We start from the raw sequence: 72,089 nt of genomic DNA on the forward strand, positions 1-72,089 counted from the left end.
GATAGGGGCACACTATCAGCCATACACTCTTCATGTAGGATTCCTGGGTACAAGGACTATAATATGGTTTGGTAACCGAATCAAATGCTGGCCAGCAGTAGGCGCTTTAGTCCTCGCTCTTCGCTCCTAGCTCAGTGTGATTAAAAAAAATAGGTCGAAAAATTTTTCGCAGATTCCTGAAGTTTTTAAGACATAGGTGAGGGTTACTAGATGACGAATAGATAAAAAAATACTCGCATTTTTACCTTGCGTTTTTTTAAACAATAATTTATTGTCACAATTTGATTTTTTGTCCATATGTTTTTTCCCTTATATTTTACATAAACAATATTAATATCATTTTTTTTATATCAAGAATATCTTTATTTTCCCGATTTTTAAATTCAAATTGATAAATAATTTACTGAAATATTTGCAAAAAAGCAGTTTTTTTGCACTAATTTATAAATTATTAATTTTTTTATTTACAAAATAAAATGCATTTGAACATCTAGGAATTACCGTCTTTTAAATTTGTGCGAAATTTCCCCCCGATCGGTCAAATAATATCAAAGTTATTTAATTTGTTGATCCCTGAGGCTAAATATTTAAACTATTGAACTTACTCTATTAATGATGCTAGACACATTTAGCGAATGTCATAGGATTCTTTAAGACTTAAACTATCTCAGAAGTTAAATGCATATTGCGGTTTCATCTAAATTATTTACAAAATAAACGTTTGAAAAAGGGTATGTTTTTTACTTCTAAACAATTGTAATAACTTCTATATTTTTAAAGCTACAGATTTGTACGTACAACCATTGAATAGCTGGTAAAAAAAACTCTCACATTAAAAAAAACTTTCTATGACCAATTGATTGAATTGAGTTTCCGAGATTTCCGGGTGGCTGAAAATTATGTCATCATTATTAATATTGCGACAGACCATTCCAGCAAAATTAAAACAAAAGTAAGTTTATACGGTGAATTTTAAATGGACTCAATTTTTTCGAGGTTTCCCATATTTTCCGGCCAGTGAAAATTATGTAGTTATTCATATTTCGACGAGCTATCCCAGATTAAAAAAAGAGGCTTCTAACTCCAATGGAAGCCGAGATAATATAAATTTTTCCTACGTGTTTCAATTTAAATTTCCGATCTCGACAAAAACGGAGCTGAAACAGTTATCCCCTCCACTTTCTATGTCGATCTTTCGAAAGTACCTTCGTTTCGAAAGGCTGTAAGTTTTGAAAAATTGGATGAATTTTATAGCTATAAGTTTCAATATAAAGTTCCGATTTTCATTCAAAATTTGTGCAAATTTTACTTCTTAATGTTTATAAACAATGGAGATATGATTTTTTAAAAAACAGTCCTTAACTTCGTTCCTATTGGTCATAGAAGGTTTTTTTTAATGTGATTTTTTTTTACCAGCTATCCAATGGTTGTACGTACAAGTCTAGCTTGAAAAATGTAGAAGTTATTACAATTGTTTGTAAAAAACATACTCCTTTTTCAAACGTTTATTTTGTAAATAATTTCTATGAACACGCAATATGCATTTAACTTCTGAGATAGTTTAAGGCTTAAAGAATTGTATGAAATTTGCTAAATGTGTCTAGCATCATTAATAGAGCAAGTTCAGTAGTTTAAATATTTAGCCTCAGGGATAAACAAATTAAATAACTTTTAAACTATTTGACCGATCGGGGGGAAATTTCGCACAAATTTAAAAGACGGTAATTTCTCGATGTTCAAATGTATTAATAACATTTTATTTTGTTAATAATAAAATTATTAAAATTTATAAACTAGCGCAAAAAAAAACTGTTTTCTTGCAAATATCTCCGTAAATAACTTATTAATTTTAATTTAAAAAACAAGAAAATAAAGATATTCTTGATATAAAAAAATGATATAAATATTGTTTATGTAAATATATAAGGGAAAAAATTTATAGACCAGAAATCAAATTGTGACCATAAATTATTGTTTAAAAAAGAGGCGAGGTAAAAATACGAGTACTTTTTCATCTATTCGTCATCTAGTAACCCCCACCAATGACTTAAAAGCTTCAGATATCTGCGAAAAGATATGATTTTTGCATATCTAGACTGGGCTATCTGAGCTACGCCCAGTTCGGAAGCTTGGTGCTCTAGGGTTGGAGCCCTACGTAATCGGGTTTTTTGTTTTTTTTTTTTGTGGTTTCTGTCTGTTTTTTTGATATGTTTTAATTAGGGGGTCTACATAGTGGTTGTGACTCTCTAGATTAATAAAGCTACAAACCATCCTCTGCTTTTGGTTTTTGTTTTCTCTTAAGGGTGTATATTTATTTTCAATCCAGTATATATACGTTTACACTTTATAGTCTTTAACTCAATAAGTTGATCAGGAGAGAACTGTTTGACCAAAGTTGGCCATTCAGAATTATGTCTGTATTTTTTAATTTGTTAATTTTTATAGATTCTAATAAAGATATCTTGCTTACTTTGTTGATATCTTGCCCATATATATTTAATCAAGCATAAGGTACTGGGGATTTTCTCTGGTAATTAAAATACTAATTTTATGGCTAGTTGCTTAATAATATTCAATTTTACCTATAAGTTGTATTTGACATGGAAATTTCTATTATTTTGTGTAACATGCTATGCTAGGCTGCCAATTTAAGTTATGTATGATGGGATCATGAATTGTGTATAGTCGTGTTAGTATGGGTAGCAGAAATACGGAGAACTCATGTTTGTTTTTAAATGGGATAATTTTAAATCTAGAAAATTTGTGGATTAATAGTGTTCTAAAGAGGTTAGTCTTTGTATGTGGGTATATTTTATTTTATAAAAACCCTTAAAAGGGCAACATTACAAGCACGAACGTTTTCGGAACAACTGTTCCATCATCAGGTTTATCATTCATTTTAACCTGATGATGGAACAGTTGTTCCGAAAACGTTCGTGCTTGTAATGTTGCCCTTTTAAGGGTTTTTATAAAATAAAATATACCCACATACAAAGACTAACCTCTTTTGTTATACGTGGTATACAGCCAGCTACAGGAATTATTTTCCTTGTGGATTTTAATAGTGTTCTGTTTCTATTGTAAATTCCATATGACTATGAAGTGAACTAATAAACGATAAGAATTGACAAAGTTGCTTGTTAGTTCGTGTAAAACATACCAGTACATCATCTACATATCTTTACTAATATAAAAACTGTTTGAATACGGGATGCTTAGAAATATTTTTTTCTATATGATTCATAAAAATATCACTTTAGTGAAAGAATACTCACAATATTTGAGCTGAAAACGAATCGGCTTCTGTGCAATCAATTCCTGTATACATGGATGGCTCCATATTCAACTGAAGTGAAACTAGATTGCCAATTAGCCTAGATTTGGAATAAAGTTCGGACCCACTTTAGACCATAATTTGGAATGACTTTGGATTGGCTTTGGATTAAACCAAATTCCGACTTTAAACTAATGGTGCAGCAACATTAGAATAACGGTGGACCAACATTGGAATAACATTGGAGTAACATTGGACTCTTATTAAATAAGAAAATATGGAATTGTAAAAATAGGCGAAATAATAGGAAGAAAAACAATTACAAAAAAGGATCATCAAGCAAATAGCTTACCCTATATCAGGGGTTTGGAGACACAAAACTTATCGAACGTCAACTACATGCTTGCTCAGTAGAAAATAAAATTAAATATTTCTTTTTATAACAAGAAATAATTAAAGAGTGGGCTAGCATTCTAAACAATGTGGTTCTAAATCAGACGAAGCTATTAGTGTGGTCAAAAATGAAATTTATCCAACATAAACTTGGATCTTTCGGCCATACCATCTAATGGAAAATAAAAGATTCAAATGTGCCATTCGTCCTTGATACATCATATTCTATATTTCTGATATACATCAGCGACGTGGGTAAACACTCCCCAAAGGGCAATTCAGGTTCAGTACGGTATTACAATATAATGGCCGCCGGACCTAACGGTTACTAAAAATAGATGAGTCTTAAACCATTTCATGGGAAAATATTTATATAAATAAAAATGTATGTGATCTATGCGAAATGTTAAAGACCAACCTGCTGATAATCCTCTATCGATAATATCGATTATATTAGGACGGTGATAGATATTTACTGATGATTTGTATATTGTATATGTATATTTTTGTGTGTAAAAATCGACCTATTCTCTGTTCACAAATTGTTGAGAGCACGAAATATGCCTCAAACTCATAAAACGGTCGTAAATCATAAGCGTTCCTAAGGTGTTTATTCATTAAATAATAATATAATGTTTTAATACTGTTATATATAATATTGATAATATTTTAATACTAATATATTTAGCAAAAAAACAATTAAAACTTTCACGACTAATGTTGGTTATTATATTATATTAATAAAAATAAGAATTTCACCTTTAACAATTTTGTAAATAAGAATACCTTATCTCTTTGGATATTTCAATACTAATCTTCACGTTTAATCACTTTACTAGAAAACCTGGAATTCATATCCGAATGTACTATTCGTTGCAAGATAATTAAGATGGAATTCCCCAGATTTTTAATAATATAATTATATTCGAAACTTAACTTGAAAGGGTGAAGTTATTACGAACGAAAACAATTTTTTTGTTTAGTACGTTTTTGATCGCATGTTATTTACGGCTCGTCGGTGTTACCGCGTCTACGGCAGTAATTAGCGTCTCGAATATTTCTTTTGCGAATTATATGCAGTGCGTGAGTGATTTTTTATTCCATATACCTACGAACATATACGTACCTTTCGCTAGTGCTCGTTTTGTTGGATTGTTTGTGGTGGCTTTATCATCAAGTATTACACCGGTACTGTTGCGTACAGTCAGTAAGTCTGTCTATTCACCAAGAGAGAAGACTATTGTCCTGAATATTCACGATGCTCTGGTTTCTCAGAATCCCACAAACACTGTTCGCAACATAGTCGAAAGTTGTGCCAACATGACTGGCGTAGGAGAGTCAACTTTATATAGGTTCCTCTCAGAAAGAAAAAAACACGGTATAGCTAACCCAAACGAAAACTTAAAGAGAGGGAAAAAGCCTATTGAAATTGATCAATTTGCCAAAAATGGTATTCGAAGGAAAATTCATGGATTTTTTTTCAAAAAAGAAATACCAAACCTAAACAAAATTTTACAAGAAGTTAGAGACGACCCGGATTTGCCTCATATCGGACGAACTGAATTGTGGCAAGTTTTAAAAGAATTAAATTTCCGGTGGGAGAAATCAGACCGAAAATCACTTTTGATTGACCGGAAGGAGAAGATGATGTTGGAGAAGAAATTATCTAAGATTCATACGAAAATTCCGGGCTGAAGAAAGGCCCATCTTCTACCAGGATGAAACGTGGGTAAACTCAGGTCATACTCTAAAAAAAATTTGGTCAGATAACAATATATTAAGCTCCAGGCAAGCCTTTATGGAAGGTTGGTCTACTGGTATCTCCCCACCTTCTGGTAAAGGCAGTAGATTAATAATTTCTCACATTGGCAGTGAAAAAGGATTTGTTAAGCATGGTTTGTTGGAATTTCATTCCAAAAGCACAAAAGACTATCACGAGGAGATGACAGCTGATGTTTTCGAAGAGTATTTTGAGCAAATGATTAAACACATACCACCAAATTCAATTATAGTATTAGATAATACACCTTATCATTCACGACTAGTAGAAAGACTTCTAATGAATGCGTGGAAGAAACAGGACATTCTTGACTGGCTGCGGAATAAGTATCTGCCTTACGAAGATGGAATGGTAAAAGCAGAACTTTTAAAAATTGCCCGGCAACACAAATCTGAGTTCAAGAAATACGTAGTTGACAAAATGGCGGAAAGGCGAAACATCACAGTCTTTAGACTTCCACCCTACCACTGCGAAATAAATCCAATTGAACTCATTTGGGCACAGTTGAAAAGTTATGTGGCTAGAAAAAATACGTCATATAAAATACAAGCTGTACGTGAATTGTTATACGAGTCTTTATAACATATTATTACAAAACAAAACTGGAAAGATGCAGTAAGACATGTAATAGAAGAAGTACAAAAAATGTGGGATCTTGATAACATAATTGATGCGACCGTAGAGATTATTAACCTAATTATTAACCCTCAAGACGACTCGGATTCCGAAGTTGATCCTATGTATTTTGAATTTGAATAGTTTTCTAATCGTAATTATATAAGTTAAGTAATAGTAGTTGTAATCGTAAGGTATTAAAGGGGAAAGGCGCAAAATGTCGCCTGTCAAAATCTTCAATGTGTTTTAAATGTATCGATTTTTTTTTCAAATCCTGAGAAAACTAAAAAGCATTTTTGAAAAATTTAAAGGCAGAATGAAATATTTTTTAGAATAAATAAAAAGTTTCTTTTGCATGCAATATTTTCAATTAAAAATTATACTATATTTTCTCTTTTATTTTTACCCCTGTTACATAACATATTAAAATAAACATTGTAGAAGTTTTCGAAATTTCGGATTCGAAAATAATGGATACATTTAAAACACATTGGAAATTTTGCCAGGCGACATTTGGCGCATTTTTCCTTAATTAAATAAATGTATCTTTTACAAATGGCAAGAAACTTTTTATTTTTGAATAAAATAAATAAGTTTTATTAAAAAATACAATTTACATAAGTATAATTTAAAAAATATATTTATTTAGTTCAAATAAATGTTTCAATCATATACTCTACGACACTGGTCGTTCATTTCTAACCATTCAAAATACCCCCGTAATAGGATTATAAGGTATTGTATTCCTTTAGATATAAGGTGGGTTAGTCGAAAACGTCTTAAACCGTCAGTTTTAGGTTGGTTTTTACTATTATATCGTATTACCTATCCTCTCTGTATTTCAGTTTTCTAATTAGGGTTAAACTTGTAGTGAGCTATCAACAAATTGTGAACCGTGTATAGTTCAGTAGTTTTCATCTACTTTATAATTACGTAGAAATTACATTTATCCGTTACTTTAGGACCTCACTGTATAATGTATTAATATTAAGTGTTCGTTGACGAACTTAATACACGGTTAATAAAAAAACTTGTAAATCCACTAAAAAAAAAATTTTTATTTTCGTAACTGAAAAAATATTTTATTTTGCCAGTCCTAATTTTGAAAAAAGGTGAAGGTAAATTTTTCTAATTACTAAATAACGAGGTAGTTTACTTTAAAAATAATCAGTATTTCGATCAATTGGTAAAAACATTTAAGTACACAAATTAATAATTCGAAATTCAACACTTTCTCCGATAATTTTATTTGGATGTTGGATACAGATTACTACAACAATGTAAATGTTTCTCTGGGGGTCTGTGTTACAAAAGGTATCAATATCGGATTACCAGTAGGTCGGTTTTTAAAATTCCGCATAGATCTTGTCCCTCACTATACAATATCTGTATTATATTTTTGAATAACTATTTCTAGATTATTAAAGATAGTTATACCGTTTTACACCCATACAACATCAACAGGATAGCTTTGAAGTCAAAATATTCACTTAAAATTCTAAAGGCAAGATAGATGTAGTAATGCATCTAATTGTGGTCTTAATATCATTTAGAAGACGAAACAGGCAAAGCCTAACTCCTGTAGTAAGGAAGAAAAAGTTTATTGCATACATAATGAAATATTAAAATTTAGAATGGTCGTTTTTTACTTTATATATTACTAGCAGAAGAACGTTACCTTCAAAAGTGTGTAGCTGTCCAAAAAAGAAGGTAGTGAGTTTTTTCATTATTCAAAATAACCCAAAATATTGTACCTATCTACTTGTATTGGCTCATCTCATCATTTGACCTTAAAAGACAAACCGAGAGTTATAAAAAATTATCTGAAATATATTCCTAATAGATAAAACTTAGACCAGGGTACATAATAATTTCATAATGACTGATAAAATATTTACCTATCTCATTTTAGGTAATGACAAAATCGATTAAATACTGTTTTGGATTCTTCTGCAATAAACTTGAATAGACGTAAAAAACAAATCCGTTAGATTAGTATTTTGTGGATTATTTCGAAAAGATAACAAAAACTATTTTTATGGAAATATTAAGTAACCCGTTAAGAAGACTATACTTTTTCACTTTTTACGGTTTTACGGTTTGAATAAGATAACATTTACAAAAGTTATCTGTGTCCATTTACAATTTTTTTTAACCAAGAAACCTAATGATTTGCTAATTAACTATGAGTTTATATTAATCATAATTAGACAAGGCGAAAAGCTAAGGTTCGTTGGGAAAAATATTCACATAAGATTTTTTTACATAATCACTTTTATGAGATACTCTAAAATAAGGTTTAAGAGATCGCCGAGGCAAAAAGTTGTTCAAATTTTTTAATAAATTGAAGGGCCAGGGGGAAAAACGGTTTTAGTCCAAAAAATCGAAATTCAGTGTTTGGCGCTCGTATTATAGTTCAGTGCCGTCTGTTTCAACCACGAAAAACGCTTAATAAAAATGCTCCCAGTTTGATGTAATAGAGGAAGACAGATAGGGTATAAGTGGGAAGAATGATTTCAGTCACAGCACGTAGATGAAAGAACAATCATGGTCCTAAGCGCGGCTTCAGACACACCGGGCACCGTATACAAAGGTAAATAGTGTACTTCCCATTAAGTGCTCGTTTAAACGGTAACCGGGAACCGTGATGTAACCGGGAACCGTGATGTCACCGGGCATACCCACTATAAGAAAGGGTAAACCCGGACAAACGTTGACATATACACGGCGATCGAGCACGTAGTGGAATATCAAATTAAACGTTGGAGTTCATATCTATGCATTCTTTGCAAATAAAAAACCGTGTAATGTATACTACTTCCTAAAAAGTAGAAGGTTATTAGACTTTTTAGAAAGTAGAAGGAATTTTTGTTGTGATAAACTAACAAATTTGTGATGTGGAAATTAATACAGACCATTTACTAAGTTTGGTGCATGGAAGACCTGTAACGTGAGACAAGACAAGTGAAACATACAAAGACAGAAATGAAACCAGAAGTGCTTGGCAAGAAATTTATAGGGAACTGAAGAATAACTTTGAGGAGTTGAAATCTGATGACAAGACTAAGTTTGGTAAGTTTGTGTGGATATTTCTTTTATATTGCTTAATTAAATGCGAAAGTAAAACATACAGGTGTGTGTATGCATATATTACTTATATACTAACAGGAAATTTTGGTTATCTGCCATTTTACAGATCCAATAGGTGTCAGTTTCTGCTCTAGGGATATCCTCAAGCCCCGTGATGTATTGAAGTATTCTATGATTCATATCCGTCTCTATCGCGAACAAAGTTATTTAACACAACACAAGCCTTCACAATATCGACAGCATAATTAGAATTCAAGTTGATAGGTCGATGAAAAATTCGACACTTATTACTGAATATTCCAAAAGTACACTCTACATATCTTCGGGCTCCAGGAGGCGATAATTAAAAACTTTTTTCTTGGTCGTTAAGTTATGTCCACCGCAAGGTCTGAGAAGATGTCTATCAAGTGCAAATGCTTCGTCTGCAATAAATACATAGGGTACTTTAGGCTTCATTGATCCTGGTAGACATGTTTCTTCAGGAATTTCTAGTTTCTTGTTTTTTATGGATTTTCATAAGGAACATGTCTTAAATATATCTGAACCAGTCTTGTTTCTGTGGTTCGGGAATACACTCAGAACGCATAATAAACCATATGTTATTGCATACCTTTTTAACAATGCTGCTTATTGTGGAAATACCAAGTCGATAACTGTAGTGTAGATCCTTGAAAGTATATCCACTAGCGAGATATCTGCAAAAACAGTATATTGTACTAATATTGTAGTAGTAATAACCAGTTTTTTTTTTGTTGTTGCAGGTAAACAGGCGATAAAAAAATGGGGAAATATTCGTGATACGTTTTAAAAATCTTGTAAAAAAATTAAGATAACTACAAGATTGGGAGCTGAGGCAGTAACTTATACACAAAGTATATTTATAACGGGCAGTTACAATTCTTAAAAAAGGTATTTTATTAACGCCAAACAAAAGATAGTTTAACTAACACTGGACTATCAGAAGTATCAGAAGCAGCAACATCTGACACTAGTTTCACCGACAGCAACATTTGTAAAGAAAATACCGCTGCCAATGTAACTACTCCACATGCTTATAAATTTTCCAAAACGCCAACAGGAAGAAAAGCAGAAAAGCAAAAGCAGACCCTGTTGAATTACAAATGATTGAAGCTCTTAAGGAGAAACCTGATCGTCAAATGTCCTTTTTTGCTGGTATAATTCCTTCGTTACAAAGTTTCAAAGAATTTGAGATATTGTAATTTCAGATTACAAACAATTAAACAACGACAGCTGATGCTTCCTAGACAACTGTCCACTGCTACAAATCCAAACATTCCAAAGTCAGTATTAAAAAAGTCAGATATTACAACAAACCGATCATATCATACATTGCAACATGTACGCCCTGATGTGCTACAAATAAAACCACTCAGTTCCCACCAACAATACCATCTACTTCTTACCAGTCGCAGCGGTCTCCTCTTTCAACAATAGCATCACCCCAGTCACAGTTTAGTGATTCCCAAATTTCATTAGATTAAATTGATTTCATTTAATGTTAAATATCATTTACATTGTCAACACCATATTATAATAAACAATAATAAATTCAAATGTGTTTTACTTACCTAATTTTAACTGATAACATTTGCATTGGGTTAATGCATTCTCCCATAAATGTGTTTTGCTTCTAAAGAGAATCCTTTAACTGATGATGTAGTTCATCAAACGTGGATATTGGCCGAAAAAACCCAAATAAACCCAAAAAATACAAATAGCAAGACAAGCTTTTGTGAAATTCAGACCGCTCCTATGTAATCAAAACCTAAATTTCTAAATACGCTACAGAATGGTCAAGTGCTACATATGGTCCATCTTGCTTTATGGCATGGAAACGTGGACTTCTACGTGGAAAAACATCTATTAACAAACTTGAAGCATTTGAAATGTGGTCATTGAGAAGAATGATGCACATACCTTGGGTGGATAGAGTTCGAAACGATGACGTCCTTAAGAGAGCCGGCGTGGAAAGAGAACTCTTTGAATTAATTAAAAAACGCAAGATTGGTTAGGTACCTTGGGCACATATTGAGAGGAGCAAAATATGAAATACCACAGTTAATCCTACAAGGGAAGATCGAAGGTAGGAGAGGAGCCGGCCGCAAACAATTATCCTGGTTAAGGAATATTAAAGAATGGACAGGAATACACAATACAGGCGAGCTGTGTCATGCCGCCAAGAACAGAATTCTAGTAATGAGATAGTCACCTACGCACTTTGGTGTATGGCATGTTAAAAAGAAGAAGAAGGATATTGGCATCCTAAAGTAATTAAAAAATTATTTGTTCTCATCTTCTCGCAGTTCCAAGAAAAGAGTATAAAATACACCAAACTCTTTTCTTTTCCTATTAATGGGATGAATCCACACATTTCTAGTTCTCTTTCTTCTCTTTATACGATAGAGAATCATCATGGCAACGATGTGTTTTCGATTTATGGTGAACATCGACTAACATTTCGGCACGGACCACAAAACCGTTTAAGTGTGAAATCTCGTCAAACCGTGTAAACGGTGCAGTGTAACTGGCGACCGGGTGTGTGTGAAGGCGCTCTAAGAATATGTTGGTGGACGCAGCACAGTCAGATAGCAATTATTATTAGTAGAGTCTCTAATCTTGTTGAGACATGTTCGGTATTTTGAAGAGTTGTTTTAGTTTAAAAAAGTATTATTAAGTCAAGTTTATTGTTGTGTTATAATGGATAACGAGTTTGATAGTGATCAGAGTTCTAATGGAGGTGGCAAAGTTGTCGTTTCAAAAATAACAAAGAAGAGAAAAAGTTATGGCCATGTAAAAGATGTCATGAAAAAAATTAGGCTAAATAGTCATACTACAGAGGTGAAGACTGCAAGTACCACAGATTATTCCACAAGGAAACTGAGTTCCTGTAGCTGGCTGTATAACATGTATCACAAAAAAATTCGTTTTTGAGTTAAATAGTGTTTGAGATAAATAATTTAAAACTGAGACAAACGCAAAATTACGATTTTCAAGGCTTAAAAAGGCTCAAAGTAAATGACATTCAAAGTAAATTCAAGTTCAAACCTTGTTCTATCATCTTCCGATAAGTATTTGGGCCTATTTAATTATAAAACATTGTTTTTGAATCGTTAATGAGGCGCTTACGACAGGACGGGCTTGGGCGTGTAAAAGATAGAGAAACAAGATCTAGGGCACAAATTTTTGATGGTTTAAATTTTCATTGTACATATGAACGCCAGCCCTGCGATACATGCTTCATTATCAATTAAAAAGCAATGGTTTAAGAGTTATTTATGCATCAAGGCTGTTATTAAGATGATTACGTACAGAGAGCAACATAATTTAGTCAGAGGGACTCTGACCCGAAGGATGGATGTTGCTCGATGGGCATAATCATACGGTAACACCAGTAGTACATACAAAATTTTTATTTTTCACTTTTCATAGTATAAAAACTAAAATTAAGACGTTTTTACTTTTTATTTTACTGCACCTAAAAAATATATATATACATATTTTGTAAGATTTTGTTTCTCTCTTTTATACACGCCACAGCTCGAGTGCCCGTCATATCTAAATGCTTCATTATTGAATAGAAAAAAAATAGTTTAAAATGAAATAGGCTCAAAACACTTATCGGAGAATGATAGAACAAGGTCTAAACTTAAATCCTAATCCAAATCCAAAGAAGACAGAGACAGAGATATTCTTCTTTACCCAAAAAAAAATTGCACTTTTAATACCCCCAAGGATTCCAAACTACAGTCTAAATTTTTCTGTCGAGGTGAAATACCTTGGTATTACCCTTGACAAGAAGTTAACATGGAACCCACACTTAGATGGTAGAGCTAAAAGAGCATAATATTGCCTATGAGCAATGTCGACGAACGGTCGGACGCACCTAGAGCCTTTCGCCTAGAATGATCTCCTGGGTCTACACTGCTGTCATTAGGCCAATGCTAACTTACGGAGCTATTGCTTTAATACCAAAAGTCCTACAGGCAACAGCGATTAACAAAATAAATCATATTCAGCAGTTGACTATCATAAATATAACAGGTTCCATGAAAACAACACCAACTGCTGCAATGGAGTTGGTCATTACCTTTTTAAAACAAATATATTTTAATACGATGTCTCAGGGCTCTTTTACTTACTATTTAAAAAAACGTGACTTCAAAGTATTTTTTACAGTTGCCATTGAGTAAAGAGTCGACAATAGGAAAATAAATTTACAAAAGAAACTATGAATCTATGAAATTATAAAGCAAATGTAATATATTTTTAAAATAAATCAAGTATTATAATTTTAGGATATCAAATAAAAAATATACCATACACGATTATCAGAATAATGAATGATACATTCAAAATTATAAATAAAAAATTAAATAAACTTTTTATTCTTTTATTTACTTTTATACTAACGATTTAAAAATTTTATATTTACTTTAATTTTCAATTAATAAAAACAAGCAATCAAATCAATTCTATCTTTAAAACGGTTGACTCCACCTTATTCTCCTTCAATTGTAACCTGTCCACCTCGGTCGTACTTCCCAGTTTCTCCAAATACGCCTGCTCTCTCCTCTGCCTATTGGTTTCGATAAAACAATTCTACAACTGCGATAGTCTTTGCCCAACTCGTCACTGAAACTACTAACTCCAGGAATAACCCTTCTCTTCAGACACAAGGATATCTCAACTGATTTACTTGGTCAAATATAAACTATACATCTGTTTTTTACTTACAGTATGTCATCTACTTCTTCAAGTTTTTTTTTGCCTGCTACTACAGTTGGGACTTTTTGTTTTTAAAAACAAAAAACACAACTTTTAACAAAATTTACGTTTTGAAAACTTTTCTAATTAGCATCATCGTATCAGAAAAACTGTAGTGTCGTCTCCGAGTTTTCAAGTCATAATCTCAATTTCTTTTTCTGGCAGAACCCACATTGACCCCTCAAACCTCTCTCTATATTTTCTAAACCAATCAGAACGCACAAATATCCCTCTTATTCCAGCCGTTTTCTACCTATCAATTGTGAATGTTGCAAATGCAAAAACCCACTGCTAGCAAAACCCCATCAATCAACATTTTTTAATAAAAGGTCTTAAAAATTTGATCAATTTCTAAAAAAAATATAAGTAAATATCTGCCTAAATAAATTCACTAATTATATGGCTTTATAAATTTTCTAATCGTTCGTGGTATGCCTTTATAATACAAAGGCATCTTAACATTCAAATTTTTGGTTTACATAATTTTTACCTACATAAATGGTCGAACCACCGCTATTTGTCCTTTTCTCCGTGGATGTCTCCTTTGTCTATACACAATTATGATTTACTAATTCGAAAAAACACTAAATATCCCTCATACCGGATTTATATTTTACAAACTTAATATTACTGTTCACAGGGTGTTGCGATTTTGCGAATTTAAAATCCTTATAACATATACGTTAAGAGATGACATAGGAGAGATGTATAAGAGATAACAGATGGTCAAAGCAAATACTGTAATGGAGACCAAGAGATGATGCCTACCAAAGCAGAGGTCGCCCATCAAAACGTTGGACTGGGCAACAGATGGAAGATTATGAGGGAGATCTATGCCCAACAGTGGACAAGAGAAGATTAAATGATGATATGTGTGTTTTAAAACGTGTAGGTGATAGATCACATTTTGTTTGAGCTCTTTTGTTGCGGTGATTATTTTTGTTATTTTATTACCTAACTTTATTTGCACCTTTGTTTCGTAATACAGTATTTGTATTATATTCAAATATTTCTCGTTCAGGTGTATTTCTCATTGATTCCCATGGTTGTTTCCTGTCGTTTGCTTTCTCCAACTAGATAAGGGTCATATGTGTTTCATATTTTTCTCTTTGTTCTTTTGTACCACTAGTCTCATGATGAACATATTATTATCTATTAGATAATAAATTAGTTGTTTTAGTGAAAAATAAATGGTTATGTCAAGAAAACTAATAGTGTGATTTCCAATATTTTAATTTTTTCCTGTGTTAATCACATTGTCAAAAGCTAACTTCTTCGTTAAAAACTAAGGTGATTTTAATTTTTACATACTAAACAATATTTAAATATTATGTTGTAAACAGTTGTAGAACGCCGTAAACAAATGCAACATACGAAATACCTAAAATAATAAAAAAATTATTATTACTTAATTATTATTATACTATAAATGATTGTTTTTAATGCCAAAATAAAACCGAATTTTTTAATATTGCTTCAAAACGGTTTAAATTTTTTTAATGAAAATTTATATAATGTGTTTAATGCCATGACCAATGAAACCGAATTAATTTTAAAAACAGTTCAATGTTTTGCAACTGATAATAACTATCGATTAAAAATCGAAAGCGTCCATCATACAAACGTCATCGGCCACCACTGTCATGAAATTTTTATTTTGTTCAAAATTAAAATTTCTTTAAGTGTTACGACTAATTTCTTCCACTTTAAGAATTAATTTTAATAACATATCAAATTCTTCAAAAGATTTTAATAAAAAACGACATAACTAAAACTGTTGTATTTATGAAATAAAAAGATTACATAAAATATGACTATTTTTTAATGTTTTTTATGTTTGGCGATAAAATGTATGCACCAAGTCAGTAAACACTCTATAGAACTCGTCTGTTACTTTCCTTGTTCGCTCTGCTCGTAATATCCCTTTGCGGACCAAATTAAATATTAAATAAAAAACTGAAAAGTTATTACAAGTTAGGGATACAGTGATACAAAAGAGAACGTCAAGTGTCAATTAATTTGTTTTTATATAAGGGGTGTTTTAGTTTGGAGGTGGTTCCATGGTGGAACCACTGGTACTAGTTAGTACTATCTCAATTTTTATACTATGATAATAAATATTCATAAAGGAGGTAAGTTCACTTTATTTTTTATGATATTCTAAAAAACAATTGTTTTTTTTCAGATAAACATAGTCCCACCTTTCATACAGTGCACTGCTACCTCGTTCGATGGGGTTGGTTTCTTGTACTACATCGTGCACATCTTACTTTGGTTCCATATATTGGCATATGCTCCGACTTGTTGGTGCGTATTTCAATGGGAACCCAGATTTTAAATTTATTTACCTCAGAATCGGACGATTTTCTTCCTTTCTGAGTAAGCGAGAGAGTACCCATAAGTCCTGCAGAAACTACTAACCAAAATTCTTTTGAGGAAAGTGTTGATGCACCACCAGATCGTTCTTTAAAAATAATGAAGGCATTAACAACCGTTAAGTCCACAAAATGCTAGAATATTCTATGCCACCCTATTTAACAAGAACCCCAGATATTTTATAGCTCGACGTTGAAGTTCATATTTAATTTTTCGATATCGCCGATTTAAAAAAAGGGACTAACTACATCTAGAATAATCGCGGCAGAACTTGTTTTTAAACTTGACAGCTTTTCGAATATTAAAATAACTTTTTCTTTGGCAAGCAAAATAGTTATTTAGTTGCTATAAGCGAAAAATTCTAATGGTTTGGCAATCAAGTTTTGCAATGTTAGAAATGGTTTTTTCTAACTTTTTTAACTTCTTTTGGTAGAATAACTCTCTTACTTATGCTATCCACAGAATAATTGTAAGCTCATGGTTTTTGACTAACGTTATTGTAAAAAAAGTTGTTTGGGATAATCAAATTGAATAACTTTTAAATTCATTGATGAGTCGCTCTGAAATGCTAACCACATTTTTTTAAATCTTTAAGATCCAACTTTCCATGCAATATAAAGGTAGTAAAAATAATTAAATTTAACTCAGAAATAAATATCTTTAAAATTATAAAAGCTTTCAATATTAAAGTAATTTACTTTCGTACCTACTTCTTAAGTGGGACTTTGGAACATTTGCATTAGCTAGAACATTAATGGACTAGATTATAATTAATAATTTATGTAAACTTTTTAACAATATTTTTGAATCTGAGAAATATCAGAGATTGGATTAAGCTTAGTGTTAAATACATATTTTACGTTATAAAAGATAGAAGACGTATAATGTTCGTTAGAAGACAGCATAATAAAAAGAAGAAGAAATAAAATTTATTTGGATTTGTTATAATTTTTTTACTTACCACAAGTATTAGTGCACGATTTTGAAAAACAATTCCATAACATCTAAACGAAAGCGGCCGTTTTGTCTGCAGGAGGAACATTAACAGTAAAGTGCGGTTACTTCTGTCCCATTGAAACCATTTAAATCGTGTGGCGTTCATGTATACGGCTTCTGACTATAATTTAATAAATAATAAAATTTAATCAGCAATTTTTACAATCAGATGCAACATACAGCTGGTTTCAAATGCAGTGGCGAGTAGTTCCACACAATATTTTGTGGCGTGGACAATAGAAACAGCTAGGTATGTAGTTGTGTTGCAATATTAAATAATATAAAAAGAATATTTTATAGTTAAAATCGCAAAATAATATACTTAAAAAACCAAAAATGAAATTTGCTTTTACAAAGATTGTTTCATCTTTAAAATCGTAATTATATAGTCAATGGGGACATATAAAAAACTAATAAGAAATATTTTTGAAGATTTCTAACCGAGTTCTAACTGGATTCGAAACGAGTTTGCAAAATTACATTTTTTTTTCAGTTTCATAAAAAAAAAGGTGCCAATACGCTTGTTAGTAACTATTTTATAGAATGGAGATGATTAATAGTCCAGTCGTAGAAATTTGACCTCTAAAAATCTCTAATAGACTTATATACTTATAGACTTATACTCTCTATATAGACTTCTAAAACCTCTAAAAATAACAAGCTGAATTTTGCTGGGAATGTCAATTTTGGGACCCCAAAAAAGATGCAAAAACGTTTACCACTGCTACCGCCGGCGTTCCCCTAAAACCTGCCTTGCAGTGTGGGGTGGGGGGAATAAAAATCTTTTTACCAAGAATCTGTACGCCGTAAATAAAAAATGTAGCTGGGAAAGAAAACTAAATACTTATTAAAAAACACACATCATAAGACATATAAAGTGGAGATTGACCTCGAAAGCAACTGCTGAGATATTAATAGATTGTTTCCTTTTTTTAATAGTTAGTTTTTATAATATGTAATACAAATACGTACAGGAATTATACACAGACATCTTAAATAATTTTCGAAAAAAATAATTGCTGAATAAGAATGTGGTTACAGACCAAAGAGGTTAACTATAGACCAAAAAAATATGTTAAGAGGTATACATGAAAGATGTGCTTAATATAATATATCAATTTACAACTTGTATATTGATTTCAAATAGGCGTTTGATAAAGTGGATACACAAAAAACAACAACTATCCATGTTAGGAATACTGAAAAAGTTAGTTAAACTTATATAAATGACTTCCAAGGGGGTTCCAAGTCCATGGTGAGAATATATGGAGATGTGTGAGAGAGGCGTTTGATATTGAAAATGGAGTTGGCAAGGTAATCTCTTATCCACAATACACTTTAGTCTAACTTTGGAACTTGGAACCTATTAGTGAGACAATATATGTATGCAGCTAAAGTTATGCCTAACCTAAACAATATCATGGCAAAATTAAAAGAAAAACATATTATTGATGATTGTTCCACAAAAACTTTTGGAAGATTTTTGACCAAAAATGGTTTTAAATATAAAACTGTCAATAAGAGACAAACTATAATGGACAGTAGTCGCCTAATAAAATGGAGGAATGAATATATCGAAAAAATTTCACTATACCGCAGTGAGTGTGGAGAAATTTATTATCTGGACGAGACTTGGAATTCTCACGAAACGATAGATAAAGCCTGGTTAAACGGTACAAGAAAATGCCAAATATATGTACCCCATTCTAGAGGCAAGCAAATTTGCATATTAGGTACATTGCGAAGGAAACATGGATGGGTGAACGATGCGTTATTGTTGAGTTCCAAAAGTATTAAAAAAAGTTCTCTATACTACCACCAAGACATCGAAGGGACGCTTTTTGAATCGTGGTTTGAGAATACATTACTCCCAAATCTAAAAGAAAATAGCGCGATTGTTATAGACAATGCATCATATCACTCCAGATGCATTAAAAAAACTCCAACCAAACAGAGTAGAAAGGATGAAATTCAAGAATTTTTAACAGTCAAAGACCTATATTTTGAGGATCATTACACCAAAGATCAACTAATCCAGGTTCTTTATACAAAAGTCGTAACTAAAGAATATATTGCAGATAAATTAGCCACTAACAATGGACATATGGTTTTAAGATTACCTCCAGATTACTGTGTGTTGAATCCCATAGAATTACTATAGGCTCAGTTAAAAAACCATGTCCGGAGAAACAACACATCTCCAAAAGATTCCCAAAGTGTTGTCGAACTAATACAAACAGAGTTCAAAAATAGCAGTGCTCAAAACTGGCAAAATACAATAGAACATGTAAAGAAAACGGAAAAAGATTACATGAAAAATGTCCGAGCCTTGAAGAAAATTATTATTAATTAGGCTGAGACTGATGAAGAGGACGATAATGACGATGAGTTGGAATAACTATTAACTCTAACTGGAAGATCCCAAATGAATGTGCATTTCCGAAGTGGCTAGTACACCATTTAATTTACAATAGTAAAAAAAAACCAATGGGTAACTTTTTGTGGCATTGCATCAGACATGTAAGTAAATAACAACTATTTTTGAAGTTATACTTCTTTAGGCGCGATTGAAAAAGATTGATGTGAGTGAATTTTTATAAAATTCACAGTATGAAGTACGCGCATATTCACAGCATGAAGTTAGTTGCTACATCTAAATCTTTTAAGTTAGTATTAATGCAAATAAAGTGTGAAAAAAAATATTGGTGTTTTTGGTAATTCGATTATATTAGGACGGTGATAGATATTTACTGATGATTTGTATATTGTATATTGTAGCGTTTTTAAATAAAACGAGCGGTTCGAATTTATATAAATACATTTATGTATAAGTTTAAAGCACGAAAATACTTTATCAACTAAAAACTACTCATAGAAAGTATGCTTATATATAAAACTAATTATGTACTAGAACATTCTGGAGTATCCCACCTCTAATTCGCCCATTTGACGGGTCGATCCCTCCCGCGCTCCATAGATCGCCGGAAATTTCTAGTGACTTTCGAGATGCAACCGTTATACGGGCCGCGCCGAATGCACGTTCGTAATAATATGTATATTTTTGTTTGTAAAAATCGACCTGGTTCAGTAGTTTTCATCTACTTTATAATTACGTAGAAATTACATTTAACCGTTACCTTAGGACCTCACTGTATAATATAATAATATTAAGTGTTCGTCGAAGAACTTAGCACGGTTAATAAAAAAACTTGTATATCCACCAAAAGAAATTTTTTATTTTCTTAACTGAAAAAATATTTTATTTTGAAAGTTTTAATTTTGAAAATAGGTGAAGGTAACTTTCTCTAACTACTATATAATGAGCAAGTTTACTTTAAAAATAATCAGTATTTCGATCAATTGGTAAAAACATTTAAGTACACAAATTAATAATTCGAAATTTATCATAACACTTTCTCCGATAATTTTATTTGAATGTTAGATACAAATATCTCTCTGGGGGTCTGTGTTAATAGGTATCAATATCGGATTATTAGTAGGTCGATTTTTAAAATATCGCATAGATCTTGTCCCTCACTATACCATACTGTCATTCCTAGAATGACCTATCAGTAATTCTAAAAAGCGAATTCTTAGCAAACTTAAGATTTATTTTGCAATTGAATTTTTTACAATTATACAGGGTAGAAAAATAAAAAAGAAACAATTAAAATTTTAATATTATTGAAACAACTTTTATGGGTAAATCAATTAATAATGTAGTGTAACAACTCGGTGGGTAACACACTTTTGAATGTGCCTGAGCTCGCTTCTGATTAGGTGGTCAATATACTCCTGGAATATCTCGTTCCATGCCCTAATTAACTCCGCCCAAAGTACTCCCAAAGTTTGAGGGGGTGCTATAACGTCTGAAGGCAAGGAATCAGATAAGGTTTCAAAATGTCTTCTACAAATCACTAATCCATCATGTTCCGTCATTCCACATCACAAACTCAATAGCGCGGTATACGGGCCGTTTACGTACGGTGTACGTTCAACACAAAACTTCCGCCTTTCACCACGTCGTCTTCTGACCTTACCAGTCCAGCGGGCCATGTCATTCTACTGGACTCCATGGCCCCAAGCCCATTGTTCTCTGCACCATTTACGACGATTATGTCTATGTTTAGGGACAAAAGGTAGCACCAACTGTGACCGAAATAAAAAAGGACAAATTGAGAGTTAGCATCCATGCAACACGATAAATGGTTCGCATCCCAGTTGATCTTTCATATTCTCTGCAAAACCATTCATTTACAGTCAAGCTGCTAGTAGTGAAGCGGTCTCTTAGAGCCATTAACTTTAGGTTACGATATTGACATCATAACTCAGTATTTAAACTTTTTTGAAGCCTATTCGCAATTTGCGAAAATAAAATCCAGCTTTTTTAAAGTCCCTTATCAAATTAGCTTAGTTGATGGAAATTTGTGCGTCTACGTACTTTATGGCATTGTAAAACTTGAAAACTAAAAAAAAACAAGAACGATACACCGCCAAGTTTTGATCGGTACTAAATTGGAAAACTAAATTTTTTTGTGGTTGGTAATATAGAAAAAAAAAGTAATTACAAACGGAAACCTAAACTACAACCACTATAAATGAATCAGAAATGAAACGACTACTTTAGTTAGACAAATAAAAAAGGAACACTGACAGAGTCTCTCAAAACAAATGAAACACGACTTCTATGGAGACACAAAAATAAATATGGAGAATGATCAGAAGACAAAGAAAAGAGATGAACGAACTAATAAAAACTAATCATATTTAGAAGGAAACATGGGTAAACTACTTTCGATTCCTATTTGCTAAAGGTGACGATAATGAACCACCAACACCAGAGGTAACGACAAACGAAGAAATAAATATTGAGGACGAAGAGGTAAAGGAAACATTAAGGAAATGAAAAAATAGAAAATCGCCAGAAGAGGACAGAATACCAAACAAACTCCTAAAGTACGGAGGACCAGATCTGACCAAACAGCTATTAAGACTAATCCAAAAAATAATAGATCAAAACAGAATTCCTCAGGAATAGAGATCAAGCATCCTAATACCTCTCTTCAAAAAGGAAGACAAATCGGACCCGGAAAATTACAGAGGAATTAATTTATTAAACGCAACAATAAAATTAACAACCAAAGTGATAACAAATAAACTGAATAAAATTATAACACTAGAAGAAGAACAACAAGGTGTTAGTTTGGAAAGGTCATGCACTCACGCTATATTTATAATGAGGCAAGTGCAAGTGAAATCATTAGAATACAACAAACCGGCATATCTATATTACGTGGACCTTAAGAAGGCATTTGACCGGGTCAAATTAAAACTCGTTATCCACTACGCAAGAGAGATACCTCTAGGAATAATCAAAACGATCGAAAATATCTACCACAACAACACAATAAAAGTAAAAGTAGAAGAAGAACTTACCGACCCTATTGAAGCTGGCAATGGGATAAGACAGGGAGATTCCCTGAGTCCTCTATTGTTCAACTTGATTATGGATAAAATAATAAAAAAAGTAAAAACTAAAAAAGGATATCAAATGGAAGAAAAACAACTTAAAAGAATCTGCTATGCAAACGACGCAATACTATTCTCTCAAAGTAAAGATGATTAATAACGTATGCTGCACCAATTTAATATAACCGCCAGAAAATTTAACATGTTAATTTCTCCAAAAAAGACAAAATGCATGGTTACAACAGCAAATTTACTAAGATGTAAATTGGAGCTGGGAAATAAAAATATCGGGAAAGAAACGAAAGGTAGAATTTACAAAACAGTCATCAGACCAATAATGACATACGGGGCAGAAACAAGACCTGACACAGAGAGGACAAAAAGGATGTTAGAAATAGCAGAGATAAAAACACTTAGAAAAATTGATGGTAAGACACTATGGGACAGAGCTGGAAGTACATATATACGACGTAGATGCAAGGTGGAGAACATCAAGAATTGGGTAAGAAATAGAAGAGTAGAACAGAACGATCATATAAGCCGAATGACAACAAATAGAGTAGTAATGACGGAAAGAGACGGTTTCCCAATAGGAAGACTATCAGTAGGAAGACCACGAAAACGAAGGAACGACAACTTACTGGAGGCACATTGAAAAACATACAGAGTCATGTCTATATAAAAAGAAGAAGAAGAAATCCTAATTTAGTAAAGGCTCAAATTTTTTAATTACTGTTTTTGTCAAGGTAAGCCTATACACAAAATGTTATTAAAATAAAATAAGTTACAATGAGTATTCAGATTTCTGTTTCCCAACCGAATCACAGTAACGGTTATAGTAGGAAACTACTCTGGGTGTGACTAAATTAATTTTTGATTTACCATTGTCTTAGATTTTTCAGTTATGATGTTCTTCTACTAGGACTACGTTTACCTTGGATCTTTCTGTGAATATTCAGATGTTTAAGTTCATATAATTCAGGGTGTCGTATAATGTGTTCAAAGTATTCCTTGCGTTTTTTATTCTATTGACCAGTTGTGTTGTTTGGTTTAGGCGTCTAAGGACCTCCTCATTTTTAACTTTGTCGACCGAGCTTAATCGCAGTTGTTGCCTGTATATTCACATCTGAAAGGTTTGCAAGCCTTTATCTATTTCCTTCGTTACTATTATTGCTACAACATTTTTGTGTTTAGAACTGTCTTCGCCTGAAAAGTATAAAATGTGATCATCTATGGTTACTTTACCAAGCCCTGGTCATTTATTTCACTTATTTTAAGTTTACTTATATTTAGGCACTTCATTAGTTTTATGGTGTTGTGAACCTTTCGTGATTCATAAATGCTTCCTTACATTCCATGTACCTAGTTTTCTTTCACCAGAAAATGTATCTATCCCTCTAGCTGATCGAGAGATTCTTGGCATCCCTCCATTTCCATTTAAGAAGCGTCCGGAGTAGGGGCCGTTGTATTTATCAGCCATTTCCATTATTGTTTCTTGGCAAAGTTAGGCTCTAAGTGGTTTCCTGTTGTCTTTCTAGAGTGTGTAGTAAAAGGAAATATAGTGACCCGTCTGCCTTCGAAATCTTAATAGCCATTCGTGGTTGAAAGAAAAATGAGTTAGACAAAAAAGGCTGATAGGAAAGACTAAAGACTTTTTCTCAAGACAAGTTAAAAAAGAGTAAAATTTGAAGGTCATTATGATCCGCCAGATGCTTTTCATAAGAGTATGAGTATTGATACACCTTGTGTTTTCGCTCATATCTCGTGGTGTTTACTACAGACTGTATAGCTCGTCCAGCATACCATAGCATGGAGGATAGAGTTCCTGTCATTTTTCAATTTAAAAATGTTGGACAATATTAGACATCCTAATGTCCCGACTAAACTAAAAAAAATAACACATTGACGAAAATAATAAATATTTCCGTTATCAAATAAAGATAGGAAAATCGTAATTAGAATTAAAAAAGTATGTTCACAAAATATTAAATAGTAACAAAATATACCGATTTAAAAAAAATATTTGTGTAAATTTTGTCTCTTTAATATCTTACCTCGCTTTCCATATATTGTCCACTTTCTGATACAGCATAAAAAGTCTGTACACCAATAACAGTTAATATAATTTTAGGCAAAACATCTGTTGATTTTAACATCTTAAACAAAGAAATAAAATTTTAAATACGGTAAAAATTGATAATTATTTACAAATTTCGATTAGAATTTGGCCCACACTAGCCCCAGTTATAAAAAGGGAGACAGAAAAGAATGCGGAAATTATAGAGGCATTAGCGTAACTAGCGTTATATGGTCGTATATAAAAAAGAAGAATAGAAGAGGAGTATTAAGAGATTGAAGAACAAAGCGGCTTCAGAGCAGGAAGATCGTGCGTGGACAACACATTTACCCTTCAACAAGTAATTGAAAAACGAACAGCTCGAAACCTCCCTACGTATCTGGTATTTATAGATCTGGAGAAGGCTTATGATACAGTTCCTTTAAAACTCTTATTTAGTGTCTTGACGAAAACGGACCTTAGTAAAACATATCTAAATGCAATATTGAACATCTATAACTGTCCTCAAAGCACTGTAACAACAGGAAATACTTTCTCAAGGGTATTTACAGTAACAAAAGGCTTGAGACAAGGATGTTGTTTTTCCCCCACCCTATTCAAAATACATATCCAAGAAGCACTGCACCAGTGGAGACAAAAATGTGCGGGAATGGGGTTGAAGCTTAACAACCATTATCTGACAACGCTGTTCTTTGCAGATGATCAAGTACTAATTGCAAGCTGTGAAGAAGATGCAGATTATATGCTTAGAAAGCTCAAAGATGAATACGGAAAATGGGGGATGAGTATGAATATGTCTAAAACAGAATATATGCGAATAGGCAGTGAAGACGAAGACCCGGATTTGGAAATTAGACAAATGAAAAGGTGCTACGAATACAAATATTTGGGAAGTATTATCTGCAGTAAAGGAACAACGGAACGAGATGTAGACTATAGAGTGCAACAAGGCAGGAAGAGAGTTCAAATTCTGAATTCGATACTTTGGTCCAACAAAGCTACTATGAGAACTAAAATGACTATCTACAAAGTAATTGTAGAGCCCATTCTTACATATGGAGCAGAATGTTGGCAAATGACAGTAAAAGGAAAGAAAAAAGTTGACACGGTTGAAATGGACTATCTGAGAAGAGCTTGCCGTATATCAAGAGTAGAACGTATACCTAATTCTGAAATTAGAAGAAAAACAGATAGAGTACATACAACTTCTAAAAGAATAGAAACTAGACAGTTAATATGGTATGGATACGTACAGAGGATGGACGACAACATATGGCCAAAAAGAGCTATGAAATACAATCCAAGTAATAGAAGGAAACGAGGAAGACCAGCCAAGTCTTGGATACAAGGTGTTATGGAAACCATGAAAGACAGAGCCATTGATGAAGACACCTGGAGAGATAGAAAAAGATGGCGATCGAAATGCGGGAAGCGGCAGAAGCTGTAGGATCCCCGCTTATATATATATATATATATATATATATATATATATATATATATATATATATATATATATATATATATATATATATATATATATTAATAAGATCCCCAAATTTGTAGATAAAATTAAAATTAGAAAGACCATTAAAAAATTCGAGAACACCCTGTATATAGAAATAGTTTAGTTGTACATGAGTGGTTTCCGAATAAGTGAATAAGTGATTTGGACAGTTTTCTCCAATAAAAAAGACAATACGGTTTGGACATAAGCAGTTAGATTTAGTACACAACTATTTGAAATTTGCAGTTATAATAGATTAGAAAGTAATAAGTAAGGATTATTGGTTATTGAGTTTTCTCCTTTATAAAAGTTAAAAAAGAATTCAAGGTCCTTTGAAAGAAAGTATTTTAACGTCAAGTAATTTTTGGAAAAACAAAAAAAAAATTTATGAACTAAGAATCCGATGATGCGTTGGATGACAGGGAACTGTCAAGAGAACTGTCAAAATAACTGTAAAACGGGAATGCGAATTTTGGAGATGCTCCTAAAAAATATTAATTTTTAGTGGTTTTCTGATATTGTAGAAAAGATATTGTAATTGAGAATTTATAAGAAGTAGTGTTTAGTGTTTTGTGTGGAAAATTAAACAGCCATTGTGGTAAGCAGAGACGAATGCCAGTAGAAATAGAGGCATTACTGTGTAAGTACACACAGATATATTTTCGTTGTGTCTGAGAGGAAGCAGTTTGTTTATCTTGGAGTTTGGAGATTGTGGTAAAATCCAAGCAAAGGAACCAATAATTCTTATATTAATTAAATTAATAATTAAAATTTTTATATTAAGAGATAGTTGATTTAGAAATATGTGTAGTTAAACCTTATTGATTATTAAGGGATGTGTGATTTGATGGATGATTGATTATATTTTTTTTTATTATTCTATTTATAGTGTATGGTGTAAGATTTATCCTCAACGGAATTTTCAATTAATTTGATATATTTTAAAATAAAGGACAATTGTTATAATATCAGAATTGATTGTCTAGTATTTCTTTTTTCTTTTTTGTTTATCTTTCTTAAATGGAACTAGCAGAAGATACTTTGAAGCCACGTTTTAATAAAAAAATTATATATAATAATTATTTTCAGCCCTGAGATATTTTTTGATTTTGATTTGTTTGATAAAGATAAACTTATTACTTTTCAGACTATATAAGTAGATTTACAATTATAAGCAAATCACAACAATTGGCGCCCAGAACGTGAGGGCTGATAAAAAAGTATTACTAGTTACATTTGGAAAGAGATACAATTTGAAAAATAAAAACAACAGGTAGTTATAGTTTTTTTTGGTCAAGTGAATAATAATTTGGTACATTTTTTTATGACATTTAAAATTTTATCTAAATTTATATTTTCTAACAATTTATTTTTAATTTTTTTTTGATTGACGTTTGATAACATTTGAAAATTTTTGACAAATATTTATATTTGGGTGAACGGAGGATTTGCCGTATTTGCAAGAAATCGAGGAAATTTAAAGTTGGCATTTGGCGGGGACAATATTTCAAGAGATAAACAAATGGCTGCAACGAGAAGCAAAAGTAAAGAAAACAAAAAACAAGAAGAACATTTAGAACAAGAAGACATTTTCGAAACAACAATTATGGAGAGAGAGAGTCAGGAATTATCAGGATTAGAGAAAATATTACAACTGATGCAAATACAATCACAAAAAATGGATAGAAATCAACAAGAAACCTCAAAGAAAATAGAGGAATCACAACAACAAATGAAACAAACAATGGAAGAAACAAAACAAACAATAAATAAAAATCAACAGGAAACAAAACAAGCCATAGAGGAGAACAACAAAAAAATGGAGGAACGCATAGAAAAATATGAAAAGGAAATAAAAGGATGTTTGACAATGATGAAGAACGAAATGGGACAGCAAGAAATGAGATATAAGGATCAAATGAAAGAACAAGAAACAAAAATTCAAAATACAATGAAGGAGATAAAGAACGATCATAAAAAGGAGCTAGAGAAATTGGAAATCAAATTTAAAAATGCGTTACAAGAAGACAAGCGAGAAACAGAAGAAAAAGTTAAGCAGAACGAAAGACAAATTGCGGAAATCAAGACGCAACAAAATTTTGGAGAAAGAAGGGAAATGCTTATCCATAGTACAGATGATGTGAAAATAAGGTTTGGCGGGGACGTAAAAAAATTACACCCAGTAATTTTTATAAATAATTTAAAGAAGAAAGTGCGGTACATCGGTAACTTCGAAACAGCCAAAGAAACGATAAGGAACCATCTTAAAGATGAGGCGAGTTTATGGTTTGACAGTAAAGAAGAGGAATTTACCAATTGGGAAAACTTTGAGAAAAGATTTTTGAACTATTTCTGGGGAAAAATACAGCAATTGGAGATCAACAAAGAACTGGAGAACGGGAAATATAACGAAAAGTTGGGAGTATCAGAAAAAGTATATGCTTTACAAATCTACAACAACGCCAAACATTTAGAGTACAATTATTCATCGGAACAATTGGTAGAATTGATTGCCAGACAGTTTGAGGAAACATTAGAAGACCACATTACTTTGCAAAATTACAAAGACATTGATAGTCTCTGTCAATTTTTACAAATAAGAGAATCACATTTACGAGACAGAAAAACTAGAAGACCACAAGAAATGCAGGAAAACAGAGATAGGAGACAAAATTATCGTCAAGACCGACCTAAAAGAGAATTTATTCCGAGAAGAGAATACGAAAATAGAGAAAACAGGAGAGAGAGATACGAATCCAGGAACCAGCAAGGAAACCGAGACAGATACAGAGAAAACCACAATAGAAATACATACACAGACTATAAAGAAAATAACAATTACAGGAGGACAAATGAACAAGGATATAGGGACAACAGATACGAATCCGAAAGGCCAGGAGGAGTGAGAAGAGAGGTAAATAACACACAAATAGAAGAATACGGGGAAGAGAGACAATGCGAGGACAGAAGAAGTACAGAAAGACAACAGGAGGATTTTCGCGAAGGCGCTCACTAAAAACAAAGAAAAACACCGGAATTTTTTGTCACCCAAAGGAATTTATAAAACTCGCAGTACATAAGGACAAAGAAAATGGATCAAATTTAAAATATATAAACGGATTTATAAATGAGACACCCATAACAATTTTGATAGATTCGGGTTCTGAAATTTCGCTGGTAAATAGAAAGTTGATAGAAGAAGTAAATATGACAAATTTAATTTATAAAATACCTAGGGTAAATTTAGTGGGCGCGAATAAACGAACGTTAGCAACGATAAATGAAGGGATACGAATTAGGATACGATTGGGAAAGAAATTTTTTTCACTACAATGTGTGATAATGCCAAATATGTCGCATGATATGATAGTAGGAGTAGACGAATTATCGGAAAAGCATATAGTGTTGGATTTTAATAAGAAAACCATGAACATCGAGAATGAACTGATAGAATTGGAAGAAAAATTAGATAAGGACAAGGACAATGAAACAAGGAATATAGATGAAGCGGATGAAAAAAGAATAGTAGAAATGAATTTGGCAACGAAACAAGGACAAAGAAACATGAGAAGATACAAGCAGAGAAGTATAAAAGAAGTTAATGCCTGGAATTCCTCAAAAGAGACGAGTCCAGAAGAAGAAGAAAAGGAAAAGATAGAAGAATTTAAAGAATGGCATTCCTCATATGAGACGAGCCCAGAAAAGGAAAGGATAGAAGAAATTAAAGAATGGATTTCCGAAAAAGAGAGAAGTTTAGAAGAAGAAAAAGAAAAGAGAAAGGAAGAAAAGGAAAGAAAGTTAAAAGAAGACAGTCATACATGGGATGTATGGAATCCAGGGAGCATAAACGAAAAGCGAGATGATAAGTTAGAAACAACTGTATTTGAAGAAGAAGTGTATGTAAACGAGGACACCGAATACGCGGTAAATATATGTAAACAAGATAAGGAGAACGAAGGAGAACTAATTTGCGGAGAAGGACAAGAAAAGGAGATGCGTTTGATGTTAAAAAACTACGAAAATTTAATAAACGAAGAAAATAGAGTGGCCAGAAATTACGAGCATACATTTGAGGTGAAAAATTTGGAAAGTTTTCGTTCAAAAACATACCCCATCCCGTATAAATATCGGCAAGACGTGAAAAGAGAAATCGAGAAAATGTTGGAAGATCAGATTATAGAGAGATGTGATTCACCCTATGTCAATCCAATAGTGATAGTGAAGAAAAGCAGTGGAGATTTAAGGCTATGTTTAGATGCGAGAAACATCAACCAGCATACAGTATCCCAATATGAATCACCATTAAATATTGAGGCTATTTTTGGAAGAATAACTGGGTCACATATTTTTTCCAAAATTGATTTAAAACATAGTTTTTGGTTGATTCCATTAGCAGAAAAATGCCGAAATTATACAGCTTTTTCAATTGATGGGATAGTATATCGTTTCAAGGTAGTTCCTTTTGGATTGCAAAGTGCATGCGCAGCACTGGTGAGAGCTCTGCACACCATTCTCAACCGTCATGAAGATTTTATTGTCCACTATATAGACGATTTATTGATTTTTTCTCCGGATACGCAAAGTCATTTGAAACACATTAAATTGGTGCTGGAAGAATTGGATCAGGCTGGTTTGAAACTAAACATAGAAAAATGCCAATTTTTTCAAAAGGAAGTAGTGTATTTGGGGTTTAAACTGGACACGAGCGGAATTACTTTAGCGGAAGACCGAGTAAATTTAATAAATGATTATCCGAGACCGAAAAATTTGAAAACTTTGAGAGGTTTTCTCGGAATGGTGAATTACTTTAAAAAACTAATCCCAGATATAAGCGAGAAACAAATGCCGCTAATAAAATTACTAAAAAAAGGAGTTAGATGGAATTGGAAGGAAGAACAAGAAAAAGCTTTCTTAAGATTAAAAGAAGAGTTCTCAAAAGAAATCAAGGTGTATCATCCTATTTACCACCAACCATTTATTCTGAGAACCGATGCTTCAATTCAAAAATTTGCTGGTGTTTTATCACAAATACAGAATGAACAGGAAGTTCCGATATGTTTTATTTCTCGAGTAACGAAAACGCATGAAAGAAAATATAGCGTTACTGAACTCGAATTCGCGAGTGTACTATTTTGTGTTAAGAAGCTACGATTCTACCTATTGGGAGCGAAATTTACAATCGAGACGGATCATGCCGCTTTAGTCCACATCATGAAGAATCGATTAGTAAATAACAGAATACATCGAGGAATTTTGTTACTACAAGAGTACGATTTTGAATTCAAGTACATCAGAGGAAAGGACAATATCATAGCCGATGCTTTAACCCGGGATGAAGAAACAGGAAAAAAGGATACGATTGAATTGCATGTAGGTTTAAACCGATTGGCACAAGAAGACGGTATTTTCTCGCTTAATGAAATAAGAAGGAATCAAGAAGGTTTGGAGGAAAAGGATAAAAGAAGAGCAGAAAGAAAAGACGATATTTTCTTTAAAAGAATTGAAGGAAAAGAATTATATTTGGTGACACCAACACTGGCCGAGAAACTGATGGAAAACCTACATGTAAATAACGGACATATTGGAGCCCGGAAAGTATGGTTAGTTTTTCGTGAAAATTATATTTGTCGACAAGATTATTGTATAGCTAAGAAGATGACCCAAAAGTGCAGTAAATGTCAAAGATATAAAAGTAAGAATTACAAAAATGAAAATGTCGCCAAAAACATCGTATCCCGAAACAAATTGGACATCGTAGCAATCGATATGTTGAGTGATTTAATCATAACAAATCAACGAAATAAACACATCCTGGTAATGGTAGATGTATTTTCAAAATATGTGAAATTGTATAGTTGTCGCACGACAAAAGGAGTCGAAATATTGAGAAAAATTGACGATTTCATAGATTCCGTAGGAACGCCAAGGAGGATTGTATTGGACAACGCGACGTATTTTGGAAACGATCGTTTAAAAGGACAGCTGAGGGAAAGAGGAATAGAGACAAATTTTGTCAGCATTCGTCACCCTCAGAGCAATCCGTCGGAAAGATTTATCCAAGAGGTAACAAAATTTCTTCGTATTGCTACAGATGGACAACATAATCGATGGGACAGAAAAATAACAGAAATAGAAAAATATTTAAATACGATCCCGAGCACGGTGACAAAAGAAACCCCGGAATATGTTATGAAAGGAATAATGCCAGAGAGGCCGTGGGAAGATACAAACATCCGAGAATATCAACAAGTTTTGGAATTGGTGCGGAGAAGACTGCAAAGAAGTAATGAGAAATACGTCCAAAGACAGGACCGCAACAGAAAAAGAAGGCCTGTCACTTTTCAGGTTGGCGAAAAGGTGCTGGTGAGAGCTCTGAGAGTATCCAACATCACCAACAATGTTTGTGCTAAGCTAATGCCGGTGTTTGAGGGTCCATATATCGTAAATAATGAAAACGGTGTAAATAGTTATGTCCTGAGACATATGGATTCTGAAAGAATCAGAGGAATATTCAATATTCACGATGTATACAAATATCATGAATAGAAAACGAAAAGGTTTTTTTTTAAGTAGAAATAAAATTTTTGATTTAAGGAATTTGGGTAATCTCATTAGTTTGAAATTAAGTGTTGACGCGAGAAAATTTGTTGCATATGCGGAAAATTTTCATCTTTTCACCAGGCGGGGAGTTAATAAGATCCCCAAATTTGTAGATAAAATTAAAATTAGAAAGACCATTAAAAAATTCGAGAACACCCTGTATATAGAAATAGTTTAGTTGTACATGAGTGGTTTCCGAATAAGTGAATAAGTGATTTGGACAGTTTTCTCCAATAAAAAAGACAATACGGTTTGGACATAAGCAGTTAGATTTAGTACACAACTATTTGAAATTTGCAGTTATAATAGATTAGAAAGTAATAAGTAAGGATTATTGGTTATTGAGTTTTCTCCTTTATAAAAGTTAAAAAAGAATTCAAGGTCCTTTGAAAGAAAGTATTTTAACGTCAAGTAATTTTTGGAAAAACAAAAAAAAAATTTATGAACTAAGAATCCGATGATGCGTTGGATGACAGGGAACTGTCAAGAGAACTGTCAAAATAACTGTAAAACGGGAATGCGAATTTTGGAGATGCTCCTAAAAAATATTAATTTTTAGTGGTTTTCTGATATTGTAGAAAAGATATTGTAATTGAGAATTTATAAGAAGTAGTGTTTAGTGTTTTGTGTGGAAAATTAAACAGCCATTGTGGTAAGCAGAGACGAATGCCAGTAGAAATAGAGGCATTACTGTGTAAGTACACACAGATATATTTTCGTTGTGTCTGAGAGGAAGCAGTTTGTTTATCTTGGAGTTTGGAGATTGTGGTAAAATCCAAGCAAAGGAACCAATAATTCTTATATTAATTAAATTAATAATTAAAATTTTTATATTAAGAGATAGTTGATTTAGAAATATGTGTAGTTAAACCTTATTGATTATTAAGGGATGTGTGATTTGATGGATGATTGATTATATTTTTTTTTATTATTCTATTTATAGTGTATGGTGTAAGATTTATCCTCAACGGAATTTTCAATTAATTTGATATATTTTAAAATAAAGGACAATTGTTATAATATCAGAATTGATTGTCTAGTATTTCTTTTTTCTTTTTTGTTTATCTTTCTTAAATGGAACTAGCAGAAGATACTTTGAAGCCACGTTTTAATAAAAAAATTATATATAATAATTATTTTCAGCCCTGAGATATTTTTTGATTTTGATTTGTTTGATAAAGATAAACTTATTACTTTTCAGACTATATAAGTAGATTTACAATTATAAGCAAATCACAACAATATATATATATATATATATATATATATATATATATATATATATAAATATATATAAATATATATATATATATATATATATATATATATATAAATATATATATATTTACAAATTTAACTGTGTTTGTGTGCCAATATATGGGCTTTCCAGTTGACAGTGTCGAAAAATTGAGATTATCGCAAGCTGGTAGTCATTTTTTGCCTTTAGCTATTATCAATCTAGATTTCGAATGAGTAAAATGTAAATCTTCTCAAATTATTATTTTATACCCTTGGTTATTTTGAAATTCGTCATATTTTTTTTTTATAGCATGTATTGGTGGGATATATACAGCTGTGATTGTAAAGTCTCATAAATCTTTGTTTTAATAAATGTGGCCTGTATTTTTTATTGATATAAGTTCTTGAAGTACGGTAAAGTTTTAACTTCCTCTTTAAGGTAATTAAGTATCGGTGTGGTTGCTATAATCTTTGGTTGATATAATCCTTGGACTTTTGGACTATATTGCGGTGGACTTAATGAATTATCCATTCCTCTCTTCTTACGACTCTTCTGTCTGATGGCTATGCAAATGATCTAGTCATCTTAGCCCACGGTAAATTGAATTACACAGTCAGAGATGTAATGCGATAGGCTATGATTGTAGTTATAAAATAGAATTTAACATAACCCCTCAGAAGTCCAAAATCTTGGAATTTACCGAAATTTAAAAAAATTTAGAGGGATTGGGTCTTCTAAGCCTAAATGGTACACATTTAAGTCTGGTGAGTGAAGTAAATAGATTAGAGTTAATTAACAGATAGAACGAATAACCAAGAGAGCGGTAACTACGTTAATGGTAGCCAGAAGCACTCATGGACAATGTGGATTTATAACATTGTTACCCACAATTACATATGCGTCGGCGATATAGTGGCCATCGGTGCAGCAAAAATTGCCATCTTTAAAATAAGCAAGGTGCAAAGACTTGCTTGCTTCGGAATCACAGAGCTATCAGGGATACACCAACCGCAGGTATGATGGTAATAGTGGATCTCCCTTCTTTACATATAATTATAAGAGGGGGCGGGGATGGGATATTATAGACTGCGAGAAAACCTAAATAATATACCGGTTAAATCAAGATATAAAAACATAATAAATAAAACTAGGACTTCCCAATGGATCAAGATTTCTGACCATAAGGCACCCAAATAAAATCTTAAATAGCTTTCCAAGTTGACATTTGACCACGATAGGGATGAGGAAAAGGGATGAGACAGACTGTAGGGTTATACCTATTACACAAACAGATCTAAATCTGAAGAAGGGTTAAGTGTAGGAACATTCGGTAGTGGTGGAAATTTAAACATCTCTATTCCACTAAGAGAATGTACCTCTGTATTTCAGGTAGAGCTTTTTGCAGTCTTGCGATCTAAGAAATTAACACGGAGACTTTCAAACTAAAATGCATCAATGTATGCACAGATAGCCATGCAGCCATGGAGGCTCAACTATGCCCTAAAGTAAACTTAGGAAAGTGTGGGAATCCCAACATAAACTCGACTGACTGGCGGAACACAACAGTGTTGCACTGATATGAGTTCCAGGTTATCGGGGAAAATGTGGCAATAAAAGCGCCAATGTACTTGCCAAAAGAGCATCAGCTACAAAAATCATCAGTCCGCGATCGAAAAAAAGGCTGGATCCATAGACAACACAACTCGCACTGCGAAAATATATCCGGTCAGATACATGGCACGATTTATATTGCACGAACATGTGCTAGTATCGCTGAAGTACAGTGGAAACCAAGCAGGAATCATCATACAGTGCGTTAGATTTTAAATTAGATGTACACACTATAAATGACAACACTGCGCCCTATCGACTTTCCACGAAACTCCATTGCCCCGTCGCCAATAATTTGTCATTATACAGTGGTTGTTTAAAGCAATAAGAGCGTAGATTTTTAATTTATTTTTGTAAACAACATTTCTGTTTATACGTCCACAGAAAAGGTTTAAATAATAAAAAAGTTTTAGGGTACTAATTCTGGACAACAGTGTGTAGATTTATTTTTTGTGTTTTTTTGAGTGGAGACCAATTCCTTGCGTACAGTCAGTTTATAATATTGTTAAATTTTAAGAGTTGTTATTGCCTCAAAAATTGCAGAAAATGTCACGCTCAAGAAGTGTTACCAGAAAAAGTTGAGGAAAGAAAAGCGATATCCTTTATGGAGTTTTGAAACTATAATAACGAAGTCTAATTATGAACCCAATTTTATTAAAATAATTTTATTTACTGATAAATCTTCTGTTTCGTTAGTAGGGAGACAAAATCCTTCCATTAGGAGGTATTGGGCGCGGGAAACCAGCACAGAAGTATTGTTTACTTAACTCAACGTCCTCAAAAAGTTAACGTCTGGACTGGCATTTTAGGAGACCACATAATAGGTTCATTTTTTATTGAGGGCAACTTGAACACTAGAGTATACTTCGATTTGTTACAGAATCATGTTCTTCCCGCCAGTCTCAATTTTCCTGATGTAAATCTGGAGAATATTTGGTTCCATCAAGACGGCTATTCACAACGCTCGAATAATTAGGAAGTACTTAAACAATACTTTCCCGAATCGAGTTATCAGTGGAAAAAGCGATATTATGTGCCCTGCACGATTTCCAGAACTCACACCCATGGATTTCTTCTTTGGGGACATTTAAAAGCATCACCGGTTCTTTGAGCTTTTTTTTATTTTTATATATGGCAGGCTGCTAACCTAACCCTACAACCCTCCTCCTTTATCCGGGCTTGGGACCGGCAACATCACCCACCAAGCTACTCGATCCACCTAGTGGGCAATGCGGACGACGCCATAATAACAGCCGAAAATGAAGATGACCTACCAAGATTAATTAAAGAATTCGAAGATACGGCGCTCATATACAACATGGAGATCTCAACAGAGAAAACTAAAGCAATAGTGATATCAGCGGAACCGAGATGTAAACTAGTCGTAAATAACAAAATAATAGAACAAGTGATGGAAACTGAATACTTGGGAATAAAACTGTCAAGCTACGGAAAAGTGGAAGAAGAAGTACAGAAACAAGTGAACATGGCAAACAGAGCAGCAGGATGTCTCAACAACACAATCTGGAGAAACAAATACAGAGGAGATAACAAATGGAGATACAGATACGGTGAAAACACAAAGACTACTGGAAACAACAGAAATGAAAGTCTTAAGAAAAATAACAAAAGTGGAATGGAATCAACACATCGAAAGAATGACAGAAAATAGAATAGTACGAATAGCAAGAGATAAATCACCAAATGGAAGATCATTGGGACGACTGAGGAAAAGATGGTTAGACAACGTCAATTGAGGCTAAAAACCGAAGTAAAACAGGCATTAAACCTATTTATAAAGTAGGAAGAAGAAGAATTTAAAAAGCATTATTTATGATCATCCTGAGGCTAGAGCCCAAAATTTGGATGAATTAAGAAACCGAATAAGAGAAGTCTCCAATTCTATTACAGCAGAAACTCTTACATCTGTCCGCAGAAGTTTTTATGACAGATTGGGATACTGTTTAGCCGTAAAAGGTTAAATATTTGAATCATTTCTGTAGGGCACAAAGAATTAAATTCTTTGTTTTATCTTTTTAAAAAATGCGCTTTTATTTTTATTTCAACCATAAAATTTTTTAAAAACCGATACAAATGCACGGCCTTATAATGGTCAGTGTATTTTATCAAGTTTATGTTATAAGAAATGAACTGGGTGTACGTAAGCAAAACAAAAATCGATGGACGGAGTTGCATATCCCTTACGTTGTTATGTGTTACTGTATGGTTATCTCGTTTTTTGTCTAGGAATCTAGGTGTCGGAGTGGAGGGGATCGTAGAATTACAATTACCTAGTACGAGGCAATGTTGCCGATTTTAGTGGTTTATGTATTTGCAATATCTAATCTAAAACTGTAGAATCATAATAAACTTTCGTATGACGTATGACGTATGAATAATGACGTGAACTTACCAGAATATTTATTAATAATGTTCCCAAAACTGCACCTGCAGTAAATACCATTATCAAAAATCGCCATTGTACAAAGTTTCCGTAATAATTTATGGCCCTTAAATAAATTAAATTTTTAAAAGGTACATACTTATTTCTATAAAGAAACACAGCATAATAAATAATATGTATTTTTTAAAAGATAAAAAAAAGGTGACACTTAAGAATCCCTACAAGAAACGGTGAAATGCTAACATTAATCGTTGAGTTGCTTTAGTAGCAGTTTGTTTTGGAATAGTAGGCATGTTTTAGGGACTTCTCAGATAGGAGTTGCCCTGGAATACAAAAACATGTAAAACATGTAATTATATTGCAGAGAAATTTTTGTATATACATATTTGTTTTTTTTTATGAAACATGGATTTTTCAAAATAGAACAATTATGTCGTTCATAGAAAAATGAAGACAAAAGAAGTATCAGAACCACAAAAACAGATGGTAAAAGGTAAGTCACATTAGTCAATTGGTTAATTATATACTGTTATTAACATTGGGTTTATAAAATCTTTGAGTTTTTTTTACTCATTTTAATACATTTTAAAAATTCAATCGACTAGTATAGTGTATTATTAAATAGTTGACATTTTAAAACTTCCTCACTTATTCCTATTCTGAAGGTTTGGCAACGCTGTGGGGTTCTAACGTTGTAAATCTCAAATGACATGCACTCATTTTTATATGAAAAGTTCTATAAATAGGGGAAAGTGTCGTACCTTGGGACACTTTTTTAATGACCTGTAAATATTTTACTATTTAACGTATTGAGTTGGGATTTAACATAGCAAATTAGCAATATGTTTCTTAAGCACCAATGTATTTAAAAGGTTAAAAAAATATGTTTAAGATATAAATTTAATAATTTTTAATTTGGTGTAGAATGGACCGAGGTACAATTTGGTCTTGTACCTTGGACCTCCTAGTATTGTACCTTGAAACATTAATTCAGTTACCAAAATGATGTAAAAAGATAGTTATACCTATCACAACTTAAAATGCATAAAAATGAAAATAGTAAATAGGTTTAACATTTTCGACAAGTATAAATAAACTGCTTCTTTCAGATGTAAATTTTATTCAAACGAAACTCTTAAAATTATTTTTATAAAGAAAAAAAAGCAAAATTAAACATATTTGTGTTCATTCAACGTCATATTGTCCAAAACTTATTTCAAATCTCAACATTTGAGCTTGACGAGCTGTTTCACTAACGTAAATTGGAGGGGGTAATTCTGCAATTACATCTTCTTCGAGAAAATTAAAGCTTGTAGTTGCATCATTGAAGAACTTATCGGTGGTTTTATATCGACGTAAATATTTTAGTTCGTTTTCGTCGTCACAACGTATTATTTCAGCTAAATAATATCGGAACCTTTTTTTCGCCTGAACTTCCACCAATAAAAAGTCGCCAGCTTTTAAATCAGCATTTCCAAACTTGTTCTCCAGCAGTGTTGCTTCTTCCTCCCTTTGAATATGCTCCTTCCAATTTTCTTCGTCACTGCTTTCACTGCTAAGGGATAAGTTTTCATTTTCGGATTCTGAACTTGATGATAATTCCTTCTTGGTGTCCTTAGAAGTAAAAGTTTTTTCTTCTTTTTGATAAACTCTTGCGTAGAATCTCCAAAAACTTGCCTTTTAGTAATTTTAAGAGTAGTTGGTTTTACTTTTTTTAACTGTGATATTTCATATTTTTCGGGAGTGTCTGTCAATATGCGAGATTTCCCTCGTATTTTTCCTCCACTGACCTTTTTTCGGGAAGGTTCTTTAGTAAACGGACGTAGCATTTCTGGAGTAACAGCAACGGATGTCGAAGGAAAATAATTTTGAATAAAATCCTTTATAAAAAGGTATATAAAAAACCCAGTTGGGCTATGTTGCATTGACAAAACGTTTTCGGAATAAATATTCCATCATCAGTGTCAAGTTAATACATGGATGTAACCACTAAATATGTGGGTGAAAACCCTTTAAAAATAATTAAATAAGATTTGATCTACATTATGTCTAATTTACATTTAAGATGTTAAAGTTACCGTTGGATAGGTAACAGGGCGACATATGACTCTACATTAGTTGCGAGTCCTGAGACGGTATGTCTACGAGGACTTTGTCAAAGCAACTTACTGTAAGTTAGATGTAGTAGATCCACTTAATGTAGATCAAATCTTATTTAATTATTTTTAAAGGGTTTTCACCCACATATTTAGTGGCTACATCCATGTATTAACTTGACACTGATGATGGAATATTTATTCCGAAAACGTTTTGTCAATGCAACATAGCCCAACTGGGTTTTTTATATACCTTTTTTTTATATACCTTTTTATAAAGGATTTTATTCAAAATTTTTAATATATGGTATACAGCCAAATACAGGAACTTTGTTTCCTTGTGGAAAATTAATTTGGTTTCGGTTATTTAGAATACTACAAAAGTTTTCGGTCTGATTAGCTAAAGCAATACTTGAACAGGCTACAACATCACATAAACCATTTGAAGTTTTAGATTGAACATCAAAGTTCTCGGTACTTTCAGATTGAGCATTAACACCATTGTTGTTGTTTTCTAGTGGACGATTCGAAACATAAGAGGTTAGAAATTCGTGTTCTTGAAATATGTCTTCATTAAGGGAATAAAGCCCCGATACTTCAAATCCTTTAAGAATATTCGATGGACAAAAAGCTTTTGGAAACGCTTTCCATATTAACTCTGCAACGTCGTAGATACTTATAGGCTGTCCTGGGTGCAGAAGCATCCATTCACTACAAGCTGTATTGTAATACGTTTTCAATGGCCCAAAGACAGTCCTATCGAGCGGCTGAAGCTTGTGGCTTGTGTGAGGATGGAAAGTAACCAATGTTATGCCATTGTTTTGACAAAACTGAATCACTGGTATATTAACGTGACTATCATGGTTATCAAGAAGTAAAATAACTGGGTCTTCAATAGATGGTTGTACATGACATTTAAAATGCTCCAGGAACTGCAAAAAAAAGTGACTCATTAGACCAGCCAGATGAATTGGCACCTCCAACTGTGCCTACAGGAGCTCCTTTTAACATATGGGATTTGAAATGTAATCTAGGAAACACCATCATGGGTGAAATATGAGTACCAGAGGCCTTTACTGCCGCAATTACAGTAATATTCTGTCCTCTTTTTCCACTTGTCATCTGTCCAAGTTGTTTTATGCCTTTTGGACCCAATATTTTAAGAGGGACATCGACGGTTGTAAAACCAGATTCATCACAGTTCCAAATTTTGTGTGGCGAAAATTCATTTCGAGACAGAGCTTTCTTGTAATTTGTAAAAAATGAGCTGACAAAGGTGGATTTTGCTAGACTTGTAGGCTCCGCTTTTCAAAGTGATAATTCTACTGTGTAACGCCTTAGGAAATATCTTAGCCATCCTTTACCGGCTTTCTTATTTTGCTCCCATGATGATGGAAACTTTTTATTATTTGCAAGAGCGAATTGGTAAGCAAAACAACGAACCTCCATTCTTGTCAAGCCATAGTGAAGGCGTACTGCTGTTATTAAATAATCTTTCAAACCATTTTCTTCTTCAATTGAAAAAACTTGTTGAGTTTTATTGTTCGCTTCATAAAAAAACTCCGCCGTACCTTCTAAATTTTTATGTTTAGTCATGTACCTAATAAGTGTTGTTTTAGACACATTGTAACAGCGAGAAGCTTTCCGTATGAACAATTCACCATTGAGAACTTTTTCTATTGCAGACTTGATATTGCTTGGATTAATAGGTCGTCTTTTATTTCAGATTTTGCTGCAAGGCATGGTTATCTTTATTCTGAAAAAGAAAACTTAATTTAGTATTTATTTAAAAAAGTATACTTATACGTATAAAAAACGACATAAAATCAGATAATAAAATACAGTAATACCCCGACTTACGCTACCTCGACTTACGCGAATTCGGAGTTACGCGATTTAATTTTCTCGTCTATTCGTTTTTTGTTTGAACGCCGCGCAGTCAAGGCCAAGCGCCGGCGTTTGTTTCTGACTCCCCCCTCCCGCATTATTATTCGTTCAGTTTACAACAGGCACAGACGTGTAGTGCGAAATCGGCGCGTAGGTACATAAGTTACGATTTTGTGTTTTTTTTGTGCGTTGTGCGACGAATTGAGATATTTACTGTAAGTAACTATAGCATCCAAACGAAGTAGAACCGACTCTTTTGCTTTAAACAAGAAAAGAAAAATATACGAAAATGGTTGCGTTTCTGGCACATTGCTATCGACACATTTAACTTCAGAAAAGAAAAACATTATCTGTGTAGTATAAACTTAACATTATTAAAGACTACTACGTAAAACTAAAAATTTGTGATTTGGCGAAGAAGTATGATCTACCGGAATCGACAGTCAGATCAATTACGAAAAGTAAAGAAAAAATTCTCGAAGCTGTGAAAAACGCTCAGTCTTTGAATTCAAGCATCATTTATAAACGGCATGGTATTATCGCTGAGATGAAAACATTGTTAAAATTATGGTGTGATAATCAAGTAAGTGTGAAAAACTGTCCTGTTGACTGAACACGGTGTGCTTTCAAGCTTAACAAATTTTTGAGAAATTAAAGAAGGAGCTGGGGAGATGGCTAAAGATGAAAATATTAAAGCTAGTAACGGTTGGTTCAGCCGGTTCAAAAGTCGCTGTAATTGGCATAGCATTGCAGAAAGTGGAGATGCGGCAAGTGCAGATAAAGAGGCTGCATCTCTCTATCCAGAGAAACTCAAAGCTATGATAGATGAAGGTGGCTATACTAGCCAAACCATATTCAACGTAGATGAAACTGGCCTGTTTTGGAAGAAGATGCCTAAAAGAACTTTTATTGCGCGTGAACAGAAAATCCAAGAGCATTGAAAAACAAATCTAAAGCTGGTTTACCCGTGATTTGGAAGTCGAATCGTAAAGCTTGAATGACGGCCTCCCTTTTTCAAGACGGGATTGGTCATCACTTCATACCTGAAGTCGAACGTTATTGCCAGTCTAAACAAATCCCGTTTAAAGTGATGCTATTAATAGACAACGCGCCAGGTCATCCTCCTGCTACTTTAACTAGTTTCGACCCACGTGTGAAAGTTGAGTTTTTGCCACCAAATACAACCAGCTTGTTTCAACCGATGAACCAGGGAGTTATCAAAACATTCTAAGCTTATTACACGAAACGATCGTTTGCACATCTGCATAAAGCTATGAGACAAAACAACGAGCTCTTTGTTAAAGAATTTTGGAAACAATTCAACGTTTTAGAAGCAGTGAGAATCATTGGGAAATCTTGGGATGAAATTTCACAAAAAACTTTAACTGGCATCTAGAAAAAACTCTGTCCATTTTTTTTCTCCACTGAGACTCAGCGGAATCAGTGCCAGGGCCTGATGAAATTTGCAATGTGATCAAAGACGTTGTCGAACTTGGTAGACAAATAAATTTAGAAGTGGATAGTGATGATGTTCGAGAGCTGTTGGATTCACACAATGAGGAGCTTTCAATTGATGAGCTCATAACAATGCGTGTACAAGAGGAAGAAATTAATAATCATGATTCTTTGGACCCAGTTCAATTAGAAGATCAAATGACAGTTGGAAACTTGACAGAAGCCCTTAGTTCGATTGAAAAAGGGTTAACAATTTTGGAAAGCATAAACTCCATTGAAGAGCGCATTTTTGTTACAAAACATGGAATAAAAAAATTACTAGGATGCTACGAGGAGATATTACTGAAGAAGAAAAAATCATTGACTCGTCAGACGAGTTTGTTACAATTTATGAAACCTTCTACATCAAAATAACTTCGAATTGTGTTTACACACTTTATTAATTTAGTTTGTCATATTATCTAGAATTAGATTGTACTAATTATTTCCTTAATTATTGTTTTATTTAGTCTCCAGTTCCACTTAAACATACTTTGTATGTCTTTATATGCAAAATTGTACCCCGACCTATCGCGTAAGTCCGGGGTATTACTGTAATTCAAAAATTATGGCATTGTACCTTGGATCGGTCCAAGGTACAAGCCATAAACTAGGTCCGAGGTACAAAGCGGTGACGTCCTGATTTTTTATTAAATAAAACATGTGAAAAATATACTTTATGGCAAGTAACTATTTATGGCAAATAAAAATGTAGACTACAATTTATAATTAGGCATAAAATTGATCACAAATTACTTACCATCGGATAGGATGTTTGCAGATTTAAAATAAACTAAATTTTTACACAGCTACACGAAAATAAACATAAACAACACTGGTCATCCAAATATTCATTCATAAAGTTCAAATAGCACTTTATCGCCCTCTATGACTGGTGGGAACAATTAACTATTGCCGGTAACCGTTAAATCCTTTCTTTGTAGTAGCATTAGCAAGTGGACCAAGGTACACGCATATCCAAGGTACAACACCTTCCCCCACTAACAATAAATAATATTACTTACATTTTAATGTGCTTAAGTTGTGTACTAAAATATATCATATCACTACGAATTCTTTTTTGATATTCGACAGAGTAGTAGCTTGAAGTTTTGGCATCCACCTCAAAATCTATTAAGATTTCAATTTGCTCATTCAAAGCTTTTAAGCAATAATAAGCATGCGATGAAAAGTAACAATTTATCATTATTGTTTGTGAACTAAACAGAAACGAATGAGGTATTATAAACAAGAAAAAGACAATTAGACAGGCAACCCTTCCTTGAAAAAAATCTTTAATTATTTTATAGTAAAGTTGTTTTTTGTGGTCAACTAAAGAAACCAATATAAAGTACGCACCTGTCATTAACAAACAATACATACTGAAATATTTTTTATAAGTGTAGCTAAACTTAAATATGGATTTTTTTAAAGTCTCACTTATTGGACGTCCGTGTCCATTATATACATTTTTTAAAAGATCTACTGCAAGGACTGTCATATCAAAATTGTTCATAAACGATCCATAGCCAACAATGCTCTATAACAATATAAATAACTAAGTATAATTACCAGCGATTTTACTTTTATTATATAGCAATATAAAATGAAAAACAAGGTACCGTAAAATGGGGTGAAATTGCTCACTCTATAATTATTCATTCAAAAATATAATAATTAATTGTAAAATTAACTATATATTTTTTACTAATATGATTCAACAAGATCTGTATTAACCTTCCAGCGGACGTGCGTACGTGGTAGATACACGGGTAATAGATTTAGTATAATATCTATTATAAAAAACCTACGCTGCACTGCGATCTGGTGCTTTTCGCTATTCCTACCCCATTACTAAAGCAACCTTCCAGTACACAAAAATAACCTGTCAAGGGATAGTACGTTGCTGAGAATTTTGCATTTGTATTTCAGATATACGCGCGACTTTTTAGGTAAGTTTTTATAACATCTGTTTATTTTCTGTTTTTGTTATAGTTACATTATTCTTACTGTAATATTGATAACGTATCACTATTTCATGCATTTTTTGTGTTAAAAACTTTCTACGTTGATATAAGAGGTCTGTATCTCTCATATACACGCGACCATTTGTGGCAATTAGTTTCATTTTGTTTATTTTATTTTAGAAATGGCGGATAAGAAGAAGATTTTCAATCTCAATGATCCCACTGATATATTAGCTGTTACAAATTTGATGTTTGCTGAGTCAGATGACGATATACGTATGGATGATAACGATACAGACGAAGAGGAACGTGTTTCGGAACGTGAGTCCGAATTGAGTGATAGAAGTAATGCCGAAGACGAAGCTGACAGTTCCAACGAGGCTTATATAGCTCATCTAAAGAAAAATGGAAAAGTTTTCGACTCATGGATTTGTCAAAAAATTAAAACAAAAAAGTAAGCGACCACCTCGCAATATATTACTCCGTCTGCCTGGGGTCATTGGACCAGCTAAGAATCTCACAGACATCGTTGATATTTGGAAGTGCCTTATAACTGATCCTATGATTGAGAGCATCGTGAACTTCACAAATAAGTACATAAGTTCTGTAAGATCTAATTATTGTCGTCCAAGAGATGCCAGGGATACAGACAAACTAGAAATAACACCCCTTTTGGGCTTGCTTTATTTGGCGGGCATTTACCATGGTAATCGAGTTAACTTTGAAGAACTATGGAGAATGGATAATTTCAAAACAGTGATGAGTTGGAGAAGATTTCTATTTTTAATGGGAGCGTTACGTTTTGATGACATAGCTACGAGAGTAGAACTTAAAAGAATGGATCGCTTGGCCCCAATAAGGAATACTTTCGAGGAGTTTGTGTCTAATTGCCAAAAATGCTACTCTCTTGGGAAAAATGTTACAAGTGACGAGAAACTAGAGGCATATCGTGGAAGATGCTCCTTTATTCAATACATCCCCAAAAAACCCAATAAATATGGGATCAAAATTTATGCCATGGTTGACGCTCGCATCTTTTACACTTATAACATGGAAATTTATGCAGGGACTCAACCAGATGGCCCATTCTCCATAAGTAACAAACCATGAGACGTGGTAAAAAGTTTGGCAACACCTATATTTAATACGGGGAAAACACTGACCACTGACCACTGGTTTTCTGATTTTGATTTGATAAAAGATCTTGATGAGAAAAAAATTGCCTTTGTAGGAACGATGAAATAAATAAGGCCCAAATTCCCAATGAATTTAAAGTTACAAAAAAGCGTGAGCCCAATACCAGTAATTTTGGGTTTCGGAAGGACATGACTCTTGTTCCCTACGTGCCCAAGCGCTATAAAAACGTAATATTAGTTTCAAGTCTATATTATGACGCAGCAATCGACGCAGAAACAGGTGATCAAAAGCAACCCGAGATTATAACATTCTATAATAAGGCAAAGGGAGGTGTAGATACAGTAGACAAACTGTCAAACTTTGTGCTTCTTACAATGTTGCCAGGAACACCAGAAGATGGTGTAGCCAGAAGAAATGTAGCCGCGATGGATAGTTATATAATCTATTCCACCAATAATAACGAAAAAATACTTCGACTACTTTCAAATGCTCATGTGAAAAGACACGCCGAATGAAGAACACAATACTCCCTTCAAAATGAGCTCAAAGAAAAAATTTCAAAAAGAAAAGCAGAAATAGGTATCGAGACAGTAGAGGAGGCCACAGCAAGTAAAAGAAGATGTAAGCGTTGTCAAAATGATAAACTGCGATACAATAATATGTGTAATGTGCAATATCTAGGAGACATCTGGGACTTATGACACCGTTGTTGTTTTTAATGAAATTCAATAAAAAATTTTATACTAATTTTATATTAAGAAATACAGTGTACCAATATTCCACCAAATATATTTTGTATTAATATTACAATATTTAATTACCTACATCTTAAAATAACTAATTAGCATTTAGCGTATCTAGGAAATACGCGCGACCATCCTTGTTGGTACAAAGGCCGCGACCGCTGAAAGGTTAAATATTTATTTCTAATAAAGATTTTGACTAAAAAATGCAAATTTATTAATTTAGAAAATAGGCTCTTGAAAAATGAAAATATATACGCTCAATGTAAGTCTTTCATTAGTGAATATCTTCTTCTCGAACATGATAGAATAGTCCCTCTCTCTCTCTTGCTAATGTAAATTTAGAAAATAAATATTTTCTTTCTCATCACGGTGTATTAAAGGAAGAATCCTTAACAACAAAACTTAGGGTTGGTTTCGATGGTTCGATTAAAGGTTCTAGTAGTCATTCGCTTAATGATATCCTCCTCCTACCTACCCGTCAACCGAAACTTTTTGACATTTTGCTGCGCTGTTGATTATATTTCTTTTTTTTTAACAACTGACATACAAAAGATGTACACAGAGATTAAAATCAATCCTGATCAAACGTTCTGTTAAACATACTTTGGCGTGACGCCCCAAAAAAAGATATTGAGTGCCTGGAACTGCAAACAGTTACATATGGAACTAAAACCTTCAGTTTTCAGAGTACTCGCTGTTAAATAGAACTGGCAAATACTCATCAAACTGAATATCCTATGGCCAGTGATGCTTTTCAAAATAGTTGCTATATTGATGACATTCTCTACGGTGCTAATGATGAGCAAACTCTCCTCAAAGCTCACAAGGAAATAACTAGTTTTCTTGGAACAGCATGTATTTCTCTACATAATTAGTTTTCTAACTCGGACTTGTTTCTAAAAGATATTTCTTCTCTTTCTTCGAACTCTTTTTATGTCATAGCTCCAGATAATTGCTCTAATAAAGTTTTAGGTTTATGCTGGAATCCTGTTCTTGACATGTTTTCAATCTCTCTTCCAGATTTCACCCTAAAGAACTCATACACTAAGAGAAAAGTACTGTCAATGATTGCCCAAATATTTGATCCTCAAGGTCTTATTAATCCCGTTACAGTTGTCACTAAGCTTATAATGCAAAAAATCTGGATTTCCAAAATCAGTTGGAACGATACCATTAACGTAGATGCGTTACATGAATGGCTAAGTTTTATTGGCAGTCCCTCTCACTTTAAGGACTTAAGTATACCTAGATGTCTGTTTTTAAGTCAAGAAATCACTGGTGTTGAGATTCACCCATTCTCAGAAGCAAGTTTAAAGATTTATGGAGCTTGTATCTACTTACGTGTGATCTATAAATCAGAACAGGTGTCTTGTTCCCTTCTAGCATCTAAGAGTCGCGTTGCTCCGCTAAAACTCTTGACCTTTCCATTTCCTTGATTGGAACTCATGGGTGCGCCAATGTGTAGTAAACTCACAGCAAAGATTGCTAACATCGTTAAAAAAAAATATCTCAATTAGACTCTATAAATGTGTTGTCGGATTTATAGAAAATAGGGTTGCACAAATGTTAGATAATTCTCCTAATGCTCACTGGAGGCAATTACGATCCAAAGAGAATCCTGCCGACATACTCTCCAGAGGAATGCTACCCTCTGAAATAATAAACTCTTCCTTATGGCTTTATGGTCCTTCATTTTTAAATCAATTACGGTTTTTGATTGTGTTGTATTTATTGAAATACAACCCAAAGGGTTACACCTCCAAGTTGCCTGAGGAAAGGAAAGTCATTCTTTATGCTCGAAATTATTAAATATATTTTTTCACCTCACTTTCTGATAGGTTCTCCAATTTTTCAAAGTTTGTAAAAACTTTAGCCTGTATATTTAGATTTAGTTCTCGTTCAAATTGAAGCTGTGCTCAATTCCCGGCCTCTTTGTTCCCTTTCAAATGACCCCTCCGATTTTACTTATGTTACTCCTGGACAGTTATTGATTGGACAATCTCTCACCTCATTCCCTAAAAAAGATGTTATCCACTTTCCCAAAAACAGATTAAATTTATGGCAACATTTGTCCAAACTCCAACAAGTGTTTTGGAAAAAATGGTCCATCGACTATTTGAACAGACTTCAAAATCGCTCTAAATCTTTTCTCCCGCATAAAAACCTAGAACCCAATGATCTCGTCTTGTTGATTGAAGACAACATCCCTCATCTTTATTTGGTATTAGCAAGAGTGATGGAGGTCTTTTCCGGAAAAGATGGGAGAGTAAGAATTGCCACGGTCAAAACTAAAGATGGAGTATTCAAGTGCTCTATTACCAAATTGTGTCCTCTACCCAATGACGATTTAAATTAAGTTAGTATAAGATTAATTGTAGTGTATTTTCTTCCTCATGCTCTCTTGTAATAATATGATCTATATGATCATATATGAATGATATATATATATATATATATATATATATATATATATATATATATATATATATATATACCCGGTATTTAGGCGCCTCGCCCTTCCGGTAGGGATCTATGGAGGACTATCACTGAGCCACAAGCCCTTATCTCTTGCCGTACTGCCCCACCATAGGCCGATCAGACACCAGCATATTCTAGTCTAAGCCGCAGATTCATTTAGAATTTTAAACTGCTGCGTTAGCCTTTTTTGTTTTCTGTACACCGAGCTGGGGATCGAACCACTGAACCACTCGCAGTGAAGCGAGTGAGAACCGGCCGCCCAGCCCGCTTGGCTATCTGACCGACATATGATCTGTTTATTTGTGTTAAACTAGCGCTTCAATGGGGTGAGTATGTTGTTAAAACAACAAGTTATATTAAAATTAATTTATTTTTCGTTTTCACAAGTATTGGCTTGAATCTTATGTGACAAACTGTACTGCTTGCCTCAAAATATTTGTATCATAAATATCTTATAAGAGTCTTGGGTTAAACCGACGCCGGCTCGTCGAATCTTTTAGATAAAATTTGGTTCAAGCCAAAAACTATGGCAGATGTGATTGTGTGGTCTCAAGTGACTAGCTGAACGTGCGGCTGTATGTGCGGTACTCGCCGGTACCCAAGCCATCACTTCGCCTCCAAAATGCAGAAAAAAGTGCATTAGTTCTCCCCAAAAATGCAGGTATAACACTGAACAATGTGTTAAAGCAAACTCTTTAATTAATAATAGTGGTTTTGTAAATATTCTCTAGTTATTAAATATGTAGTATCGATTGATTACGCTTTATATTTCTCTAAGTACAACCCTATCAAACCAAACACATAAGGAATCATCGCCATGAAGTCTGCTTACATATATCGAAGAAAGATCTTTAACAGTCCATGGTCCTAAAATATTTGGTTCTATACAGGCTGGGGAAAGGAATTTAATAAGCCTTCCCTCAACAATTGGTGGAGATCAGACAAAGTTCCATCAACTAAAAATAGCTTTATGATTCCCGTTTTCCTAGATATATAGCCGAAGTAATTTAGGTATGTTCGGTTTACTTTTCTTAATAGCCAGTCTTTTATATAAAACCCTTCCGGAATTGACAGGTTGGATCTATATTCTGTCAAGGATACGCGTAGAATTCTTTTATCTACCCACACTTCGAAGCCCTCGATCTACTGCTGTCGATTTTTTTGAGAGTCCATGTTAAAGCTGCGTATGAACCAATGAGAAAAATAAGATCGTTGACCAAACTAAGCTTGTTATTGTTCGTTATTTCCATATTTTAATTATTTTAGCTCTTGCAGTTCAGGTCATTGCTAGTCTAAGCTTGATTTCTAATGAGCATTCGCTATTATTGGTTATCAGGGAGCATGTAAAACGAAGGATACAAATCTGTCTACCACTTCAAAATTCGCCACTTGATATATGTGCGGTATATTATTATTTGCTCTGTCTACGATCATTATTTTTGTTTTTTCGGTGTTGATTTGAAGCCAGAATTCTTTACTTATCCTGCTTAGCCATTCGATCATAGTAATCATTTTGACTTCATTTTCTGTTAGTATGTATGTCATCTGTATATCGCAGGTTACTGATTTTTCTGCTTCGTATAGTCCGCCAACTTACGTTGTAATAAAAAAAATTAAAAAATAAAATTTTATTTAGTCTTAAGTGTATCATTTACTGCGAGAAAGTGCCGTTTTTTTAATATATAAAATGATAAGCGTGATATTGGACAATACTTACATAAATGCCAACTGCGCCCATTGCTAAATAGTCTACGATTTCTTCGTTAGTTGGTACAATAAACCAAGCATGTAAAAGAAAAACGACCAGTATCCCCAAATTAAAACAAAACTGTAAAGTTGTAATAATATTTTGAAGTAAAGTTCGGGAGAGAAATGTGCCATAGTTAAGTACCCAGTAGAATGGATCATCTAAAACATTTTAAAGTAACTAATAAAATGTGACAATGAAAATAACAGTGTTGGTTTATAATTGTGCAATTTTTGGTAACAGTCCTAATCTTTAAAATACATATAAAAGATTATCTTAGGATACTAAAGAGTATTTTTTTGAGGTATAGAAATGTAAGTTGGTAACACTTTTTTAACTGTCGGCCATTTTGATAGCTGTCAAGTAATTTATGTTAAGTTCATTTTGGCATTTCAGCATGAATAGACTTGGCGCTCGGACAACGCTTCCAAATTGTACAAATTTATTTTGAAAATTTTGGTTCTGTTCGAAATACGTATCGCGCACTACGTCTATTTTATGGTCAACATAATAGTCCATTACAGCAAGTAATTCGATTAACCATGGAACGTTTTTTTACTCGGTGGCCGAGCTTCGATAATACTTCGTCGCTAGAAACCTTACGTAAATAGTAATCGTCCTTACAGGATCAAAAATATTGTTTGCGAAAGGTAGTGACACGAAGCGAGGGGCAGTAAGAAGAGTCAACACTCGGCAATCTTGTGCCTCTCGAGGAGAGTGAACGTGGCCACACAGCAAGGTGCGAAGTGCCGGCATCTCTGTGGAATTCGAGGTATACACTGTGCACAAAATACTAAGCATATATTCAGATTTATGTAAGATAAAGTCATTGTAAGAAAGTCGAACTGTTAGAGTATTCTGGTTGCCGGTGTCCCCTCGTCGACCACAGAGGCTTGGCAAACTTCTCGCAACGCAGAAGCCCAACTCACATTAAACTCCACGATCATTCTCCAGAGCGGCGGTCGTAGAGCGTCTCTTGCAGGAAGAAATCTGTAACTGATGGGGTAGACCGTCTACCATCATCACAGATAATAAATCCAATTCAGGATGGATGCTTGGGAACTATTCCTCAGAAAACACAATATTCAGGGCGAACGAAGCCCAATCTGATATTAACGAGCCAATCCGGTAGAAATACGAGTCCAGCAGCTGAAAAAAGGTCTACGGGCACGAGTTTCATCCTCTGACGACACCAGACGGGAATCCTACCTCGCTGATATCATTTTCAGCCTCCGTACCCGACAAAACAAAGCCACAGACCAGACTCCGGCGGAACTGTTACTGGGTTACCGACCAAGAAGATCTGAGGAAACTGAGCACTAGGTCAGACGAGAAGAGACACGCCAGCAGAGAGTCAAACGACCCGTTCAGCCAGAGCACGAAGATGGTCGACAGCCCAGAACATATCTACAAGGCGAACAAGTCTTGGAGAGGAACCATGTCAAGGCAACTTTGGCCCCACATGGACGGGTCCTCACACAATCCTCAGAGCGGCAGGCGACCATACGTATGAAGTACGTAGATATCAAGATGTCGGCAGAATCATCTACGTAGACGACAACAGGCCAGATCCACCGCTACGGGATGTTCCCGTATAACCCCCACGTAAGTGTTTAAACAAACTACCATTAACATTTTATATATTTACAAACTTTCCCAAGTGTAAATCGTTTTAAAACTTTTTCATATTTACAAACTTTTCTAAGTGTAAACCATTTACCATTTTTCACATTTACAAACTTTTTTAAGTGTAAATCGTGTTCAAAATTTCCTCATATTTACAAACTTTTTTAAGTGTAAATAGCGTTTTAAATATTTTCATATTTACGAACTTTTAAGTGCAAATTGGATATTAACATTTTCTAACCGCGAAAATTTTACAAGTGTTTAAACACCGTGCATTGACATTTTTATATTTTAATCTATCTCCCAAAAGACAATTGAAATTTTGAATATTGAAATTTTATATTCTAAGTATTTTCTACAAGCAATATTGAAAGATTGCGAAAGTCAATTTTATTTAACAATTAACAAGTTAAATATACCTTTTAGTTCACAACATAAGTTTTCTTCTTATAAAGCAACTTCGTAAAAAAATTTGTAAAAATATTCTCGACTTAGAATAATTTCGAGGTTTTACCAAACCAGCGAAGTTTGTTTTATACAAGCCTGTTACTGCCTATAAACTGTTTCCTGCGATAACGCTTCGTCGCCAGAAACCTTACGTAAATAGTAATCGTCCTTAGAGGATCAAAAATATTGTTTGCGAAAAGTAGTGACACGAAGCGAGGGGCAGTAAGAAGAGTCAACACTCGGCATTCTTGTGCCTCTCGAGGAGAGTGAACGTGGCCACACAGCGAGGTGCGAAGTGCCAGCATCTCTGTGGAGTTCGAGGTATACACTGTGCCCATAATACTAAGGATATATTCAGATGCATGTAAGATAAAGTCATTGTAAGAAAGTCGAACTGTTAGAGTATTCTGGTTGCCGATGTCTTCTAGTCGACCATAGAGGCCCGGCAAACTTCTCGCAACGCAGAAGCCCAACTCACATTAAACTCCACGAACACGAGGATGAAGTCGAAAAACTTACGATCCTCCTCCAGAGCGGCAGTCGTAGAGCGTCAGGAAGCTCCAAATAAAATGGGGGCGCTACGGCCGTACAACACTTGCCTATATATGTGTAGTCGCGACGAGCCGGAGAGCTGGAGCCAGAGCAGCACAAGCCATAAAGTAGGCTTGCCAATTTATTTGGACAGAGATCTTCCCGTTTTGTATACTTATGTGACTTGTATTAATCTGGCGTGCATATCGTGCAGGTATATGTTTAATAAAATTGAGTGGAATAATGATAGTGTGATTTATTTAATGAATATGCACAAAAACACGCAGTTTTGTGGTATAGTTCTAATAAATTTTACAAAATCTTAAATAAAAAGAACGATGCATGGAAAGAAAAATCCCAGCAACTGAATATATATATGCAAGAGATTAAACGCAAAATGACTTCACTACTGGCAACTTACAGAAAGGCTCGCCAAAAAGTGGCCCAAAATAATAAATCCGAAATAGGTACCGATGAACTGTATTCTTTTTAGTTTACCTTTAAACATTTTAGTTTTTTGCACATGAAATATCAGCTTAAGGCACCAAGAAATACGGAGGTATGTACATTTCAAATCTGTATTTAAAAGTGTGGTCGGCTGGCAAAAGTAGACAAGTAAATTTTTTAGTTTTAAACTTAAATTTAATTAAAAATGCGAATATGAAAAAGATCACAATTCATTGTGGAACTAAGTAAATTACATTTTGATTTTTTGTTAAATTTCAGCAGTAGAAAATGTTTTTTTTAGGTGTTTTTGATAATTAAAAATGGTTTTTAAAAATTGACCTGTTCGCTTTCGTCCACCGACCACACTGCTATTTACTGTAGTGTCACGTACGATTTTCTATTTCAAATGTTGTTTTGCTAAGTTGATAAGTACACGTTTCTGAATATTTTTACTCAAAATTAGCCCAAAAATCACTCGGTATTAGAAAATGTATTCAGTTGCAGATATTTTGTCATATTTGACACAGTAAAATTAATTTTATACATAGAGGAAGACACAAAACTGGTAAAAATAATTACCAAAATAATTACAAAAACTTTAATACAAATATAAAAAATACAAACAAAACTAATTTTCCCTTATTGATAATTGTCTTGCCATGGAACTTTCCTTTGATTAACAAAATAATTTAAGAACTCTTTTCTAATGTTCTGACAATTCGAGAAAACTTATGACGTATGTTTCTTAAAGGCCGAAATGTATCGTTTGGCTCTGATTCATTTCTTCAATTTCCTGGAATAATTTGTTCATCTTGCTCACAATCAAGTGCTGAGTGTGGAGTATAAGTGTTTATTGCATTTCGTCTTAAATAATTGTGTAGATAAACACAAGCCATCTCAATCGCTTGAGCTTTTGGAGACTTCAAAAGTAGGAGTTTTCTAAGAACTCAAAATACAACAGACACTATACCAAAAACATTCTCTACACAATTTGTCGAGCTCTACTCAGCTTGTAATTAAAAACCCTTTCTCTGGGCCCCTTTTCTTGTTGTCGTGAGTACGGTTTATTATATTATTACGCAACGGAAATGCATCAACCGTAACAAAAACGTACAGTACCAATATTTTCCTACCAGAAAAAGAAACTAGTTTCTTACCAGTAGAAACCGTAGAAAAATCCAGAAAGTTTTTAACTGCATGGAAGATTTAAACTGCTCTCTTTCAGATTTTTGAAAAAAGTTGTATTGCGAAATACGCCGCCGTCTGAGATTCGCCCCTGACAACCCACGTCAGTGTAATGAAAACAATAATCGGCATCAACTATAGCAAAGAGAACGATACTGAAAGTTCCCTTGTAATTAAAATAATCGCTGCCCGTATTTATCGGACATTGAAGAACGATGAGTATGTCATCCATGGCCCTTGTGCAGTGTGGGAAGTTCAATAGTCTCTCATATGAAGCTTCTACTTAAAGCTATTGATCCTTTGTTTGGGGCATCTAGAAAGGAAGCTACATTCAATGATAATTTATTTTCATATGTTATGCAGACATACTGGGGTTTGGCTTCTCCTTCAATAATCGAATCCGTTTCTAGTATTTCAAGCCCTCATTCCTCGCCTCAACAAGACAACGCGGATTTAAGTCTAATATACCCACAACCGGCATTTTTATTCTCTTCCTCTCAGTCTCAACAAACTCCACTCAACAATAATTAATCTACATACGATTCATCTACTATTTCATTCCCTCATTCCTCGTCTCAACAAGCAAAGGCAGATTTAAGTCAAATACACACACATAACCGGCTTTTTTATCCTCTCAGTCTCAACAAACTCAGCCCAACAGCTTATCTATATCATGGATTCATTGGAAGCAATATGATAATTTATAAATATGTAGCAATAAAGTTTTGAATGAATATTATTATTGTTTACTTACCTTTATAAAATTTTAAAGAGCTTCAGATAAAGCACTGCATACCTTTGGCACACTAAACGAAATTAACTGCTTGGAAAAGCTGTTAAGCTGGTGTATGAACCACCTGATGCTAAATATCTTACCGTTACAGCTAATCGTTCTTTTACAGGAATTATTTTTCGAAATGTTATGTTTTTCTTAATGATTTTTATATAAATTAAAGTCATGAGTTCTTCAAAATTACTAGACAACATTCTTCAGTCTAACTAACTAAGTTCCTTCCACTGTTTTGGCTTCGACTTTTAAACAGTGATGTCATTCACCAGCGTCTTTTTTTCTTATTTTAGATTTTTTTAACAGAGAATATATCATAATAAAAACCACACTGGCTGCCGCAAGTTCGTCCTCTTCCATTGGAACCGCCACCGGATTACAAGTATTTTTTCAACTGAATAAGTCTATGTGGACGGTCAAATGAAGGCAAGGGCTAGTACAATAAACTTCACGAGTTCCAAGTAGAAGTATGAATACGAGCATAAGCACGAATAGTCTGGACGCACCTTTAGACAACTCTGTATAAGTGAATTAGAGTTCCAGGAATTTTTTAAGTGGTTCGTGGTAACTTGAATTACTGTTAAGGCACGTCCAGACTACTCGTGCTCGTGTTAGTACTCAGGCTTTACTTGTAACTAGCTTATATGCATATGTCACGACGAGTTGGAGCCGGAGCAGCACACAAGTAAGAGACTCACAAAGTTCCGGCGGGTGTCGGCACATCAAAGGAAATTCTTGTAAGCTTGCGAGTTTATTTGGACGGAAATCTTCGCGTTTTGTATACTTATGTGACTTGTATTAATCAGGCGTGCATATCGTGCAGGTATATGTTTAAATTGGAGTGGAATCATGATAGTATGATTTATTTAATAAATATGTACGAAAAACACGCAGTTTTGTGGGAAAGTTCTAATACATTTTATAAAATAATAATTAAAAAGAAGAATGCATGGAAACAAATATCCCAGGAACTAAATATAAATGTACAAGAGAATAAATGCAAAAGACTTCACTAATGGCAACTTAGAGAAAGGCCCGCCAAAAAGTGGCCCAAAATAATAAATCCGGAGTAGAAACCGATGAATTGTATTCTCCCTGGTTTGCCTTTGTCTCCCTGGTTTAAAATATCAGCCTAATCCAACAAGAAAAACAGAAGTATGTTCATTTTAAATCTGTATTTAAAAGTGTGGTCGGCTGACCAAAGTAGTAGACAAGTAAATATTTGAGTTTTTTTAAAGTTAAATTTAATTAATTAAAGATAAAAATGCGAATATGAAAAAGATCACAATTCAATGTGAAATTACGTGTATCGAATTTTGATTTTTCTGTTTTGTTTCAGCACTAGAAAATGTTTTTTAGGTATTTTTGATATTTAAAAATGGTTCTCAAAAATTGACCAGTCTGCTTTCGTTTGCCGACCACACTGCTATTTCATATAATGTCATGTACGATTTTCTATTTCAAATGTTGTTTTGCTAAGTTGATAAGAACATGTTCTTGAATATTCTTACTCAAAATTAGCCCAAAAATCACTCGTTATTATGAAATAATGTGTCAATTGCAAGGGAACATGTTTCTGCATATTGGCTTCGACTTTTAAGCATTTACCACCGTCTTTTTTTCTCATTTTCGATTTCTAATTTTTAACAGAGAATATATCACAATTTAAGCCGCATTGGTTGCCGTAAGCTCGTACTTTTAGTAAGTACAACAAGCTTTACGAATTCCAAGTACAAGTACGAGTACGAGCAAGAGTACAAGTAGTCTGGACGCACCTTTATAGTTCCACAATAATAGAATATTTATCAGAATTTGTTTAGATTTATTGCTGATATAAAAGTCGTGTTTATAACAAGCCACAAAAGATGTGAACGTAGTATACGAGTAGTAAAGAAGTTACCTTTAAAAGTGTGTAGCCCTCCAAACAAGAACGTAGTAATTTTTTTCATTATTTGGAACTAAACAATATATGCCAATTTGCTTATACTGATTTATGCCTTCATTTCGCTGTAAAAGACTAACAATGAAAATAAGACAAAATTATTCCAGCAGTATTCCTAATTGATAAAAGTTAAACAAAGTGAAAACGTTTCGTATTAGCCATTAATTATAAATATTTTCTTTTATTTAGCTAATGATATAACTTAATCATTAAAAAACTGTTTTAGGTTTCTTGCTAATAAAATATAATTATAACAGTACATCTGTTATACAAACAATAATACTCGTGTCCTTAATTGATATTTTTTGAATTATTTATAAAAATACATTTTTTAAATAACAAAAAATGCGAAACAGTGGAAATAATTGTATTACTTATTTGACGAAGCTATCAACCCATTATTCATTAAACCCTTTTTTTACCCTATTTTTACTATTTTTATGACAAAAGAGTTGTTTCGTTTTAGAAACTAATATATATATATATATATATATATATATATATATATATATATATATATATAGATATATATATATATATATATATATATATATATATATATATATATAGATATATATATATATATATATATATATATATATATATATATATATATATATATATTGTTATGGATCAGTTTATCAATCAGAAATAGAATAAAGAGTTTTTTTATTATTTTAATATACCGCGGGCATATAAGTTAAAATACAACCCTGTACTTATTTGTAATAGTTAGAATAAGAGAAGACATTGTTCCGTGACGGAACAGTTTTTCCTTGAAAGACTGAGTGAATAGTGAAAGGACAATGGAACCCGTATAATTTTATAGATTTAAGAATAAACTTGTAATTGTATTTTGCTGTGGGCATTTTTCGAAAGTAAATAAGAATTAGATTTAGATATGAGATAACAAAAATTTGGAAACTTATTTCTGTTGAAAAAGGCAAAATTGTTAATGGTTTCTGAAAAGTAATTTGAGTGAAAGTAGTTTATTTGTTTTAAATATTATGTTGGAAATTTTCTAAATCGAATATAAGTGGGAAAGATGAATGCTTATGATTGGTTAAAAAGGAATGATGGGGAATGAGAGAGTTGAAAAGGTTGTCTGGGGAGATTGAAAAGATTATTATGTTACCGGCAGACCGAAAGAGAAGACGTGTTTTTCGTGTAGTCAATCTGAGTACCAGTGTTTTCGTTTGTTAGTGAAAAAGGTGGAAGCTGAGAGCAGATCAAAATCGAGAAGATTAATACCTCTTTTGAGTCTGCATAGTCCACGAGATATAATTGAGAAAGAAAGGAGAATTTGTGAATAAAAAGTACCGGTCAAAAGAGGCTTGGGCTTGTGTTTTCGGAGGAGTAGTTTGCTGGTATGCGGTTTGGATCGATGCTGAGAACGGGAAAGATTTGATGGTAGCCGGACATAATCAATCAAGGAAGGAACTGTGGTTTGATCGAGAGGAGACATCATTGGTGTAAAAAAATAAAGGTCAGTCAAATAATTTGAATGAAAGAAAATTTTAAGATATTCTAAAGATAAAATCAAATATAAGCATACGAACTAAGATTCCAAGTTTCAAAGAGTTATTTTTTTTGTGAATAAATTATATTTTTATATGGTCATTTTTTTTAGTAGATATTATTATAAAACAGATCAATAGATAGTTTGTAATTAAAATTAAATTTAGAGTATAGGAGTTTGTTGGGAAAGATAATTGCCCACAAAAGCTTATTGAAAATAAATAATAATTTGTGTGCATATTTATGTTGTTTTAATGTTAGTTCCGTTTCCTGTTTCTATCCCGATTATGAGCAACTAGGAGATACTGAACCCACTAGAAGAGATATATAAAGTAAACTGATTAAAGTAAAATTAAAAAGGCACCCTGAGAATTTTTAATAGTAATTGATTTGTATGACTCTGCATAAATTAGTGAATTAATTAATTAAATAATTGGATTAATTAAATTAGTGTTAATTAATAATAAAACATCATAAAGCAGATCACAACAATATATATGTATATATATATATATATATATATATATATATATATATATATATATATATATAATATACATTTACTTTCTATCCGTTCTATTAAAATTTTACAATTAGTCAGTAATTAAGTAAAAAAATTAAAATTAAGTAATAGCAAAATTAATAGTTTCATTCACAAACAATTCAAATTTTTCTTGATATTATCAAAGCTGACTGTCTTATTAAAAACTACGCTAGTTTTCTTTATTGGATACAAAATTGCACAATGTTTATTACGTTTTTAAACATTTGTAGAACGCAGTACACAAATGTAGCATACGAAATACCTAAAATAATAAAAGATAATTAATATTTAATGATTATAATTATTTAAATAAATAAAAATATTAAATTGTTTATTATTTTTTTATTAGCGCAATTTTTTTTTCATGTTTACCTTGCTAAGCCAAGGTAATGTTCCGCAACCGCTCAAAGACCAACATTCTGCTGCCTATAATTATAAAATAAGGTTGGAAAAAAGAGAAGAACCAGTATGTGTAGAGGCTTTTTGCGGTCTTCATTAAATAACATATGAAAGGGTTCGAAGGCAACAAAAACATGTCTTTATTGGTGGATCATCACCAAAGGATAAACGAGGCAAGTATTCAAAGTGACCAAATAAAATGGCAAAAAATACATTGGCTATGATTAAGAGCCATATCAAATCTTTTAAGAACCGACAGTCTCGTTATTCAAAAATAAAAAATCCGAATACCTACTACATTTCTGAGACGCTATCTGTGAAAAAGATGTATAAAATATTCATAGCAGAACATCCCGGTGTAAAGTCTTCTTATAAGATATGTTGGAAAATATTCCGAACCGAATTTAACCTTAAATTTGGCTTACCGAGAAGTGATACATGTGGTACTTGCAATTGATATCAATGTAATCTATTAGCTAGTTGTGACGATCCAGAAGACGTGCGGAAATTAAATATTGAGAAAGAACTCCACGTACAGAAAGCTGAGAAGTTTTATAAACTAAAAATAAAATACAGATTAAAAGCACGTGATAATTAAGATAACTACAGTTGCTTGTCTTTTGACTATATGCAAAACCTTCCAATGCCATATATACGTACCAATGCAGTATTCTATGCTAGGCAGCTATGGTTATACGTATTTGATGTGCACAATGATGGAAATAATACTGCAACTATGTTCTCTCACGATGAAACCATTGGAAGAAAAGGACAAAATGAAGTAGCTTCATTATTGTTCCAATATTTACGATCTAATGAGGTGACGACAAAGAATCTTATCCTAATAAGCGACGGATGTGCCAGACAAAATAAAAACTATGTTATGAAATTCTTGTACTTGCTTCTCCATGGTTTACACATGTTTGAAACTATCACAAATGTATTTCATATTTAAGGCCATTCATTTTTAAGTTACGACCAAGATTTTTCATTGATTGAAAAGCATAAAAAATCTGAAACCGACGAAATGCCTAAAGAATGGGAAAACGTAATCAAGAATGCCAGGAGCAAATCATCACCATTTACCGTAACTGATGTTAATCAGTCTACGATATTTAACATTTCAGAAGCAGTAACTCCATTTTACCTTAGATCAGCTCGTCCTCCAGTGAAAATTAAAATTGCGCGAATGTTAAGATATTCAGTTGATAAACCTTGGGTTGTTTTAATAAGACAGACTTATACAGGTAGCTGGAAAAAATCCCTTGTAAGAAACAAACGTGGTATACCGAAAGAGTTTGAATTTAAACAAATATATAGTACGCGTTTGGATAATCCTCAGGAAAAAAAAGAAAACCTTAGAGATTTAACGCGATATTTGAAAAAAACAGAGGCTTCAAACCTTTATAACGAACTGCTCACAGAATCTGGTCATCAGTCTAAAAAGATTACCGATTTAGACGAAGACGATAAAAACAGTGGTGTAAGTGATGAAGACTAAATATTTTGTTTCGTAATCATTATTGTTTACATTAAATTCATCCGCTAATAACCAATATGGTTGATGCGGCTGCCTTTAAATAAATAAAAAAAAATTCAACAATTTCATATTTCAATTTTTTTACATTTCAAATAAAAGTTTTCGTTCATTTTTTATTTTGGTTTAATACTATAAATATCGTTTTTCCTATAAATTAATGAAAATTTTCTGCAAAAACCCCATATATCAAATGAATAAATGTCCTTAAAAAAAACAAAGGAAAAATAATGTTATTTATATTGTTAACTGTGCGTAATCATCAAAACAATTAAATTACTAATTTGAGAATTTCCGTCAACTTAATACGGTTCAATTAAATATGTATGTATGTACAGCGTTAACAGGCCTTTTAGGCCCATTGCTGGATGGATAATTTCCATCGTTTTCTATTCTTAGCTGACAGCTTCCAATCTCTGATTCCCATCTCTCTGACATCTTCCATCACTACATCTCTCCATTTCTTTCTTGGTCTTCCTCTCTTTCTTTTTGCCCTCAGGTACTCTCCAAGCAATATTCTTGACTAGTTTATTACCTTGCATTCTTTCTAGATGACTGAGCCATTATAGTCTACGTTTTTTCACCACTTTTGTTATTGTAGGGTTAGCATACAAATGGTACACTTCTGCATTAGTTCGTCTTCTCCATTCTCCCTCTACTACTTTTCCACCAAATATTCTGCGAAGTATCTTTCTTTCCCATGCTTCCAATGTGTTTCGTGCGGTTTTGTTCATAGTCCATGTCTCGGCAGCGTATAGCATTGTGGGTCTAATTATAGTTTTGTATGCTCTTATTTTTGTATTACGAGATATATCTTTGGCCTTAATTATTTTGCTCATTGCTCCAGCACACCTGTTGCTCTTGGTCAGTCTAAGGTTGATTTCAGTTTCTTCCTTACATGTCTGATCAATAAGAGTACCTAAGTACATATATTTATCCACCTTCTCGAATTCTACAACTGATCCATTCTCCATCTCCAATTTAAAGGATCCTCTGTTGCTTATTCCTTTTTTGCTCCAGATCTCCATGTACTTCGATTTATTAATATTAACTTTCAGTCCCATTTTAGAGCTTTCCCGAATCAGTCTTTTTGTTATATTTGATAGTTCTTTTCCATTTCTTGCAATGAGAACCACATCATCTGCGTATCTAAGCATTGATGCTTCTTGTATAAAATAGTTCCGGACCTATTTATCCCACTAATCCTTACAATTTTTTCTAGAACTATAATGAATAGCAATGTAGACAACGGGTCTCCTTGGCGAACACCTTTTTTCACTTCGAATTCTTCTGAGACTGTACCGTTGCATCTCACAGCACAAATGGTTTGTCTAATTGTCATTTTTACCAATCTTATTATTTTTTCTGGCACTTGGAGTTCTTTTAGTGTTTCTATTAACTTGTTTCTGTCTATTGTATCGTAGGCAGCTTTGTAATCAATGAAAAGTACTTGTGCTGAAATGTTGTATTCATAGCAATTGATCAGGATTTGTTTTAGCATAAAAATTTGATCGGTTGTTGATCTTCCTTTCCGAAATCCTCCCTGGTATTCTCCTAGATTCTTCTCTATATTATATATTTCTAATCGTTTTTTAATTAGTATGGCGAGTACTTTATATATAAAGTATATATAAACTATAGTTTGCGTAAAAAAATCTATATTTTTTAAATATCTTTAATGTTGTAAATATTGACAAATGGGGTTTTTGCAAAGAACGCCTCAATTTTTATGAAGATTTTGGGTAAAAAATATTTATCTGTGGGTAAAAAGTAAAATAAAGTTTGTTTGGTTTTATGGTCATCATTTTTAAATTCTTACTCACTTACCAGAAGTAATAGTGCACGATTTTGATAAACAATTCCGTAACACCTAAATGAAAGGGGTCTTTTTGTCTGTAGGAGAAACATTAATAATAAAGAACGATTACTGTTGTTCCATTGAAACCATTTGAATCGTGTGGCGTTCATGTATACGGCTTCTGACTAGAATTTAATAAATAATAAAGAAAATTAATTAGCAACTTGACAATTAGACACAAATATTAAAATGTGTACCTTTTGTAAAATACTCAGAGCTTTATTACTTTACTATAGAATGATAGACAACAGAAATATAAATAATTTTATGTCATACTCGTTTATTATTGTGTTTTAATTACTTAGTTACCAACTACGTAATAGTGTATTTTATGCCCGCGCGGACATAAAGTGTACTTTTGTGGCCCGCACAGGCGTAAAGATACAAACAAAAAGATAACTTATTAAAAACATGTTTATTTAACAACATTTTAAAACATTATTTAGAATTCACATAAAGCTGGCAATTCAAATTTATCCGGTGATAATTAGATTACATTAGTATCTTAAAAATATCTTGCATTTTCACGGTTTAAGTTTGACAGCATTTCCGTAGAGTTGCAACGTAATACGGACGATAGAATGTATACTGGTAAATTTATTGTCAAAATGAAATCGAGTTTTCGGATTATTTAGAACATATTTATTTGTAGATGCAATAACGAACTAGTATGACATAAAAGTTTGTATGCACCGCAGGTATTAATAGATGTGTATGCCCTCGGCGACTTACAAACCCTCGGGCCAGAGGCCCTCGAGTTTGTAACATCGTCGCCCTCTGGGCATAAACATCTATTTAATACCCTTGGTACATAAATAACTATTAGAAAAATATTTTATGTTTGATTTGTTTTACTATCAAACCTATTCTCGGCTTAAATAAGGCTGGCTGTTAACAAGCTTGTGACGATACGATCGTTAATAATCTAATACGGCCTTTACACCAACAATAAATTCACGAAGAAATTCATGAATTTATTCATCAATTTCTGTGTCAATAAATTCGTGAATTTCTTGGATGTAAAAGTTTCTTTGACTTCAAATAAATTTTTACATCAAGTGTCATTATTTCAGTAGTACCAATGGTTTTATTATTGGATGTTATTTATTGTTGTTTGTTTGAATAAAGATATTTTGGATTTGGAAATATAATCAGAAAACAATATCGTTTTAAAAAGAAAATAGTGATTAAGATTGTACAAAAAATTATGCTGAATTTGGTAAAGAGTAAGAGCTTGAACAAGAGGTAAAAATTAGTGGAAATTACATGTAATTAGTGAAAACTGTTGATTTTGGACACACAAGATAATTTCAAATAACTTTAATAAGGACAACATAGCTAAAGAAACAGAAAAAGCGGTAATTTTATTTTTTTTGTATGATAGAACAAGAAAATCTAGCATTCATTACATACTAAAAATTAACTGCTGTTAGCAGAAATGTTAATCAATTCATTGTGACTTTTAGAATGATGAAAGCCTTTATTTAAATACAATACCTGCCTGCACCAAGTCGAAGTAAAGAAGAAAGAAAGGTACAATACTTTTTATAATCTTTTAACCACTATTCATAATATATTCTCAAGAGATACCTAATAAAAGGGTATGTTTATTGTTAGAATATTGAGATGTGTACAATTCTAATCAAAAAAAGAAGTTGTAAAGAAATGAATACTTAAAAACAAATAAAAAATGGAAATAACCAGTAATACTTTACCACTAGTTTGTGAGCTGATTATTTACAATTTTAATAATTTGTCTAACATATTACAATTTGCTTTATTGAATAATAGGGTAGGGTAGGACTAAACTAAATATATAAAAATACAATCATTTTTAAATATAATATAATTTAAATGGTAAATGAAGAATCATAATAACAGGAATAAAAGCTAGTTTTAATATTTGTTATACACAAACAACTATTTTTTTCTAAATAAAAAATCGTATTTACAGATTTTATTCGTAGGATATGGAATCCTGCATTTTTAAAGAAAGATAGTCAACTTTGGAAGGAAACTATAAATAATAAAGTATAAGAGTAAGAAGAATTAATAGGAAAGAATAAAATTATTAGCAGGCCAAAGTCTTCATGTAGAAAAAGCGGAGAAGAGAACACAACAGAAACATGTCAGAGAAATGGAACTGGCAGAAGACATGAATTAAAAAGAAATAGATTTATTAGGTTTAAAAATTAGATTATTCAAAGAAAAATTTAATAAAAAATTTATAAAGAAATTATATGTATATTAATGATCCTTCTGAGGTTTTCCCATAACAAAAATATTTTATAGGGCTCTCAAACATCTTCAACTTAAGTTCAATAATGTCTTTATTTAGCAATTCATCTTCAAAATTGTCTCCACTTTGATTTTTCAATTGAATCATTTCAACTGTACAGCCACTTCCATTGACTAAAATGGGAAACTTTCTTCTTCCATACACATTTTGTTACATATCTGGAATTCATTATACAAAATTTCAGGATGTCTTAGTGAATTGTTTCAGTGGACTTCTGAATGTGAATTTAAAACGTTATCAATAATAATAATAATAATAATAATAAATTGCCTTTATTTAGTCTGTAAAAATTTACAAACAAGAGATACATGAGGCGAAGTCTAGCTAGAGCTACTCCACTTAACCTCAAGTTTACAAAATCAGTTTGAAATAAGTAGAACATGAAAAAAAAATTATTTATAAATTGACATAAATAATAATATAATATTGAAATGGTAGAAATAGTCATGTGGCTACTAGAAAAATAAGATAAAGAAAATAATTTGTGATGTTATGTGATAAATGATATTAATGATAAATAAAAACAAAAAAAAAAAAAAATTCTAAAAATTCTAATGGTAACAATTACGACAACAATATACTATATAATAATAATAACGTTACTGCGATTGTGGTAAAAATTTCTTATAATGCCGCTTCATGAAATCAAGAGATTTACCTCTTAAATTTTTTGTTAAACTATTAAACACTAAAACAGCATTGTAAGTAAACGATCGCTGGAAAATAGCTAGTCTATATCTTGGCAGCATAAGACTATGAGGATATCTCAGATCCAGATTATGAGCGTCTTCACGAAATACTAATTTGTTCCTTAAATAAATAGGATTTGACGACGAAATAATTCGATATATCAATGAGACGAGGTGATATTTGTATAAATTATCTATTGTTAGCCATTGAAGTTCTTTAATTTTGCATGATACACGATCATATTTTCTTATGCCAAAAACAAATCTGCAACAATTATTTTGAATTTTTTGCAACCTCAATTTCGTAACTTGATCTAAGCAAGGGTAAAATACCAAGAGCCCATAATTAAGAATTGACATAACCATAGTTTCACAAAGTAACTTACGCAATTTAAAGTTTAAAATGCCTTTGCTTCTATACAGTTGACGCATAACTAAATAGCACTTTTTTACTAAAAGGGTGACATGCTCTTGAAAACGTAGCGTACAGTCATATATGACTCCTAAGTTTCTGCAACTATTAACATTTTTTAGAGGTTCATTTTTTATAATTAGTTTTAAGTTATCCTGAACAGTGGCTTTATAATTTTTTGAACAATATAACAAAGAATTACATTTTTTAGCATTCAGTTTAAGATTATGTCTAGTGGAGTAAGTACAAATAGATTCCAAATCCTGATTTATTTTTTGTGACGCTTGATTTACAGAGTTAGGTTCAAAAGAGAAATACAGTTGTGTGTCATCTGCAAAAGAGTGCAATTTCAGATTTTTTAAAGATTTATACAGGTCGGATATATATATTGAAAAAAGAAGAGGACCAAGAACCGAACCTTGAGGCACCCCTGAATTGACAGATGCAAATTCTGATGAACTATTATCGATTATGACCTTCTGATAACGATTTACCAAATAAAATTTGAAAAACTGTAAGGAGGTATCATCAAATCCAAAATATTTCAATTTAGCACACAGAAGAGCGTGATCAATAGTGTCGAAGGCTTTAGAAAAATCAAGCAAGATGACTGAGGTTGCTTTTCCTTCATCAAATGATCGAAGTATATTATCGGTTAAGTCAAGAAGCAGGGTCGTTGTACTAAACTCTTTTCTAAAGCCTGATTGTATACACGTAACTACATTATTTCTGAAAATATAATCGTATATCTGTTTATAGATAACCTTTTCTAAAATTTTTGACAGTCCCGGTAGGATGCTTATTGGGCGAAGATCATTAAGTGATTCAGGTTTATTTGATTTGGGCAGTGGTTTTACCAAAGCGTATTTCCAAGTGTCCGGGAAATAACCTACCTCCAAACAACAATTTATAATGTGCGTAATATAAGGAGCAGTAATAGAAAGGGAGAGTTGTAGCATCTTTGCAGAAATATTATCACATCCAACAGCTTCCGATTTTAACCCCAATATAAGTGATTTAATTTCATCAATAGTGGCCATTTTAAACGAGAAAATAATATCTGGGTTGAAAATATTTGACTGATACCATTGGGTTGTCTCAGGACAACAATTTACAGGGCTAAAGACAGATGTAAAATAATTATTTATAGATATAGGATCTTTAAGCTCCTGAGGGATCTCTATAACTGGTTTATTTACAATTTTGAATAACCTCACAGCTTTCCAAAGATCTTTTTTATTCAAAGAAGCAGACCGATAATTTAAGTAACCATTCTTCTCCAAACGGACTGCGTTAGTAACTGCGTTTCGAAGATCTTTATAGTAACTATAGTCTAAGACGTTTTTAGTTTTCTTATATTTGGCTAAAGCAGCATTACGAGTTTTCATCATATTCTGTATTGTGGGTGTTAGCCACGGAGCAGGTGGCTTTGTAATTCTTGATTCAACATAGGGAGCATGTTTATCAAACAGCAAAACTAACATATCATTGAAAATTCGAATTTTATTATCTATAAAATTTTCGTACAGTATATTATCCCATGACATTTTTTCCAGATCTGCGTTAAAAGAAGATATTGAAAAGTTTTTGTAATTTCTATATATCTTTAAAAAATTTGTTTTGTAATTAATATCTAAATCAAATTCACAGTACACTGCTCTATGGTCAGATAGTTCATGATCTAAAACGCCTGAATGTTTAATGAGTTCACTTTTATTTGTATAAATAACATCGAGCAATGTTTGTGAACTGTTAGTTATGCGCGTAGGTTCCTCTACTAATTGAACAAAATTATAAGACTGAAAACAATAATTTATTTGATTATCTACTAGCTGATCAACATTGATATCACCAGTTACAATAATATTATTAAATTGAGGTACTATGTGAGAAAGAGTATCATCACAATACTGTATAAAATTTAGCATCCTGCACGCCTCAGTTCTATATATAACACCGACTAACAATGTTGTTTTCTGTATTTTCACAGAAATCCACATTTGTTCGATACCTAATGGACAGGGAAGGTCAGCAAGTTCTGACTTTGAAATGATTGAATCACGTACAAAAACAGCGATTCCACCACCTCTTGAACCACGGTCCTTACGAATTATTTTAAAACCCGGAATGTATACACTCTGATCTGAGATATCCGACGTCAACCAAGTTTCGGACAGGCAAACGATATCAAAGCTGTGATCATTTACCAGATCTAAGAAAACGTTAAATTTTGGAAACAAAGAACGTGTATTAAAATGAGCTAATTTTAGCTTTTTGTTAGACATACTGAATTCTAGTTTTAAGTTGCTCAATTTTACCTAATAAATAACCACAAACTGAACTGTTTGCAACATGAGCTATATCTAAATTTAGTGATGTTTAACGTTTTACAATTATTACAGCACATAGTCTGACTGGTACAATCTTTTATTTCATGAGATTCAGAACATTTCGGACATATTAAATTGCTAAGACAATCTTTTTTCTGGTGACCAGCTTTGCAATATTTAAAACATTTTACAATATTAATGTGTTCACTAACATAACATTTGAGCCAGCCTATATACAGAAAACCTCTTTCTATTACCACTTTGTATAAAGCTGGTGAAACCTCCATCACGACGTTGAAACGCTCCTTAAACTTAACTTTTGTTACCATTTTTATATCATCTTCATTTACGTTGAGATCATTTAAAGTAATAAGGTCTTGCAAAAAACTTGTTTTTTCCAGAGAGGCAGCATTTACGCCACGAATCATTAATCTCGGATTTAACTTTTTTGGTTAAGTAACAGAATAAGTATTTCCTAATTGTTTGGTAAGGCACTCTTTTAATTTTTCTAAAGACATTTCGTTGCTACAGTTAATTAAAACTCCATTTTTTATCAGCTTAGTACTATCAACAGTAGCTTTAGTAGAAGAAAGATTAATTTTCGATTTAATATCGCTATCTACCTGAACGTTAGCAATATTTTGGTTCGTTGACCTTACAAGCAAAACAGAATCACAGCCAGTTTTATTTACTTTCAAGGCACCCGAGTAACTTTTTGCTGGCCTATCACTAATTGGCAAAAACGAGCTGGTAGAATTAGAAGGTTGTGCTTGAAAATCGCCACTTACCGTCGTTTTTGATTTAAGCAGTTTATTTGTGTATTCCAATTCAGAAACGTACTTATTTAAAACTTCCCTTTCTCGTGACAGACATTCAATCTCCTTCTCCAACACAACTTTTTCACATGATAACTTATCACACATTGGAGCAGAACAATGTCCTTTATTAACCGCACAGTTACGACAATAGAACGAGTTTTTATCGACAAATACAACTTTCGAAATTGCATCAAAACACTTGACGTGCAGTACAACATCACAAGTATTACCCAAACATTTAATGTCATTTGTTGAAGTAAATTTAGCACAAAATTTACATTTGTCAGGAGGTTCACTGCCCGAACCGCCTGCCATCGTGGTCGACGATCGAATCCCATATCCAATGGGTATCAATAATCCATATCTGGTTCTAAAAATAGATCAATGGACTCGATGCAAAGTTAATTTAACAATCCTATCAATAATACAGAATTATCCATACCGGTTCCATCCAATACTGGGTTCAAAAAGAAAATATATCCAGCGAGTATCAGAATTTAAAATCAATCTTTGATGTATTTAGAGCATTTATTGTAAATTTTTAGAATTCCATGATACATCCTTGATATTATTTGGATAATTAATGATTTATAACTCTTTTTTTGCAAGTTGCTGTTTTTGAGAATCATGAGTCGAATATGAAAACCTAGCTACTATCTCCATACTTTTCATTTTGCAATCTTATAATACTTGGCATCTCAAAGAAAACCATCCTTTCCTGTTTCAGAAATCAATAGCACCCGTATCTCTTGGAAAACATTGTTTAATCAATTTTTAAACTTTCAAGATGATAAAAACATTTACCTAATGACTAGACCAAGTAAAAGATAGGAGTGAAGAAAAAGGTAGAATTATATAATCTTTTATTAACAAATATTTAGGTACTATATACAAGGTGGTTCAGAATTATGTACATTAATTTCTAGAGCTCATAGTACGTCCAAAAATAAGGGT

General features: G+C 32.8%; 1 protein-coding gene and 1 long non-coding RNA gene across 2 annotated transcripts; one reads left to right on the forward strand and one right to left on the reverse strand.

The window, feature by feature from the left end:
• Positions 1-15,177: 15,177 nt before the first annotated feature.
• Positions 15,178-44,683, reverse strand: LOC140438441 (uncharacterized). Its single transcript, XM_072528119.1, has 5 exons — positions 44,452-44,683; positions 38,224-38,320; positions 24,833-24,934; positions 17,275-17,430; positions 15,178-15,318 (listed from the first exon to the last, which is right to left on the reverse strand). The coding sequence occupies exons 2-5, from the start codon at positions 38,272-38,274 to the stop codon at positions 15,259-15,261; spliced, it is 369 nt and encodes a 122-aa protein (XP_072384220.1). The 5' UTR covers positions 38,275-38,320; positions 44,452-44,683; the 3' UTR covers positions 15,178-15,258.
• Positions 44,684-65,524: 20,841 nt separating this feature from the next.
• On the forward strand, positions 65,525-66,823 carry LOC140438442 (uncharacterized). The gene is made up of 3 exons (XR_011950529.1): positions 65,525-65,945; positions 66,054-66,120; positions 66,555-66,823. It is a non-coding gene; the product is annotated as an uncharacterized lncRNA (long non-coding RNA).
• Positions 66,824-72,089: the final 5,266 nt, after the last annotated feature.

The sequence above is a fragment of the Diabrotica undecimpunctata genome, chromosome 4, assembly GCF_040954645.1.
Source record: "Diabrotica undecimpunctata isolate CICGRU chromosome 4, icDiaUnde3, whole genome shotgun sequence".
In the NCBI taxonomy this organism is placed as follows: Eukaryota; Metazoa; Arthropoda; class Insecta; order Coleoptera; family Chrysomelidae; genus Diabrotica; species Diabrotica undecimpunctata.

Bases quoted from the DNA above. Each gene is read 5' to 3' on its own strand.
- LOC140438441 (XM_072528119.1), bottom strand. From the start codon at position 38,274: ATGGTATTTACTGCAGGTGCAGTTTTGGGAACATTATTAATAAATATT. The intron at 24,935-38,223 runs GTAAGTTCACGT...TCTTTGTTTAAG, and splicing joins CATTATTAATAAATATTCTG to ATGTTAAAATCAACAGATGT. The intron at 15,319-17,274 runs GTAAGTAAAAAA...TTATTATTTTAG, and splicing joins ATCGTGCACTAATACTTGTG to GTATTTCGTATGTTGCATTT.